Genomic DNA, 72,089 nt, shown 5'->3' with positions numbered 1-72,089 from the left:
TTTCTTATCAAACCATAGTGTACGAGCAAAGAGAAAAATTCCTGCGGAGTTCAAGAGATTTTGTAGTATTGTACACGTCTACAAAATCAATATCCGTTGTATCTTGGGAAGGGATTGCCAGAATCCGGTGCATATAAGGAGGCGAATCTCTTTCAAAGACAATGACTACACGCCTCGGACCGATCTACAGGTATTATCTATTTTATTTTGGATCTAAAGAAAACGACATCAAAGAGGTACGCATTGGAATCAGTTGTTTCAGTGATATTAAATTATTTAAGTTTTATTTGAGTTCTTTGAATTGATTATTACAACAGAAATAAGTCTAACCACATGGAACCCTCTTCGCCCTTTTAGTTTTTTACCTTTTTCCACAATTTAGCTATTGACAGGATAATTGATTAAGGGATGGTTACTGAGGTAATAATGTATATATTCTCGCTATACGTGAATAATGATATTAGACATATATATATATATATATATATATATATATATATATATATATATATATATAATTTTTGCAGAATTTTTAAATTATATATGAATTTCTTAGGTAACATATAGTCTCCTCATTTAAAGGCAAATAATTGTTTGTTCCTGATAAATTAATAACGAACTCCACTACTTGCCACTTCGCACATTTATAATAGGTTCACATTTCCAAAATACTCTTGCTACAAGTTACATAAAAACTAAAAATATTTAATCAAATGGAAGTTACAAGTTTTCAACCTTTTTCCGGCGGGCACTGGCAATAACAATATTTTATGAAGCAAACCCTAGACTAGGCTAACGTCATCTGGTCATCTATCTCCGCCTCTAATCTATGTTTTAGTACTCTTAATATTAACAAATACACCCATGATTTGTTACTTCTAGAAAGACATAGAAAGAAGGTGCATTGACCAAAGGCGGACCGAATTTATTGAGTTAAATGATTATAAAAAAATAATCTGATGAACGTTCGCGACTACCAATACTCTCAAAACGGGCATGTACATCCCACTTCGGCACTTCCAATGCTAGTGCACCAGAAAGCCTTCCTAATTAATAAAGAATCGTTTTCTCTCAATAAATTAATAAAGAATCCCCAATCAGATACCATTGCCAAATGTTAGTACACCGTGGGGAGCCTACATTATAACAAGTTTGGGAATCTCATCACCATGTTAAGCCATGTCATGTCAAGAACTAATAAGCTCCTCTCTCGTCGCATGATGGGGCTCCACTAATTAGTCTTTTAGCAAATGGCTCATTTCCTGAATGAACGGCACTCTCCACAAAAGGTCACGGCCTTTTGCTAAGAAGCTTCATCAGTGTCATTGGAAAACTTGCGCTCCCGCTCGTCACATTAGGACAGCTTTTCCATGGTGCATGTGGAGACCAGCTTAATGGGGCTCACATGGCTTTTGTGATTTTGCTCGCAACAACTGATCGCCATCTGTTTCTGAATCAGGCAACGGAATCAATGCAGCTGGTCTACGTTCCACAAGAACGGACAGTGCCATTTAATAAGGCCAATGTTTAGTCAACAAAGGAGTTTTGTCCATCATAGGCAGCTTACAAATTATCCAAGGAGCAGGTTCTGATCTTTTACCTTTCTGTTCCACGCATGCATTGAAGTGAATCAGACCATGACAGGTTGGTAACAAATAATTCTCATGTGATATGTAGAAGGCCTGGCCAAGGAGCTGGCATACCCACGGATTTGGTTCGGCCACATTGGACTTTGCCAAGATCCATCAAAGGCTTGTAATTCAGGTCTTTTTTAAGAACTCAGGCCGGGAACGCCTGGACATTTGGGGAAAGCTGCCCATCACCTGGGGTAGTGGTGGAGAGGGCGCGACTGTTGGCGGTGGAGGCCTCTCAGGCGATCCGGTTGAATAGACTTTTGACAGCTCGGGATATCTAGAGCTCCTCATCTGCTTGTGAAGCGTCCCGTTTGGTGTTTTCAACCATGGAGCTCCCACCCCCAAGTTTTCTTAAGGTCAATTTCAATAGATGCGTCCTAGATGGTAGGAGGGGTGGGGCGGGCTTCGTTGTTAGGGACCCAGACTCCAGGATGATTGTTGCTGGGGGCTCCCACTTGTTTGACACCTCTGTGCCAGAGGCGGAACTGAGAACGGCCTGGGATGGTTTGTGCTGCGTTTGGCGTGCCCTATAGGGGAGAAAGGTCCTTCTGGAGGATGATTCGGCGACGGTCATTAGGTGGATCATGCAGGTTTCCAGAGGGGTCGGTGATCATCACCCACTGCTGAAAGATATCCGAGCCATGATCCGTAGTAGGATGGTGCTTCAGGCGAAGCACGTGTTTAGAAAGGCCAATGAAGCTGCAGATTGATGGCCTCTTTTGTTGTCAACCATTCGGGGGACCATCTCTGGGTAGAAGAGGTAGAGTTGCCCAGTGCGCTCCGTGATATACTGTTTTTTGACTTTTTTGGTTATATCCGTACATGTTATGTATGATACTCCCGTTTTTAGCAAAAAAAAAAAAAAAAAAATCAGGCCGGAATTACCAATTGGCAAGTCTGGACCAACTTAGGCTCACCTCCAGAACTTCCGAACTCACCATCTAGCACAAGAAGTCTTTTCATGGTTCCACAATTAGAATCCAGAAGGGGTTTCGGTCCAGTCCACAATTAGAATCCAAGCTTAACATCTGAATCCAAGCCTCACTACCGCTTGTGGAACATTTCAAGGCAGAGCGCTTGAGAATGCAAGAACAACCTTCTTGTTGAGATGTCAAGAAGCATCTATCCGGACGTCCTCCTAGAGGATGAATGTACAGAGGGAGTCGCTCCACTTCCAAGAAACTAAAACATCCCTTACCTTGATTTTGACCTCGAAAAGGGAATGGAGCCGAGTCTTTGGACTCGACGGTACAGGACTGAACCTTCGGACCAAATAGTTGAAACAAGGTAGGATGGACACCAAGATCTACTTAGAACACCATCAGAGCACAACCAATGACTGATGGACTAAAGACAGAGGAAAACGAGAAAAAATACTCCAATTCAAAAAAAAAAAAAAAAAAGAGTATGATATCTATACTTACTGGTGATGATAATAATCCATAATGTCATATACTTGTTCTTGGTAATAATAAGCCATATTTCAGTAACATGCCTTCTGGGGTTCTCGCAAAAATTTTAATATGCATTGGATGTTGACAAATGAAGAGATTGCTTCAAGATACTAGTGGCATCTCTTTGGTACAAATAGGAAGGACAGGAAATGCAGATTTTCTAATGAGGTGATCTAGAAACGACTTGGATGATAAGAGCATGCGCACAAAGATTTGAGGAGACCTTTGATGAGAAAAGGGGTTCTAATGTCTTCAAATGATCACGAAGGAATTCAGAAAGTCTAGAGGAGGAGGTGTCATAACGCAAAGCAACAGTGCTTGGCATGAGGCTTCACTTGTTATATATTTATCGAATGAACTTGCCACACAATGCATGAAACTATTTCGTCAATGTAGGTTGTAAACTCATGAAGCTGATGGTGATAAATCTTACACAGTTCTACCGCATTGCTAGCAAAGTGAAATTGTGAAATCAACTATTTCTTACATTTGACATGTTGACAACCTATTGAAAACTTGTATAACCTGTAGATTGTTGGCTTCTAGCATCTGTTTTCCAAAGTTGATTGTTGAGTGTGATACCCTTGCACTTGCCGACGTTTTAGAAAAAGGGGAGGGATTCCCTTGGACGATTAGGCCAATTGTGCAGGATATCAGGATGTTGCAACAGATACCGCACTTCTTTAAGCTGGAGTCTATATAAGCTGCCGACTTGAGGTGAAGTTTGCAACGTACAAAATTATACATCTACCAAGGAACTATGAATAGTTCTTGCACAAATGTACAGCCCGCAAGGCCAGCAGACCTCATGGGAGGCTCGTAATTTAAAGCAGCAAAGCGACCAGATTAGGTCTTTCGCATAGGCATGGCTGCCCAATCATGTTTTAAGATGCATAATCTCAAAGTCGCTCCATCTCCTTTAACTTGTCCTCCTGTTAACATTGTTGTTCTTCTTCTTCTTCTCCGCTTGGATATTCTTCTTCTTCATGTTGCTGCTTTTCTCCTCCTCCTCCTCCTCCTCCATGTTTTTATTCTTCTCCTTTTTGTTCTTTTGTTGCTTCCGCTCCTCCTCCTCCTCCTCGCTCTCAATTTTCTTCTTTCTCCTCCTACTCATTGTAATTGTTTTTCTTATTCTCCTCCTCCTCCCTCTTCTAGTTATTCTTCTTCATCTTTTTCTTCTCTCTTCCTCTTTCTACTTGTCATTCTTCTTCTCCACCTCCTCCTCCTCCCCCTTATTATTCTTCTCTCCTTCTTGTTCCCTTTCTCCTCCATCTTTTCCTTTTCCTTATTATTCTTCTTCTTCTTCGTCACCTTTCTTCTTTCTTCTCCTCCTTCCCCTCCTACTTCTTTTTCTTTCTTTTTATAATGAGTCTTTTATTTTTTATTTTTTATATTGTTTTTAGTCTCTCTTTTGTTTTTATTTGTGCAATTAAGGTTAGGAAATGGTTCATGTACGAGATCTATTGCCTCAAACCTCAACGTGCTAATTCTTGTTGAGCTTTATGAAGCTACAAAATCTCACAGCCATTAATTGTTAATTATCATATTCTATTTCTATATGAATTAGATTCTACATTTGTGCCTACTTTAGATTCGTAGTCTTGATTTCCTTCTCTTTTAGATATACGTATAATATGCATAGGTGTGCCCGCCGCCCCTATTCCTTGCTTCTTTTTTCTTGACAAAGGTGATAGCATTTACTTCCTTTGTAGTTTATATTTTATATAATCTGATGTGATAATTTCTGTTATTTGAAGAGATAAAATATAAACGACCTGTTTATTTATAAAATACGAGTTATTATTTAAAAATTATTAAAACAGTTACATTTAAAATAGGTATTATCAATAATTATACAAATATTTTACAATATATGTAATTTTTAAAAATAATATTTAAAAACTTTTCTAAAAAAGTCCAAGCGCTTAACCAAGCAGTCCAACCTAACCCAGCTTTTAAAATTTTAACATAATCTAATATAAATATCGTCCAGCCAAGTGATTAGATTAGTAACTCAACCGCTGCCGAATCAGAGTAAAACAACTTAGCCTGTAGAAAAGGAGAAAAAAATAAAGAAAAGCAAATAAAGTGAAATGAAAAAAAATAATTCTAATTCCCCGTCAACCTTAATGACTTGGAGCTATCAAGTTACTTCCAACATCAGGGCCTAAAAGGGGGCCAAGAATAGACAATGGCAGAACTAAATCATACCTTTGCCCACTTCTGCATCAACCCACAGAGGAATCCAGCAACCTCAACATACACTGTATATGACGCCAAGTCAAAATCTGTGCTAGGTATGAACATCCTTCCAATCTAGGAAATACAAATCCAGAAGCACATAATCACTTCATCATATTTCCCAGCAAAGACTGGAAGCTTAATAGCTTCAAACCCTAAAAATAACTTTAACAGACACCAAACATCCATGATTCCATCACAGAACAATCATCATAGTTTTTCTACAGGCTAAAGCTAGAAAATCATTCATCTTTCAAAAGCATTATGATCAAAGTCTAGCTGAATGTACTGCATGAGGCAACTCCTATTCTAAACTAATATTACGTTGCAGAAAATTGCAAAACCCAAAATACCAAAAGATACTGATACCCAAGCAGGTAATGACTTCCACTGCCATCCCTGTACCATGTTTAGCATCTACTGTCATTCCCCACCTAGAATGTCTTTCTCAAAGATTTATCTTTGCACAGTTCACTTGGCAGCGCCATGCTTGGCTTTTGAATGAGCCTGAAGAGCATGCTCACTGTTAAACGTTCTGGGGCAAAAAAGCGTTGTTATGTGAGATACCTGAGTCCATATTTTGCAAAAAAAAGGTAAAATCATAGGTGTTACCGGAAAGAAAAAAAAAAAAGGTGAAATCAATGGGAAGCAAATGTCATACCTGTTGCATGACTTGCAGCTAACTGAACCGGCGGATTTGGGGCTCTGCTGCTTAGCCTTGTCCCTCTTTGCAGGTGTCTTCCCAGCATGTTTGGCAGGGTGAGGGGTCGCAATATGGCCACCTTTCTTGGCATCACCACCTACAAGTGAATCCAGTTTACATGAGATAAATCAGTGCTTTACGGCCAAACATTAAAAAAAAAAGTCTTTTTAACATCAGAGTCCTATGAGAACATGTTTACAATGCATCGACGAGAATATGGATTTTAATATTAAACTCTAACCAAGAACACAGACCCACCTGTTTTCTGACTACCAAATGGGGATACTAACTTTGCCTTCTTCTCTGGAGCAGGTGTTTTTGAAGCAGACCCCGCCAGTCTCTTCTTACCACTTTCAGTCTATATATAAGGCAGAGTGACAGGATAAAAAGACTAACAAAACAATTTCCAGAAAAGAAAAAATAAGCAATATCCAATAGATGTTTATGTACCTTCTGAGGGGTAGCTTCATCTTCCTCATCAGAACTTTCATCATCACTGTCATCCTCTGCTTCAGCCATGTGCTGAAAGATAATCACTATCTTAACCTTCTTGGACATCGCTTAAGCATGATTTTTGCACTATAATTAGCGCATCATTCTATCACTAATTATTCATCAAATAATCTATCCAAAATGTTAATGTGACCTATTAGAACATAAATTAGCAGAAAAAATGAATGTAGCACATGAATAAAAAGAACGCTATGATTCATCAAAAAATTATAAGTGGGGGAAGGCCCTTTTTTAGTCCTTGTACGAACCTCATCATCATCAGAACCTTCTTCAGACTCATCCTCATCTTCAGATTCATCTTCCTCATCGTCTTCATCATCCTCATCCACCTTCTGATCCTTCTGTTTATCAGCCTTATTATGTTCCTCTATCCTAACCTTGGGCTTAGCAGCTGAAGGATCTGCCTTAGCGATGCCAGCCTTTCCAGTTGTAGGTTTCGCCTGTTCATCCTTAACCTCAGTTTTGCCTGAAAATCATAAAACACTTTAAGCTAAAAGAACACCAGTATAAACTTTCAGAAAAACAATGAAAAGCACAACATATAGCGGTAAAATCAATAACAAATGGTAGCATCTGACACTTAGTTGACTGAAGACTGAACAAGTGTGGGAGCAGAAAAAGGCATTCCAAATAAAATGAGGTAAATGCTTATGACACAAGTGCAGGATCAAGTTTCTAAAGCAGGTGCAGGGGCAAGCTTCTGAATCAGGTGGGGGACAAGTTCCAGAGGAGCTGCGGAAGGCGAGCTTCCGAGGAAGATGCAGCACTCTAAGTAGAAGTTTCCTGTTACTAAGATCTCTACAGGCACATATGTTTCAATAAAGTATCTTCTATTAAACAAAATTAACTTCAGACTCTAGACAGACATTATCAATTATAACAAAAAGTTGACAGTTGGCTTAATGGTTGAAGATGCAAAAGCATCGCAGACATGCTTAGGTTGTCATGCAAAGTTTCAGGAAGCACATAAACACAAGCAAATCACTAATGCTCAAAAAAGGCTGTTTCAGTGCACAAGGCTCCCACTATCTTGAGGTGTGGGGAGGGTCGAGGGTCAAAAGTCTGCAGCCTTGCCCCCATGTGCGGAGGACTGTTTGTGTGTTTTGAACCTAGGACACCCAGGTTACAATGGAGCAACCTTACTACCATGCCAAGGCCAAACCTCAAGCATATCACTAAAGCTACAGATCTTAAAAGCCTCAACCTGTCAACTGATGCTTTTAACTCAAAAATAACACACATGGATATGTCAACCCTGTTAATTGTACTGCAAAAACATACCATTCACCTTCTCTCCTAGTTGAACATCCTCTTCAGAATCAGAGTCACTATCTGAAAATAAGAACAAGAAAAGCAGCAAAATCATTATGTGAAGTACGACCTAAAAAACTAGTTTAAACCAGGGAGAAATCAGGACAATTACAATATGTTACCTTGAAAGTCATCAATTGTGGAGGAAAATGAGAGGAAAGCATGGTCAAGGAAATCAATGATAAATAAGAATATGTAGAAACAGAGTCATATGGAAAGATAGCAGGCACCAGGAGAGGTGGGGGTATAGCATTTGACGAAAGATAACTTGCAAGGAAAACACTAAAAAGGATATTCATCATCATCTGCAACAACAGTCTTGTAGCCACAGAAAAAGACACTTGTATTCTTGGAGCTGTGAGATAATTCAAATTCCTTCTCAAATACTAAATCATATGAAATTTGAGCAGATTTCTCTGCAGAGAGAGTTCCAAGGACTAATTTTTTATCATTGAGTTTCACAAAAATGGGTACATTTTCGTTTCCTTTGTCCTTCTTCAGTTCCCCCAGCGATGCCTATAGGTGAATATTACAATAGTTAGCAATAGAATAGTTTTAACAAACATTATTGGAAAACAAAAACATCAACAGGGTAGAGTAAAACCTGGGAAAGATGCAAATATTTATCTTGTCCAGGATCACACTTAACAGTCTCTCCAGGCTTAACTTCCACACCTGAAAAATATTGGCAAATTGAAATATTGCCAGATGCAGTGTCTCAAAAGAGTGAGATGTAGCAGTCTGACATAAGATACAGAAGTACAAGCGTAGCATAGTCCTAGTATCCAAATTGATTGCACAGCCTACACACGCTAATATAAATTCATTGCATAATCTGTATCACAAGAATACATGAAGACAGCCTTACCAAACAAATCCTAGAAATGCAGAAAGTATCACCCACGCACACATGCATGCACCCACACACATACAACTCTAACCTTTAACATATTAATAACAGTGTGTGCACGCAACTGTGTATTAAGCTTAACCAATTTAAGAGAAATATTATATGATATATTTGTTATTAAAGTAGATTTACAATATTAGGTCATAATCATTAATAGAAAATTATAGATAATGGTTTGGCTTTTATCAAATATTTTCATAAGATGTAAAGCTAACAAAGGTAACAGCCAGAGCTCTTATAAGGATATGTTGAGGGCAATAATTGTACCAAAATAGGTCATGGCGCTTCTAAATGAAAATACAACAAAGAAGAAAGAAAAAAATTAAATACCATAATATGTTGGCTTCACATTCTCTAAATAGCATCATCACTTCATCTAGCTCCAATTCCTTGAACTTCTTGTGCCTATTCTTTCTATGAATATATACTTATATAACTTGGTGTTCCTCTTCAGCAAACACCATTGCTGGCTTCTCGTTCAAGAAACAATTAGAGCACTAGAATGGGCAGGTGGCAGGGTCATGGTTCCCAACGTTAGAGCAAGACAAGAAGGTAGTTGCTTTCAGGCTCCAATTGAGGAAATCTATGGAGATAGTAGTTCGGAGAAGGAAATAAATAGCCGACATGGATGAAGGGTATTACCATCAACTATCATATCTCAAAGGTGAGATGAGAACAAGACATAAAGATGAAGTCAGTTTTGATATTATTCGTTACTAATTCTCAGATCGTGCACCCTAACGAAAGCAAGCACCAACTTGGTTTCCACATGGGATTTTGGACTCTCTTGGAATTAGGAAGAAAGTCGACAACTATTACTTTTCTGCACCATGAGGAGGTAGGGCACTTATATAATCTAATAAATATGGTTACTAATGGTCCAGATGCTCGCAATTAAACAGCCATTGTTCTAGACAGAAATTATTCACACTTCTGTACTTTGTAAGAAGATTATTTCCACAATTCTCAAAAAATCTATATCAAGCCAATAGATAGAGATAATGGTGATGCAATGAGGCATTTGATTTCACAATAAGCCTAGGAGAAAAAGAAAGAAGAATATACTTTTGACTTAATCGAGATACCTATGAAACTTCTATAATATTGGTCGTCACAGACATCCATTTATAGCTAAGTTAATATACTAAAATAGATTCAGAAAACAAAAAGGTAGTCATCACAATGTCTTCAATATGTATCAACAAGTCATGGTACTATTTTTATATATGCCTACAATTTATTGTAAAATCAAGAAATTTCAAGAAGATTATGTAAGTATATAAACTGGCAAAATCAAGAAGATTAACAAATCATCTTCTTAGCTTGCATGCATGACTGATCATGTTTGCTGAACTCATATGAAGCATAGAAAAAAGAACCACCAACATAACATACCTCTTTATAATTTTGCCTTTTCTAATAGACTGACACAACTACTTCCCTTCTTCTCCCTCTTTCATAATGAGCTTATACCACATAGCAGTATCAGTCCAACCATTAGAAAACCGCCTCCACCCAAAGTTATACATATTAAAAAAACACTCACAACTACAAAAAAATGTCATTAGCCATCACCCTCGTCAGATTCTGTTTCATATCAAATATGAATTGAGATATCTGCAGATTTAAGCTACAATGTAAGTCCATGCATAGTTTCTCTGACAAAACCCTATCCAACCATATGAATTAGTTTTACGGAAACCATCTGTCTATATTTCTTTGCATTTCATATACCTTAACATTTTTTCCTAATTCAATAACATACTTGGAATGACTAAATTTGTCCAAAGTGAAATTAACATTCAAATAAAAAAAGGCAAAATGTGCAAGCACATTTAAAAAGAAAAAAAAGATAAATTTATTACAGAAATAAGAAATAGACATGTATGGAAAGAAGCAATATCATTTCAGAAGCTAAAAAACATTTATCAAAATAATGTAGCCATCAATATCAGAACACTTAGTTAAACCAGAAAAGTTTCTGTATTCAGCATACATTTTCTCTCCAGAAACATAATGTATCTTCATAATCCATTAATTGTAAGACATAATCAAATTAACATAAAGTAACCCGAATAAATTAAAAAATATTTAAAGCAAGCCAAACAATATCCAAAGATAATCAGAAGGCAAAACATAAGAACATAAATACATTGGAACAAATAAAGAACATCAATTAAGCCAGATACATCCTCCTCCAGCATCCAACACACACCACAGCAAAGCAATCAGAAAAAAACGCAACACCTAGACACACAATGAAAGGTCGATGATATCCAAAAACTATTTAGAGAAAAAGCAAAAAAAAACAGCATAAAAATGATGTTAGGAACATGAACATTCCCACGCCATAAAACACAGAAATGATGGAAGATTTTGAATATCCACGTAGCCCATGAGACGATTCGTGATGATAAGTGGCAAAGGGGGGGGTCCACGGAAAACACTAACAAAGTCTAACCTAACTGACGGAAAGAAAAGCAATAAAACCCTAATAAAACTAGAGAGAGATAGAGAGAAAAAGAGATTACCCCAGAACTCCATGGAGAACGATACGAGAGGAGAAGAGGAGGGTTTTGGAAGGGTTTGGGGAAGGAGGGAAGGGAAGGCGATGGCCAAAGAGAGCAAGGGCTACCCGTGACGGGAGGATTTCAGGAACTTGGGAGCGGCAATTAAAGGGACACGCACCCTTTCGGTCCATGGCCCGCCCATCTCCGCCGTCAGTTATGAGTGCGTGCTAGCTGTCAATCTCAATGCTTCGCTCAAAAATCCGGGAGGGAGATCGGGCGGGCCTGAGAGTTTGGAACCAAACCGTACCGGGGTGGTGTTTAGACCTGGGACTTCTGCGAATTTTGCATAAAAACTTATTTAATAATTGATTTTGCCAAAATTATAAGACTAAATTTTGTAGAATAATTAAAGATGATAATTTATGACTAGACGTGAGAAAGCGACACAAGTCACTCAAGTTAGAGGTTCAAGTTTAGCGTAAACTAAGTTCATGTGATATGCGCATCGTCTCGACTTTTTTAGCAAATAGATTATGTTTAGGTTCAGATTGGTGATGTGTTTAACATGTTTTGACCTATTTAATTAGTTAGATTAGGTTAGCATGCTCATTTAGTCTGTTTAAGATGTATTTAATCCAACTAACTAATAGAACAAGTTTAACCTATTTATATTGATTTGACATATTTGTTAAGCAAGTTTTGGAAGTTTGATCAAGTTATCTATATAACAAAGAGGTCAAGTTTTGCTTTAAATTTTTGACCCATTTAATAAACATATTAGGTATAAGTTGATGGATTAGTGATTTTATCGAGATCCAACTCGTTCAACATACAACCAAACTCAGTCTATTCGCCACCTTGAAGATTAATTCATAATTTAGGATTCTCCCACACTTTTTCCCTTAGACAAGACTCCAAGATGGACGGTACATATTTACAAATATGCAAAACACATTTATTAAATGTTTGATAAACATATTTTGAATGTCCAATACACATTTGTTTAGATTATACTGCTTATCTCATATTCAGGTTCATAGATAAAATTGTTTAGGACTGTTTTGCCAAAAAAAAAGTCATTTTTTTCTTGCAAAATCAATGACTAAATATTTTTTTTGCAAAATTCGCAAATAATTTTGAGACTTTAAGGGAGTCCTCTCTATTGCTACTCAAAATCCAACCTGATAGATGAACAAGTTAATAAGCTAGGCTACTTTGCTCGGTTAGGGTAGAGGAGCATTGTACAATAGTGCTGGAGCTAATATGCGATCAAAGAAAATGATCAAGGGGTCATTGGAACATGTCCGGCTGGGACCCTTCGATGTTTAAGTTAACTAAAGTTTTGAGAGGATATAGAAGAGATAAAAGAGAGATTGAAGTATGAGATTGTGATATTTGCGTTTCACATCATACATGGAGGATTCCCTACCTGATATTTATGTAGAGAGGGTGCGAATATGCACAATTAGGATCGCGTGATTCACGGACGAGTAGTAAAGCTTTTTTTATTCACCGATAGGGACCGTTAAGATATTCCTTTTTAGGTGTAGCAAGATCGGACGCTTTCTTTATTTGTTAATTTGATCAATTAAGATATTTCTTTTTGGGTACATTGAGATTACATTGATCTGTAACTGATTGCGCTGATTGTTTGAAGTTTTGATTGGCCATGGATTTCGTTGGATACGTATTATCATGTGGTTGGTAGATTAAGCTTTTAAACGAGAATTTAGGGATGGCAAATCTGAGCAGTATCACCTGTCTCCCACTTTTAAGTCTGAGCTATGCTTGCTTGATTCGAAAGACGGAAGTAGCTAATTACTCATCGAGTGAGCCAACTGAGTTGAATTCGAGCTGTCAGATCAGCCCTAAATGCGTCAGAAAGCTACATTTAATTGCAAGCACAATTTCGTGGAGTCAGTTCCATTTTTGAAGCATCATGCATACGGATAGAATTTTCATTGTTGCAGTCATTCCTTCTCGCAATTCTAATCAAGATCAATCAATGGTCGCTTGTAATCGTGGAATCCTGAGTTTGCACATAGTGGCCGATGGACAGGTGATCGAATGAGCAACAAGATCACTATCGTTTAGAGCTCTATATAAGGGGTGAAAGCCTGAGTCGGTTCTCCCCACTTGGTAAGTGCTTTTTCATCTTGGAGTTCCCCATTGGTGGAAGCTTCGGCTCTTTTCTCCTTTCTTTCTCTGGCATCCAATACTTAACCTAATCATCAAGAGGAAAAGATTGATGGCAATCCAAATTGTATCTTTTTTTGTTGAGGAACACTCAACCAACCAACCCCTACTTTTCAGTGGCACTAACTACACATATCAAAAAGCACGCATACACATTTTCATTAAAGCATTTGATTATGACATGTGGGGTGTCATAATCAATGGACCTTACACACCCACTAAGATAATTAATTGATGGTGTATCCTCACCCAAGCCCAAGGAAAAATGGGATGAGTTTGATAAAAAAATAAGCTCAGCTTAATGATAGCCATGAATATTTTGTATTATTCATTAAATGCTAACGAGTTTAACAGAATTTCTACTTGTATTTTGTAAAAAAAATATAGGATAGATTAAAAATTACACATGAATGTACAAATCAAGTTTAAAAATCCAAAATTAACATGCTTGTACATAAATATGAATTCTTTAAAATGAAACCTAGTAAATCTACAATTGAAATATTTACTAGATTTGCTGACGTTATAAATAGCTTAAAGAGTTTCGAGAATTTATATTTTAACTATAATCTTGTAAAAAGAATCTCATATCTCTGCCAAGGATATGGAAAACAAAAGTGACCGCAATTCAATAAACTAAGGACCTCTACGAACTTTTCTTGGAGGAGCTATTGAGATCATTGATGACTCACAATCTTACAATGAGGCAAACAATGATGAGGAGTCAAGGAAAAAAGATGATATCTCTCAAGTCGGTGGCCAAGAATGAAGATGAAAATGAGGAGTCAGAGGATACCGACGACGATGAAGAATTGGCTTTGGATTACAAGGAAGTTTAGGAGGTTCCTGAAAAGGAAGAAGCAAGGGTTTAAGAAGAATTCGATGATTAAGGGGGAGGCAAGTAAGGAGAACGAGAAGGAGCATTTGGTGTGTTATTAATGTAAGAAGCCAGGCAAGTTGAAATCTATTGTTGACAATTTTACTCTAAGTTTAGAAAAATTGTAAATAATTTTGGATAATCAAAGAGAGGTATATAATAAGGTGGGCCTTGGTTATAATCCGCTAAAAAGGCAAAAAATTTTGAAAAACATGTTTGTTAAAATCTCTGATGATAGATTTGCAAATATAACATGTTTCAACTATGGTAAAGTAGGTCATAAGTCTTATGTTTGTGATTTGAGAAGAATTGGAAACATCTTATGGGTTCCAAAAGGAACTAGAGCACTTAAACATGAAAAGACCAAAGAAAGTTTGGATTCCTAAATTAAAGACTTGAATTTATGTATTATAGGTATGTCATGCAACCCATGGTATGAAACGAAAATATTATTTAGACAACAACTGCTCAAGGCACATGACGGAGAATGGATTGCAATTCATCACCCTAGAAGCTAAGGACGAAGGGGTGGTCACCTTTGGTGGCAACAACAAAGAAAAAATCATCGATATTAGTAGTCTTGGTATAATTCATTCTATCCTTATAGAAAATGTACTACTTGTAGATAGACTAAAATATAATGTACTTAAAATAAGTCTATGATAAAGGTTTTAAAGTTGTTTTGAAGCATCTATGAGCATTGTCTCGAATCCCATTGATAATGCTATAAGCTTATTAGACATAGATATGACAACGGTGAAATAGTTGATCTAGAGAATCTCTCCATGCAAAACGTACAACACCTTGTTGTAAGAATGCCAAAGTCAATGAGACTAGTTGGCTATAATATTGTAGGTTAGCTCATGCTAGCATGGATATAATTTCAAAACTTATTAGAAAAGATCTACTCATAGGTTTTCCTAAACTAAATTTTGAAAAAGATAAAATATGTAATGCATGCCGCCAACTAGAAAAAGCAAATTAGAGTTTTGTTTAAATCAAAAAATATAGTTTCAACTTCTAGGCTATTAAAAATGTTGCATATGAATTTGTTTAGACCAACTAGGATACAAGCCTAGGTATTAAATATTTTTAATTTGTGATTACCGATGATTACTCTCGATTTACTTGGGTTTGATTTTAGCTCATAAGGATGAAGCCTTTGCTATTTTTCAAAACTTTGTCAAAAAAATTTTAAATACAAAGGATCTAGAAATCTTACATATTCAACATGACCATAGAACTAAATTTGAAAATTATGATTTTGAAAAATTTTGTAATAAAAATGGTACTGAATATAATTTTTCTGCACCTAGAACACCTTCAACAAAATAGGGTAGTAGAACAAGAAATAGAATCTTAGAAGAAATGACCCGTAGCATGCTATATGAAAAACAACCTTCTAAAGTATTTTTAGGCAGAAGCAATTAATACAGAATATTCCATTTTAAATCGTGCCTTGATAAGGCCTGTTTTAAAGAAAACTCCATACAAACTTTGGAAAGGCAAAAACCTAATATTGGATATTCTTATACTTTTGGTTATCAATGTTTTGTTTTGAATAATGGAAAGGATATGTTAGGAAAATTTGATGTAAAATCAGATGAAGCCATCTTTCTAGGATTCACTTCCACCAGCAAAGTTTATAGGATTTTAAACAAAAAAATACTGGTGGTAGAGATACTAGTGGTAGAGAAATTCATTCATATTCTATTTGATGAATCTAAAAAAGAAATGAAAAATGGAAATAAGAATGAAGAAGAAGACAAGCAAGATCAACTGGATGAACCTCAAGGTAGACATGAATTACTCAAGGAGTGAATGTTTGCTCATAATCTCAAAGAGCTAATTATAGATGATCCATCTCATGGGGTAAAAACTAAATCATTACTTAGGAATATTTGTAATCATTTAGCTGTTATCTCTCAAATAGAACCTACAACTATAAAAGCAAAAAAAATCATATTTGGGCAAATATAATGCAAGAGGAAATTAATCAATTTGAAAGAAACAAAATATGAAACCTAGTAAAAAGAGCCTATAATTGGAACTAAATGGGTATATAGAAATAAGTTAGATGAAAATAGCAATGTAAAGCTAGATTAGTTGCATAAGATTATAATCAAGAAGGATGTATTGATTTTGATGAAACTTGTGCACCAGTATCTAGATCAGAAGTGATTAGGCTTTTACTTGATTTTTTCTGTTTTATGAATTTCAAACTTTTTCAAATGGATGTAAAACTAAATGGTCACATGGCTAAAGAGGTTTATATAGAATAACCTCCAGGAGTTGAAAATTATAAGTTTTCCAATCATATTGATAAATAAACAAGGCTCTGTATAGTTTAAAGTAATCATCCCGTGCTTGGTATGAAAGATTAAGAAATTTTTGACTTAAAAGTAACTTTGTAAGAGGAAATGTGGACACTACTCTTTTTATAAAAGAAAGAATAATGATCTCTTAATTATAGAAATATGTGTGGATGATATTATTTTTGGTACTATTGATGAAGTTTTATATCAAAAATTTTCCAAGCTACTAAATGGAGAGTTCGAGATGAACATGATAAGGGAACTTACATTCTTTCTTGAACTTCAAGTCAAACAATTAGAGAGGATCTTCATCAACCAAAGTACGTAGACTAGAGAAATCTTGAAGAAAATTGTGATGGAGAATGCCAAGGCAATTGGCACCCCAATGAGTCCTTCACACAAGCTTGATCACGACGAGCATGGTAAAAGTATTGATTTAAAGCTTTATATAAGAATAATAAGTTCATTACTTTATCTTACTACTAGTAGACTAGATATAATGTTTAGTATTTGTATGTGTGCAAGATATTAAACCAATCCTAAAGAATTATATTTAATTGCAGTTAAAAAAATTTTAAGACACCTAATTGAACTCAAGTTGTAAGACTATGGTACTTGTTGATCCAATGGAGTGATTTTGATGAGGATAAAATATTTGAGTATGATACTAATGATTTTGTATTTTTGGAGTGATTAATTTGTTGTATAGGGAGCTTAATATGTTTGAGAGGTTAGATGACCATAGAAAAGTTTTTGAAGAGTTTTTAGGAGCTTCTACAGTGGATGAGTCGACCTCAGTATAAAGGAGTCGACTCTTGAATGGCCATAGGAAGAACATAGAAAGCAGTTTAAAATAGCCCTTTCACGATCAATCCCTGAAGATCATGAGTCGACATCTAAAGATCATGAGTTGAGCCATTAGATCACGAGCCGGTTCTTGAAGAATTCAAGTCAACCCTAATGCGCATGACAACAGTAACAACTAGTTTTTCTACAAAATAAAAATGACCATATTCACCTTATGAGATTAGCTGACACCCGTGAAAAATTAGCTAACTTGTAAGATTTGGCTGTACCCATAAAATAGCTAGGTTACGGTCGATTACTCTAAAAAATTGGCTAAGTTTTTTGAAAATCAACAAGGAGCTCCAAAGAGTTGGAACTTAGGGTTGATTTAGCGGTACCAGCAAAACAGCTTGGTTTTAATTGATTGCTAGAGAAAATCAACCAAGTTTGGTTGTGAGCCCGAAAAATAACTGAGCTGTAATCTTATTTATAGATTATAATGATATTCTCAAAGAAAAAGCCTTAGGGAGTGAATGTAGGAGCTGAGTTGGCTCCGAACTACTATAAAATCTTGGTGTTTGATTTATTTGTGCTTGTTTTATCTTCTGTACTTATATATCATTCATTATGCTATGCATACTTAAATTACATATTAGTTTTAATTAAGAATTATTTAAGTTTGTAAAAAGTTTTGAAAAACTCAATTCACCCTCTCTTTTGGGTTATCATCTTAGGCAACAAGTGGTATTAGAGCAAGTACTCTTTTATCTTTTATAGGCCTAACCATCTAGAGCTTAAGATTCATATGGCAATCTTTGGAATGTTCTTTGCTTAAGGACACTCCTTTGTAAGGCCTCCTCTTTTTTTTTGCTAAAATAAGGCCTCCTCTTTTTAGTGGGTTTAATTAGACCTATTGGAAGGCCCGAATAAAAATTTTTATTCAAGCACAAAGTTATGATTTATGAAATATATATAATAGTGCATGGGCCACACACACCCACTAAAACTATATATAAAATTCAGGTTGTCAAACACGAAAGTGAATGGGACAATAATGAAAAGATATTAGCTCAACTAAATACTAAAGCAATGAATATAGTTTATTGTGCACTTAATAAAAATATATTTAATAGAACCTGTACATATTGTTTTACTAAAAAAATTTGGGATAAATTAGAAATAATTTATAAAAGAACGAATAATATGAAAGAATAAAAAATTAATATGCTAACACAAAACTATGAAATATGTAAAATGGAATCATATGAGTCTATTTCTGAAATATTTTCAAGATTTTCAAATATTATTAATGATTTGAAAACATTAGAAAAATCATATACTAATGATGATCTTGTGAAGAAGATTCTTAGATCTCTGCTCAGGTCTTGGGAAGCAAAGGTGACAACTATTTAAGAGGCAAAGAATCTAATGAGCTATCTTTGGAGTAGCTCTTGGGTTCTCTCATGACCTATGAGCTGTGCATGAGGAATCAAGAAGAGGATAACAATGAAGGAAAAAGAATGTTAGCATTTAAGTCCTCTAATCAGAAAGCTGGCACAACAATTGAAGAATCTGGTACTGAAGATAAGGACCTATTCTTAATTACCAGAAAATTCAAAAACTTTATGAAAAAGAAGAAGCAAGAAGGAAGAAGTAAAACTTCAACTGAGGGGGAGTTGAACAAAGAAAAGAAGAAAAAGATAAGAGGAAAGAAAGCTTTGGCTAAGGAGAAGCCAAATAACAAAAAGAAGAAGAAGAGAACTAGGAGTGACATAGAAGAATTTAGCTCCAAAGAAGAAGAAGAACAAAAAGTAAACAGCTTATAATTTATGGCATAAGAAAATGAGATAAAATCGAAATCCCATTTTGATTTTATGTTAGATGAATTACAAGATACATTTGAAGATCTTTTTTGAATTAAACAATTAAGCAAGAAAAATAAAGAATTTTAAAAAATAAAGTCCAAATTGTCTAAAGAAAAAAAAAATTATTCAAAAGAAAAAAATCAATTAACTATGAAAAATAATGATCTAAAATTAAACGTAGAAGACTTAAATACTAAGCTTTCAAAATTCATACACGGAGAAAAAAAATTAGATATAAAATAACAAACTCTAATCACTCGTTTAGAAAATGTAATTATTATGGAACAAAAGGATATTTGGCATATTCATGTTGACTTAGAAACAATGCTACTGATGGAAATAAAAAAATATGGGTTTCTAATGGATCAATAATTACCAGCCAATAAGGATCTAAGAGAATTTGGATATCCAATTCTAAAACTTGATTTCATCAAACATAAATCAATATTAGGGTATTTTGATTTGAACTTGAAATTATTGTAAAAGCTGGAAATTAAATCATACATATATGAAAGAAACAAAACCCTAAGATGGAACACAATGAATTATGAAAAATGAATGAATGAATTTGAATTTATAAATTAGGTAGAATGGATTGATTTTGATATACCTCTTTGTGACGCCTAACATGTTTTAATTCATGATATTTGTACTTAATGCCTTGATACATGTTACTATGCACTGATATTTGTTAAAATTTATAAATATTAGCCTAATATTTGGTTTCAATTATGTTTCTATAAAGTTTCTGATATTTTTGAAACATATATACTCTTATCATGATACTCTTAATCTTAATGACCTAAGTTGCCTATAATTTGAAAATAAAGAAAGCTAAGTGAAATTGAATTGTAATAGATAGAGAACACTTGTCTTAAATTATTTAATCTGAAAGTTTAATTGAAAAACTATTCTCAAATTCTGAAACTTTAAATGGAATGATTGATTAAGTGGGAGAGATCATATGGGACTTGATAGCATAAATTAAAGCTTCTACAAAGAAAGGGGAGAAAGAATGCTAAACATATAAAGAAATAAAAAGTAATCCTAATTTTCTCTAATAAGCCTTAACTGAAATTTAAATCTAAATTTATTCTGATACCCTTTGAAGCTTATTATTTGGTTGTTATATTATGTGCTTCAATCATAAACCAAATTACAACTCTAATATTTGATATTTTTTAGCACCACTAAAATTGATCTTAAATTAGTCTAATTTAATGAAAAAAGGAGAGAGAAAAAGTTAACTATTGTTAAGTCTGAAATTTTCAAAATTTAAAAGCCACTCATTTTTTTTATCTTTAAGCTCTTCAGTTTCCATAAATATTGATTGGAACAAACTTGAAGTAGCTATAATGCTCTTGATATTTGATAAATTTTAGAATGCAACTTTTTGATGTTGTCAAAAAGGGGGAGAGAGTAGGTTGAGTATATATTTAATTGAATATATATTAGCTTGGGTTAATCTGAATATTTTATGAAGCATTCGTGAAGTATGTTCTTAAGGCATATATTTATTTACTTCATATATTTTATAGAAATAAATTAATTATAAATAAATCCAAGAAACACAATATGTTATATTTTGCATATACTCAAAGTTTTGTCGTTATCAAAAAGGGGAAGGTTGTTGACCCAATGGATTGATTTTGATGAGGATAAAATATTTGAGTATGATAATAATGATTTTCTATTTTTGGAGTGGTTAATTTTTTATGTAGGGAGTTCAATGAGTTTGAGAGATTAGAGAAGTATGGAGAAGTTTTTTGAAGAGTTTTTGGGAGTTTCTGTAGTGGACAAGTCGACCCCAATATAAACGAGTCAACCCCTAAATAGCCATAGAAAGAAAATAGAAAGCAATTTAAAATAGCTTTTTCACAAGTCGACTCCGAAAATCACGAGTCGACTCCTGAAGAATTCAAGTCGACCCATCTTCGCCTAATAATAGTAATGGTTAGTTTTTCTGTGAAACCAAAATGACTATATTCACTCACAACGACTATTTTAGCCTCTCTAATATTCAAAAATATCTTCCAACTAGTTGTTGAAGATATAAATGTATATGAACATCCAAGAAAGATAAGAAGAAGAGAGGAAATCAAGAAAAGTGAGTGGACAAGGTAAAAGAAAAAGAATACAAGTTTATCATCACTTTTTGAGGATCAATCTAAGAAGTGACCATTTAACTTCACCCACTTCAAAGAGAGCTTCCAAATATTGAGAGAAACCTTCAACTTCCAATCTTCAAATTCTATCGCAACATTAAGAGCAAGCATAAAAAAAAATAAAAAGTGTTGAACTCTACTCACCAAGATCCTAATTTTCAAAGCAATCAAACATGAGCTTCAACAGCATCAATCCATCATTTGTAGAGGTTATATTGCATACATTTTCTTTCTTTTGTACACGAGATTAGAAAATCTCATGTGGGGTTTTTGGTGTAGCTGACACCGTAAAAAAATAGTTGGCTTGTAAGGTTTGGCTGTACCCATGAAGTAGCTAGGTTGCGGTCAATTGTCCTAAAAAATCGATTAAGTATTGCTGAGCTTGAAAATTAGCAAGGAGTTCCTAGTATGCAGATTTTATCTAATAAAACACTACAATGAAAGCAACAGAAACTACACCTTGGGGATTCCTCCCTGACCTGAGTCAATAAAAAAAATGCTTTATTTGAAATCTCACTCATACAGAAGCATAGGGAACGAATAGAGCATGGATGCACAAAGTGAAAACTAGCAATGCACATTGGAAATTTTTACTCTTTGATGTGAGACCAAATGGAAGAAAGCGAGGGGGATTGCCTTGAAGCAATAGCAAGAGCTAACTGAAGTGCATAAGCACACAACTTAACAAAGCTAGGCATACTTGCTCTTTTATTGGTCTCAACTCTCATGGCTACAGAGAAATAGCCCTCCTTCATTGGCTCGAAGAAATAATGGAAGCAAGAAAATGGGTGTTATAACATGCAACAGCTTTCATATTTCCTTTACATAAATTGGTTTGTTGGTTGCTCGCTTGCCCTTCCCCACCTTTAAAGCCCCCCGAAATGAAGTAAAACAAATAAATCTAGCATATAATGAAAAGAAAATAGTGTTAACTAAATTCGAAGAGATACCAATAAGCATGATAACACATGAAGGACAAAGTTGTAACTTCATGATCTTAAAAATAGAATGCGCTGTCCATTTTATATCAACCTTCCACTTTCCTCCCCTTGATAGGTCCTAGGTGGGTGGACGAGGACAACCCGAAACAACCAAATGAGCTTCGGTCTCCAAACGCTATGCTAATAGAGCAAAAAATTTGGAAGATTATTTCAAATGAATGATGTGCGTCAGACGACGATCCCAACCAAAGTTATCGTAAGCCTGCCTCACTACCACTGCATCCATCTGAAGGCACGGACTCCGCAAGCGTCCCGCACCCTTAAAGAAAGAAACTCCTCAACCGTTACAAGAAAAAAGTATGACACTTTGTGTCTAACTCTATTCATCATAGTTCCTTGCCATTGCGGTCGGTGCTTGTTTGTGCATGCACGAACCACCCAATTAAGGAAAGATACCTTTCAAGCATCTAAGAATGATTCGAGCTATATGAAGAGAAACTCCCATGTATAGTTTGTCCAAAGTTGTTAAGTTTAATCATTAGCTACTTCCGCGATAGAAAAGGCATTGAGAAATGCCTATAAAGAACATGGGGCCAAAGATAGCACACACACATATATATATATACACATACATATATACATGACACATACATACATACATACATATGTGTGTGTGTACATATTTGTATGTGTGTGTGTGTGTGTATATATATGTAGGTATGTATGTATATTGTGGAGTGATTGATTATAACCCTATTTGATTTTGATGAGCTCAAAGCATTTGAGTATATCTTATGTTATACTAATGAATTCAATCTAGTGTTTCAGCCAAATATTTGTGAATTTATGTTTAATTGTCTTAGCCTTGGTTCAATACATTTTGGCTAAGTATGGAAATCAATTTGAACCAAAGTCTGAAGCTCGAGTCGACTCCAAGTGTATCAGAAGCACTGGCACAAGCTCGAGTCGACTCCGGCACATTACGAGTCGACTCCGACTGAGAACAGACAGCAGAACAGAAAGATAAATCTCAGACCCTGTCACCGAGTCGACTCCTAAAAAATTACAGTCGACTCCGATGTTTGCCGAGTCGACTCCAGCAAAGTACGAGTCGACTCCATGGAGTAACAGACAGAAAGACAGAGAAGCCATTTTGGACTCTGAGAGCCGAGTCGACTCCCGAAGAACTCGAGTCGACTTCGACGGTTGGCAGGTCGACTCCTAAGGAAGCAAGAGTCGACTCTCAGAGAAATGCAAGGTTAAAAGTCAGAGAGCTAACTTTGGTGTCTGAGAGCCGAGTCGACTCCCGCAAAGTCTGAGTCGACTCCAAGGCAGTTCAACTCCAAAGACAGAAGACCGGTACTTCGGTGTCTGAGAGCCGAGTCAACTCCCGCAAAGTCCGAGTCGACTCCGAGGCAATTCAACTCCAAAGACAGAAGATCGGTATTTCGTGTCTGAGAGCCGAGTCGACTCCCGCAAAGTCCGAGTCGACTCCGAGACAGATCAAGTTCAAAGACAGAAGACCTGTCTTTCAGGCTCTGAGAGCCGAGTCGACTCCAAGAAAATCCGAGTCGACTCGAGGAAGTAAAATCGAGAGGATGATTTTGGAATCCTGAAGATCGAGTCGTCTCCAGAAGGGAAAGTCATCTCCGGACAATTGGCGAGTCGACTTCAGGTTCAGACGAGTCGACTCCAGAACGGGACGGCACTTTATTTTGAATTTTGAATAGTGGCCGGGTCGTCTCCAGTAAAGCATGAGTCGACTCCAGCAACACTCGAGTCGACTCCTGATCGAGCGAGTCGACTCCGATCCCAACGGACATTTTGTCAGGAGTTGCAGAATGTGCAGAACGGCCTTCAATCTGTGTCTAACGGCTATTTTTCTTTGGGAATGGCTTAAATAGCCTGAATGAACAGTAATAGAGCAAGAAAGAGAGACTCCATTCAAAGCAAAAGGGATTTCCACCAACCAAAGGCTCTCTAGAGTAATTACAAGAAAAAGAAGGAAGAAGTGCATTGAAGTCTACTCTCCAACCGTCTTCCTCACATTCAAGGCTCTCCTCCTGACAGCAAATCTTCAGCAAATTCAAGAGGAGTCAAAGAGTTTGAAAAGCCCCTTCCTCCACCTCCAAAATCTGTTTGAGGGCTTCTAACTCTTCCTTGCTTATATTGTTTAAATACGCTTTTTGAGAAGCTTCCTTTTTTACTTGTTTTAAACTATTTGTTTCTTACTTGATTCAATCAGGGGATTGAATCAAGGGTGTTAAGGTTTGTTGGTGAGCCGAGGTTAAAACCAACGGTGTAAGGGTTTGATTGTGATCCCGGAAAAACAATCGGGTGGTTCTAGTCGGTGAGCCTGTGAAAACCGACCGAGTTCGTTGTGATCTCGTAAAACAACAAGTTGGGTTGTGAACTTGTAAAACAACCGGCTGTAATCCGAGGGATTATAGTGAACTCCCAAGTGAGGCTTGGGAAGTGGACGTAGGAGCAAGGGATAGCTCCGAACCACTATAAAATCGCTTGTGTTTGTGATTGTTTCATTGTCTCTTCCTTTCCCTTCATCCACTGCATATAGCAACTAATTAATCCACTTGCAATAAGTTTTAATTAGTTACTCACAAAATTTTTAATTGCAATAATTACTTTAAAACCCAATTCACCCCCCCTCTTGGGTTGTCTTTTTGGGCAACATATATACACATATATGTATGTATGCTAATGTGGGATTGTAAAGACATAAAATATCCTTAAGAGTTGTAAAAAGTAAGGATATTTTTTGCTTACGAAAAAATGGGTATGTATATATGTGTGTGTGTATATGTATGTATGTATGTATGTATGTATGTATGTATGTATGTATACATATATACAGACGCAAACACATATATATACATACATACACACACACACACGCATGCACACACACATATATAATGTATAATGTATGTGTGTCTTTGTATATACATATGTATGCACAGTAGATACAACCCAAGAGGGGGGGTGAATTGGGTCTTTTAAAACTTTTATGCTACTTTTAAAACTTTTTGATTAACTATGCTAAGTTGTATAGATGCACAGTGAAAGTTAAACTTAGCAAGGGTTTGATGTATAGACTTCGACTTGATTAAATATGCTTGCAACTAAAGGATGTGCGGATAAGAATTAAGCAAGCAATTTATCTAAGTAAGTAAGTGTGTTAGTTAGACAATAACTAGAGGCATTACAAACACAAAGGACATATAGTGGTTCGGTGCACCCCAGCACCTACATCCACTCCCCAAGACCTCTTGGAAATTTCACTATAATCCTACCGATTACAGCCGGTTGTTTTACAAGCTCACAACCCAACTTGTTGTTTTACGAGCGCACAACGAACTCGGTCGGTTTTTCCAGGCTCACCGACTAGAACCTCCCCGATTGTTTTCCCGGGATCACAATCAAACCCTTACACGTTGGTTTTACCCTCGGCTCACCAACAAACCTATCACCGTTGGTTTTCCCTTTGGCTCACCAACAAACCTTAACATCGTTGGTTTTTCTTTGGCTCACCAACAAACCTTAACCCCTTGATTCAATCCCTTGATTGAATCAAGTTACAAGATATTAAAACAAAGTATAAAACAAAACAAAGCTTCTTAAACAAGCAAATATGACAATATAAACAAATAGAGTAAAGAGAAGCCCTCAAACGAGTTTTGAAGATGGAGGAGCTCGGCTTCTTCTTTACTTGATCCTCCTCTGATTTGGCATGAAGTAGAGGATCCCCGAGGCAGCACACGGATGGAGAGGAAGCTTTCGGATTCACTTGGATGCTCTTCTTCTCTCTATTTCGTTTTGGGTGGCCCTTTTGTGCTTATGGGAGATTTCCTTTGTAATCTCTTTGAGATCTCTTTCCTAGATGATCTCTCCCACTTCCATGAGTTCTCCTCTAGCTCTCTTCTTGTTTTTAAAGCTTTAGATGGCGTGGAAACAAGAATATAGCCGTTAGAGACAAGAAAAAGAGCCGTTGGACACAGTCTGCATTTCCTGACAATGTTACCGTTGGGATCGGAGTCGACTCGCGCGATCAGGAGTCGGCTCGCCTGTTGCAGGAGTCGGCTCGTGTTTTACCGAAAAGACTCGGCCACTGTTCCAAATTTGAATTAATGTGCTTGCCTCGACTGGGAGTCGACTCGTCTTAACCTGGAGTCGACTCGCCAACTTCTGGAGCTGACTTGGCAATTTCGGAGTCGGCTCATCCACTGAAGTCCGTGGATCCAATTTTGAATTTTGTCCTCTCGAGTCAACTCGACTGTCCTGGGAGTCGACTCGAATCTCAGAGCTCGAACTCCCGATCCTCTGTCTTTTGGCTCGTCCAGTCTTGGAGTCGACTCGAACTTCCTTGGAGTCGACTCAGCTCTCAGTTTGCGAAACACAGCCTTCTGCCATCTTGGTGTAGCGCTGCCTTGGAGTCGACTCGAGCTGTCTGGGAGTCGACTCGAATCTCAGAGGCAGTAACTTGGTTTTCTGTCTGTTGATGGTCGCGGAGTCTTGGAGTCGACTCGTGCAATGCGGGAGTCGACTCGAATCTCAGACCCGAAAACTGCTCTCTGACTTTTCTGCCTGTGACTCCTAGGAGTCGACTCATACTTCTCCGGAGTCGACTCATACTTCTCCGGAGTCGACTCGAATTCCACTGGAGTCGACTCGAAGACTGTTCTTTTGAATTTTTCCTTTGATTTTACTCCTCCAATTTGAATCCTTTGAACTTTAAACTTGGGCCAATAAATTGTAGCTTTCTTCCAACTTGAGAGCTTTGGAGGCCTTCATGTGTTCTTCCAACTTGCTATGTTCCTTGCAAAATAAATATCTTTCTCCTTGCAACATAAACATTAGTATCTATACTTCAAGGTTTTGTGATCATCAAAATCAATCTATGAATCAATCTTTGGGTCATCAATCTCCCCCTTTTTGATGATGACAAAACTTGGAGTATATGCAATATAAAAGATATTGTTTTCTAGAAGTAATACATAGCTAAGTTGCATGAAGTAGAAGACATGTATATTTAAAACATACTTCATGATAATGCTTTTAGATTTAATCAGCTTAACACAATCAACATATTTAAATTTTAAGCTGATTTGTATTCAATTCAAAGTAATAAAGCATTCTGAGGTATATAGCATATACTTAGATATTTCTCCCCCTTTTTGACAACATCAAAAAGATAGTGAAACATTAAGCACAAAGATCAGAGCAGAACACATCGAGCGTGAATTCAAGAGGTTTTCTAATTTGATACCACAGATAGTTTTCTAATCAAGTGTAGGTGGAATCTTCCTTAGGTTAATTCAAGAAGTACTACAAATGATATTCAAGGAAAAACATGAGTGGAAATCTAACCTCTCTTCACTGAGTATGAAAGCTTGTTCATTTAAGACCTTTTGCCCAATCTATTAAGTATTTTATCAACCATGAGAGCAATTTAATTAATTTTCTTAATGACTTCAAAGTTCTTTTATGATAATAGGAGCATTGGGGCACAAATATCAAAATATACATTCATGCAATTTTTGATACATCTTAGAGCTCTTTTAAAGACTTTCTTTTATTTCTTTAGAAAATAAGCACAATTTGATACATAAAATAATGAATTTGCACAAAATTGAAGTTCCAAAAAGCAAGCCAATTAGAGCTCATTAGTGAAGTTCCAAAAATAGATTTTCTAAGAGATACTCAAGAAAATTTAACACATTATTCTCCCCCTGTTTCATTAAATTAGAGGCTCTCAAGATTTGTAATTTGGTTCATGAGTGATGCATAAGATATACTAACCAAATAACACGCCTCAAGGTGTATCATAAAGATTTTCAGATTTAAGTTTCAGATGATACATATTGGAGAGTATTAGGATTACTTTTCATTTAGTATTCTTTCTCTCTCCTTTAGCTATAGATTTATGCAATTAAGTCCAATAAGACCTCTCCTTCTGAAATTTTCTTTCTCCCCCTCAATTGATCATTCCATTTAAGAGTTTAGAATCCTAAGATAATGTTCAACAAAATTGTCAATCTCAAAAATGTATTTTCTATAAGTTTCAGCTTATTTTCATAAGACTCAAGGTTTGAGATAAGACAACCTTTATAGAACTCATCTCAAGGTAATTAAAGCATGTCTTGCAATATAAGGAGGTTCATCAAAATCAATCCATAAAATTCAAAGTATGCATCAAAATAAAGTGTCTTTGGGATAGGATACTGAATATCTAAAGCTCCCCCTCAAAAGATGCATTCTTCTTTAATCATTTTAATTGTTGAATTTCAGATTTTAGTGATAAACGTGAATAACACTGAAATTCTGTAATATCAAGAATGTAGAGTAATCTAGTATTATTCCAAAATTTGTAGTAATTACTCTTTCTAATCCTTTACGAACAAGTTATGCTTTCTCATAATCTTAGAGAAAATGTATAGAAATATTAATCAGAAAATGATTCATTTGAAGCTTAGTTTCTTTCAACCGCATTTACATTTTCTTTCTTTTAGAATCATTTGAGTGAGCTGAAATATTTCTAGCTTTAAGATCATTCACTCTATTGATAGAAGTGTTTAATAATGTAGGAGAGAAAAACATATAGATGATCATTGAAATATATATATATTTAGAACTCAATTTCTTAATCATAGTTTTTCATGAAGCACAATAAATCTTTTTAATATCAAAATAAAATCATATATTTAGAAATTTTTGTTTGCAATCAAGATCATCGAAAGACACATCATTTGAACCGATATTAGTATACTTTGAAGATAAGAAATGATATGTTTCGGATGCGTATCGGAGCAATCACCAAAGGCATCAAAATTAATTCTGTTTTTCTTAAAGTAAGACTTTATTTAAAAATCACATTTAGTTTAAGCTTTTATACAAAATCAGATTCTGAATTACATAGGATTTTCAATAGAGGCTCTCAAACTCATACTTTGAGATATGTATCTTCCACATTATAGCTCATCTTAAATGATTACGATTGAAAATACATATTTCAAACATATAAGAGCATATTCAGAATCTTTGTATTAAATGTTGAGTTTTGGTACGAATTTGAACATTATATACCAAATTTAGGCAAGTTGAAGGATAGAATAAAATTTATTTTCCCTAAATAGAGATATCCTTCTCTTCTTCTTTATTCAACTTTCAGATTTTAGAGATGATTGCTAACAACAAATCTGAAATTTCTTTTCAATAAAACTAAGCAAAAAATGTTATGTAGTATTTCAAACATTCAATCAAGTTGTCCAAGTATGGGGTACTACAAAAGATATTGAGAACCCATAATTTAAAATATCATGCCACATGCAAAATATAGTGTGTGTTAAGTCATACATTAAAATATTAAGAACAAGCATGTCAAGTATCAAAATCAATTCTTTTCAAATAAACTCCCCCTATTTAAATATAATTTTGCACTGATTTCATCCTTAAAGTGTGTTTCCATGTGACTAAAAATTTGAATTGATTCTTTATTGTATACTTTCATTTACTTTGTCTTTCATTTTTACTTTCTTATGCTCTATACTCTATTTACTCCCTATCCGGTGGAGTTGGGAAGGGGCACGAGGTACTACCACTAGCCTCCCTCTTGTGCCGTCCCTAATATGCCCTACACCAAATAGTTGGGTCAAATAGTGCCGGGTACTACCACTAGCCTCCCCATTGGCACCATCCCTATGATGAGCAATATAGAAAGGTTAAAATGTTCACTCCAAACTCTTCCTGTTTGAGTGTAATTAATTATAGATTTTATCCCTTCCAAATGTGCCGAATATATTATGCTTGTTTTGCTTTTCCTTAAGATTGAAGTACTTGCCTTTGCTCAGATTTTTCATCTCTTGAACAATGTCCATTTTCTTTTCTTTATCTCTCTCTCTTTTTGTTATTCTCAAGTAATCTACATGAAAGAGCTGAATAAAGAAATAATGAAATGTATCGTATAGAGGTATATCATGCAAACACTATTTTCATTATGCCCAAGAATTCGTAGCTTCTCACAAGTCATTCTAAATCAGAGTTTTAATCATATACTTGTGTATTTCATGGTTATGATACAGCCATAGAAATATTTTAGATTGAGCAAACCATGAAACAATTTCTAAAAGTATAAGTCAGTCAATACACATATAGACATGATATCAAAAATTAATAATTAAAGAATTTAATCATGCCATAATAGGATTTAAGTTATTGACTTTGCTCCATTAATTTGTGAGAAAGGTATCTAAAATTACCTATTCATTATATGTTCTTCAAGCCAAACTAGATTTCTTATGTGTGAACTTTTGGCTGAAGAAGATCCTCTCTCTTGTTTGCATGTGAATGTTTAGTGTATCTTACATGAAGATATCCTTCAAGTTGAAATTTCTCATTTTTCTTTCTTGAAGGAAGGTCATTAGTTTCTTTAAGATACAAAGCATTCATCCAACATATATATTTTTTTTTTAACTAGATGACTCAATATAAGATATGACAATAGTTGCATGTTGAGTCACTTTACTCAAGAGATTGCCTAAATATAAGCAAGCACATATCATTTGAACTAAAGAGATAGATTCATTAACCAAGATAGTTTAAGTCAATTTAGTTTAGATTCTATTTGCTTAAGATAATTATCAATAAGATATGTTAACTATGTTTTAATCAATTTATCTTAAACATTTGTTTCTATCAAAATTCAGATTATGATTTATTTGTTATCAATAAAATATGATTAATTAAAGTTAGATTGAAGTCTTGCACAAGGTCACATAATGAGCATACAATCTGGTCTACTAGCTGTATGATAAAATAATTATTCTATCATGCTTCAATACAGCTTTAACACAATAGATCTACTTTGCTCATCCTTTTCAAATTCTACAAGATGGGGTCATAGATATACCTTCTTCATGCCAATCTTCTATAAGAGTTTTCTTGTGGACTAACGTTGGTCAATGAAGATCCCCTTTCCTGTTTGTCTTAATTTGGAGTTTGAGAGAAGATGTTAATTCATTCATCATATTTCAAACTCACTTTGCAATATAACTCTTCATTAGTAGAACCAAAAATGATGTCATCAATGCATACTTTGAGCAAATAAGATATCACAAATTCATCTTTTTGATGCATAGATTTATCACTATTACTTTCTATCAAAAAGGTTGCTTAAGCTTTTATATATCATGCTTTTGATGCTTGTTCTAAATCACATATTGCTTTATCATATATGTAATGTGTATTTTTAAATATGGTGGTTATTTTTCATAGATCTCCTTTTTAATGAAGTAACCACATAGGAGTGAATTCTACACATTCATTTGACAGAATATAAAGCTCATGAAGCAAGCACATGATAATGATGATCTTTACTTCTAATCATGCAAGAATCTTTATCAAGATCTATTTCCTCTTTTCTTGATTTAGTCTTTTAGTAGTCATCAATTTTTCTTCATTAAGTGCATATGTAAAAGATTAACCATATAATTTGATTTTAGTATTTTGATAATAAATCATTAGTCTCATAAAGAATAAAATGAATTGATACTTCCACAACTAGAATTTTTCATGAATGTTCTATATGCATTGCTTGATGAATGATATCCAAGGATAGAAGTATCTTTATCAGATTTGGCATTATTTTCATAATAACATATACGACTGAAAAATATGAAAGATATGCAATGGTTCATTTTCCATTTTTCAGAAGATCAAAATTTTCATCAAAAATAGAAATCATATGTATGACAAGCAGTGATGATAGTCTTTTAAAAATTATTTAAGTAGATGACTATCATACATAATTGTCTTTTTCATTTCTTCAAGAATTCTATTAATCCTATTTTGCTTATGGTGTCCTTGGTGCTGAAATCATTGGATTTAATATTATTTTCTGTATAACCTTTATCAGGATTTTGGTTTTCAACACTGTGCCATGATACTCTTTATCTTCACAGTTTGGAAACCTTTATCATTTGAACCACTTTTACAAGATTTAGTAAATACAGAAAAATACTTCAGTTTTATTTTTCAAGAATAAATCCAATGTAAGCTTTTAAAAAACTTGGAGATGGAAACAACATCTTTAGATTTAGAAATGATTTTTGTTTGTTTCCTTAGTTAGCATGCATAGCAAAACTTTGACCTTTAAGTAGATAATCTAAGTAAGCCTATGGCAAGGTTTTTTGAGATTAAGTATATACTAGCATGAGTTGATTTTATATGCCAAAGATGGTTTCTTGGTATTCATAGTGCATATATTCAAAAGCATACCAAGTACACATTATCATATCTATGATCAATAAACAATAATGCCATGGATAATAACTCTCAATCAAGCATATAGAGAATTCATAGAGTTATTCTTAATAAATTGATTAATCATTTAGCAACTTATCCAATAGTGAGTAAAGTATACTAAAAAATGAAGAGATTTGATTATATTTCCAAAAGTATTTTCTATATCACAAAATTGGTCACTAATAGCAAATCATATCAGATACTAAAGGACAAATAATGATGAGATGCAAGAATTACTGATTTCATTATTTTTTTTGTTAATAACTTTTTAAGTTTCTTTATGTTCCATGGGTACCTTGGTACACCTATGTGTACATCCTCATTTTCTCATTTTGGGTACCCAAGCTTGCTTGAGTCCTTGAGAGTTAGGACATATGGTTCCTTTTGGAACCCATATCTGTTTAATAGTAATAACTTTACTATTTGATTTAATTATACTAGAACGATAGGTAAAGTTGTTATTCCCATCCTTTTCATTTTTGAAATAAGTTATCTTATTTAATGGTTTGCTTGATGAATTGATAACCTTTTTCTCTAGAGATTTATTGTTAAGTAAAGGAATCAAGCCAAGTTTTGATTTATCACAAGCAACATATTGGCTTTCAAACATCATTTTTAATCGTTCTGAACTTACGGTGAATTTGTTAATAAAAGATTTTAATTGATTAATTTCTTTACTTAAGTTTTGATTTTCTTTAATTAAGCTATGATTTTTCTGAATCAATTCTTCTGAAAATGACCTTAAACTTTTATTTTCAGAATTTAGTTTGTCTTGTATTTCAGTAATAGAATTTCTTTCTTGTGAAATTTCCAAATTTAGCTTTTTAAGATTTTTATTTTTCCTAGCTAATTTTCTACATTCACTATACAAATCGTGAAAAGCATTTAAAAGTTCATCATAAGAATATTTTTCATGAAAGTCATTTGGTGTAAGATTAGATTCAGATTCTACTTTATCTTCTTGTACCATAAGACATAAGTTAGTTACCTCTTGTAGTTCATTGTTGCTCCTAACTTTCAATTCCTTGTCTGACTTTCTCTTGGTCAAGGCTTTCTTGCGCTTTACCTCTTTCTTCCTTGTCTTTAGGAAGCTGATTTGCCTCGGAGTCGACTCGGACCTTATTGGAGTCGACTCGACTAACTTGGGAGTCGACTCTGAGCTACTTGGAGTCGACTCGACTGAGGGAGATTCATCACCCTTTTCTGCAGTCTCATTGTTAGTATATAATTGAAGCATATGAGAGCTAATCTGAGATTTATCATAAATATTTTCTAAAGTATCCCAGATCTCCTTAGCAGATAAGCATGCAGAAATTTCATTAAACTTTGTTTCTTGAATAGCACAATATAATATGTTCATAGCATTAGCATTTAATTGTGCTAAATCCTTCTCATTAATATGAGAGAGTGTGTGAAGGTCATTTATTATGATTTTCCATAGATAATAGTTTTGTGATTGAATGAAAATGCGCATGCGTATTTTCCAATGTGGGTAGTTTATACCATTAAACAGTGTAGGTGTATCAATTGATTGTCCTTCTCCTAGAAAACTATCTATTTAAGTTGTCATGATCTTTGGCTCTAGTCGGTTAAGACTACAAATAATATTTGAGCACCTGCTCTGATACCACTTGTTGCCCAGTAGATACAACCCAAGAGGGGGGGTGAATTGGGTCTTTTAAAACTTTTATGCTACTTTTAAAACTTTTTGATTAACTATGCTAAGTTGTATAGATGCACAGTGAAAGTTAAACTTAGCAAGGGTTTGATGTATAGACTTCGACTTGATTAAATATGCTTGCAACTAAAGGATGTGCGGATAAGAATTAAGCAAGCAATTTATCTAAGTAAGTAAGTGTGTTAGTTAGACAATAACTAGAGGCATTACAAACACAAAGGACATATAGTGGTTCGGTGCACCCCAGCACCTACATCCACTCCCCAAGACCTCTTGGGAATTTCACTATAATCCTACCGATTACAGTCGGTTGTTTTACAAGCTCACAACCCAACTTGTTGTTTTACGAGCGCACAACGAACTCGGTCGGTTTTCCCAGGCTCACCGACTAGAACCTCTCCGATTGTTTTCCCGGGATCACAATCAAACCCTTACACGTTGGTTTTACCCTCGGCTCACCAACAAACCTATCACCGTTGGTTTTCCCTTTGGCTCACCAACAAACCTTAACACCGTTGGTTTTTCTTTGGCTCACCAACAAACCTTAACTCCTTGATTCAATCCCTTGATTGAATCAAGTTACAAGATATTAAAACAAAGTATAAAACAAAACAAAGCTTCTTAAACAAGCAAATATGACAATATAAACAAATAGAGTAAAGAGAAGCCCTCAAACGAGTTTTGAAGATGGAGGAGCTCGGCTTCTTCTTTACTTGATCCTCCTCTGATTTGGCATGAAGTAGAGGATCCCCGAGGCAGCACACGGATGGAGAGGAAGCTTTCGGATTCACTTGGATGCTCTTCTTCTCTCTATTTCGTTTTGGGTGGCCCTTTTGTGCTTATGGGAGATTTCCTTTGTAATCTCTTTGAGATCTCTTTCCTAGATGATCTCTCCCACTTTCATGAGTTCTCCCCTAGCTCTCTTCTTGTTTTTATAGCTTTAGATGGCGTGGAAACAAGAATATAGCCGTTAGAGACAAGAAAAAGAGCCGTTGGACACAGTCTGCATTTTCTGACAATGTTACCGTTGGGATCGGAGTCGACTCGCGCGATCAGGAGTCGGCTCGCCTGTTGCAGGAGTCGGCTCGTGTTTTACCGGAGACGACTCGGCCACTGTTCCAAATTTGAATTAATGTGTTTGCCTCGACTGGGAGTCGACTCGTCTTAACCTGGAGTCGACTCGCCAACTTCTGGAGCTGACTTGGCAATTTCAGAGTCGGCTCATCCACTGAAGTCCGTGGATCCAATTTTGAATTTTGTCCTCTCGAGTCAACTCGACTGTCCTGGGAGTCGACTCGAATCTCAGAGCCCGAACTTCCGATCCTCTGTCTTTTGGCTCGTCCAGTCTTGGAGTCGACTCGGCTCTCAGTTTGCGAAACACAGTCTTCTGCCATCTTGGTGTAGCGCTGCCTTGGAGTCGACTCGAGCTGTCTGGGAGTCGACTCGAATCTCAGAGGCAGTAACTTGGTTTTCTGTTTGTTGATGGTCGCGGAGTCTTGGAGTCGACTCGTGCAATGCGGGAGTCGACTCGAATCTCAGACCCGAAAACTGCTCTCTGACTTTTCTTCCTGTGACTCCTAGGAGTCGACTCATACTTCTCTGGAGTCGACTCATACTTCTCCGGAGTCGACTCGAATTCCACTGGAGTCGACTCGAAGACTGTTCTTTTGAATTTTTCCTTTGATTTTACTCCTCCAATTTGAATCCTTTGAACTTTAAACTTGGGCCAATAAATTGTAGCTTTCTTCCAACTTGAGAGCTTTGGAGGCCTTCATGTGTTCTTCCAACTTGCTATGTTCCTTGCAAAATAAATATCTTTCTCCTTGCAACATAAACATTAGTATCTATACTTCAAGGTTTTGTGATCATCAAAATCAATCTATGAATCAATCTTTGGGTCATCACATATGTATGTAGATATGTTTACATATTTGTATATATAAGTATATATACATACATATATATATATGTACTTTATTAATTTTAATTTGTCAATCTTACATGATTTACAAATGTATCTTTTTGATTAATGATGCAAATCTTTGATTTAATATGATATTCTACTTTTGGTTGGAGCATTAAAAATGTATACAAAAAAATATAACCAAGATTTTTAAATATTTATATTTATATTAAATAAAATACAATAGATTGAAGAGAAAAGTTAGCTGTTATTTATTGGTGCTTCTCACCTAGAATGAACCAAGTAGGTCCAATGTTGGATATCATAATTAGATCGAGTCTTAGAGATTATGCTTTTCAACTGATATCACCTGAAAATATTTCTGCCACTTAGCTCGAGGATACCTCCATGAATAGATCTCCCACCACCTTCTAAAGAACATTATTATAGATGAATTTTGTGATTAAAAATAAAAATATTTTTCTCATAAAAGCGAAAACTGACTAGTAAATTGAGAGCAAAAGTTTTATGTGGCTTGTCTCATTGCAAAGGGATTAAGTTTTAAAATTATTTGCTAACAGATAGAGTTACAATACATGTCTGTTAGACATTTAGATATAAAAATTGAAAAAAAATTACTTTAATACTTTCTCAACTTAAGGATAGTTTAACTTAGTGTCCATTAAGTTTAAAAAAGTTTCAAAGTAGTTCATAAATTTAGTTAAGTGATTCAGCATGGTTCCACTATCTATATTCATTTATCTGGATTTATGGGATTTCATCATGTGATGGTCACAAGAGACTTTTAGAATTGAAATATCCTTGTGAGGAGTGGTTTAAATAGAGAAGAGGGATGGAGAGAAGGGATGAGGATAGTGGCAAGATTAAGAAAGAGGGAGGAGATGGTGGGAGTGAGCAGGTTCGGACTAGGTTAAATGGAGATGGTGGGAGTGAGTAGGGGGTGGGGTCAAAGAAGAGGAGGTGATGGGAGAGGGTGGGGCTCAGATCAGGTTTGAGAGGAAGGGTTGATGGAGAGAAGGCATGAGAATAGCGGTAGAATTTAGAGAGGAGAAGGGGGTCGCATTGGGAGAGGAGGTGGTGAAAGTGGATGGAGCTCGGAGGAGATCAGATTAGATAGAGAGGAGGGATGATGATAATGGTGGCTGATGTGTTTAAATAGGAGGAGATACTAGAAGAAGAGGTGGTGGAACACAAAGGGATGAGAGGAGGAGAAGAGAGAGTATTTTTTTCATAAATAAGCCATTCTTGTGAGGGCAAAACTATACTTTATAATAGTGTTTTAATGACGACGAACGCTAAATAGAACTTGGGACCATATTGAACCGCTTAACTAACTTACCAAGTGAAATGGACCTAAGTTGAGGAGGTATCTAAGTCTTTTTCTCAAAACTAAATTATTTAAACTATATTAAATAAAAATTATTTATTATTTTTATTGAAATTTAATAAAACTTTATCTAAATAAAAAATTTGAATGATAGTCATAAAGTTGGAAACCTTGGATAGCTTAAGAGGAACTTTTTTCCATGCCTATAATTTTCTAACTTATTAATGAGAAACTAAATCCCAAGTAAAATTTTCAAATTTTAATTATTAATTATGTTTCCTTTCTATATGTATATTATATAAATATTTTTATAGATAAGAAGGAGTTTTCTGTACATAAAATTTTAAATTTATTTATTTTTTTATTTATTTGCTTTTTTATATATTTCTTCGACCATGGATAGTTGCGCTGTTGTGCCACTCGAGTAGCCGCCAGCAACAAGATGCTATGTATGACATGCAAGGTTATCTATTGTAGCCTATTTGATAATAAGGCTCGTACAGACTTATTCATTCAGTGCATGCACTGCAGAGGATCCAAACTGTTCCGTTTAATTTTTGCGCGGCAAACCGGATAAGTTTTGAAAGTTATTCTAAAACAGGGTAAACGCAATATATTTAATTTAAATAAATCGTATTCATTCGTACATTGAACTTTCCCGCGGATAAAACTTTAGATGACTTGGATGAAGACAACTCCAACACGGAGCACAGAGTAAATCACGCCAACGCAAGGCTCGCGGCAACTCGTCTTCCGTTTACCACCTAACTTAAATCACAAGCCTGATATGTTTGCATCCCGTGAAACCAAGCAGGAGCCTTTCGGATCGTACGGCCAGGTTTGCATCCCCAACAATGACACGCCCCATTACCTTAAGCACGAAATGCATGGGAAAATGCGAGCGGTAAAAGCAAGCAGCGTTGAGGTCCGAGCAAAGCAGTGGGTGGGGACGGTTTGTTGCGTAGCCCCGAGGAGGCGGCCGGTGACGGAGGCAACAAACGGCAGGTTCTGGTGGCAGGAGCCAAGTGTCAACGAGTGCTCAGCGGCTCACGCGGCCCGTTCGACCAGTGGGTAGGTATCACGTTGCCCTCCAAACTCCAACCGTCGTATACTCTCCGAGTTTTCTCGGCTACGCCCTCCTTTCTAGTTTTTACTACGCCCTCCCTTTTTGTGCTATAAAATCCGTTTCGAAAGATTGCGGTTGCGAGCAAGCCCCGTTGATACTGGTGGGAAAAAAAAAGGATAGTATTTGTACACATTTATTTCATTAATGATTATTTTATGTATTAAATTAAATATGCGTTGCGCTCTAAAAAGGGGAAAAGGCTGAGTCTGAGTGGAAGCCTTCTTCTTCTTCTTCCTCTTCTTGGCCTGTCTGTCTCTCTCTTCCTAGCTCTGAAGAGAGGCCTGTTCTTCTCCATTGTACAGCGAGAGAGCACTTCTTCAGGAGGTCAGATTGCTTCCCCCCCCCCCCCCCCCCCCCCCCCCAATTTTTGTTTAGTTTATTTAGCTTGTTCATGTGGAATGGCTGAAACAGACTGTGGCAGGAGAGATCATAAGGTTCAGTTGGGATTTTTGTTTTCTTTTCCCCACTGAAAAAATCTGCTTCCATCTACGTTTCACTTGTGTAAAATATTTACTATCGCTTAAGTTTTATTTCGTCCATTAATTCATTTATGACAATAGATGAACTTTTCTATCCAAACATTTGATCTTTTCTTGCTTTCTGTGTTATGTGTGGGTTATTGCATTTCGCCTGCGAATAGATTTCCTCCCGGCTCGGAGGAGTCGTTTTCAGATGCAGTGATGGAGTTTTGCTTCTGAAATTATCGAGGAAGATAAAGATATTAATCCGTTTTTGTTCTCTTTTCTTTTCTTTTTAAGATTTATTTTCAAATTAGCCTCACTACAAAAGATTGTAGTTGTTGTAGCAGTAGAGGAAGATATATTTGATTTTTCTGCTGATTCTTTATCTTTGTGGAAGATATTTTGGGATGGATACAAGTGGAGAAGCTCAGCTTCAGCAGCAGCAGGACTTGGAGAAGAAGGGCCCTCGGGTTCTGGCTGCGGCAGTCCCCAAGAGAAGGACCCCCATCTCAGACAATGACCAGGGGATTCCAGCAGGCAGTTCAACCTCCCTTGAACCATGCAGTGCCTCTGCTATAGGTGGCCGGTGTTCAAGCTCCGGTTCAAGAGGTATTGGTGATCGCATTCCAGAACTCTATAGCTCAAAGGGGGCTACTACATCTTCTACAGCACCGGTTCACATTTACAATGCCAGTTTGCACACAACCACCACCGATCTCTGCACATACCCTTCAGAAATATCATGGTATTTGGTAATGCAGATCTAAAGAACAAGTCATCCTCCAGTCTTTTGGAGTTTACTCAGATAGGCACCATAAAAAATCTGTCCTGTTTGCCAAATCAGTTTCTGGTGAATGGGAAAGCCTTGATGATTTCAAGTGTTTCTAACAAGGGTAGTATGTGTCCTCAGAGCGAGTTCTACATAGATATTTTCTCTTGGTTTTACCCTAGGGAACCCTAGATACATAGCAGACATATTCATGTTATTATTCTTGGTTTATCATTGATGTAGGTTTTCATGAGCTCGAATCAAGGTAGGTTATTATTTACTTGTATCTTGCAGATGGTCTTTGTTTTCCATTTGCTCCAAATCTTAATTCTGTGACAAAGGAAGCGGCTTGCACTAGCATGAAAGAGGAAGAACACCTTCCAGTAGCCCCTCCGACGCCAGCCAAGGGTAAAGAAATACAAGGTGCTATACATAGTGAACTGGTTGATTTGGTTGATGTAGAGTTAAACAATATGGAAAACAACCTGGAGACCGACATACGGCAAAGCTCAGCAAAGGAGAATGTGAACAATGGTTCCTTACGATTTTTGGCACTTGTAACCCCAGATATTGTGAAGAGAGTGCAAGATCGTATTCCTCCAGAGGTGATTAATCTAGTTTGCGAAGAGTTAACTGATGGGGAAAAAAATCGGGAGCAAGATCAATGCTCTAACCGTAATCCCTCAGTGCCAACAACTGCAAACGAGAGGTGCTCTTCTCCACCTCAGGGAGTTGAACAGCATGTAAAAAAATTGTTGGCTCCTCAACAATTGGAATCTGGAAAGGATGAACAAAGGAATTACCCAGGAATAAGCTTGAACAGCACACCAAGGCAAAAGACAAGACGGAAAAGGTACATGCCGAAGGTTATTCAAGAAGGCAAGCCAACTAAAACCCTGCAGCCGTTAACACCAAAGCCTGTTACGCCCATGCCAGTCAGGAAAAATGAAAATCATAGTAAGACATACATCCGGGAGAAGAAAAGCCTAAATTCTTCGGACACATCCCCAAATACTACAAGAGAAACTGTTGGCAGATCAAATGCAGAAGGGACAAGTGCTGATCCACATGTTATAAATGGGACCAAACCAGTCAGGCGACGGTTAAAGTTTGAATCTGAAGGTGGACCAGTAAATAAACACCTAGAATCAACAAGCAACAATGTACAATTTCGGGGTAGAGGGAGACCTAGACATACTTCTACTAGCTCCAGAAGTAAATCAAAGTTGCAGCTCAGCCACGAAATAGAAGTGGTCATGGAAAATTCATCAGCTGGATTAGTATTTGATCTCGCTCGTTCACTAAACCAAATGCTGGAAGAGTATATAATGTTGCCAGAAATTCCAACCCCACCTGCTCAGTCTTTTAAAAGGGAATCATTGAAAGAAACTTCGAAGAATTTTGCTGGTAATAGGAATAGTATGAAAAACCCCATTTGTGGTCAACAGCCAAAACTGCAAACCTGTCAGAAGCAGGTAAATCCAAATGAAAAGGCAGATTTGATCTTAGTAGAAGATGACAATGACAAGACAGGAATGAAACGGGACTACAGTCATATCGATAGTGCTCAAACTGGTTGGGGACTTTCAAAAGATGCCGCCTTCATGCAGGGAAGTAAAGAGATAAATCAGGCTAGCAGATTTGATCAAACAAGCAGCCATGGTTCGTACTCTCAAGAGGGGCAAAAAAGGACGAGGACAGGGAAGCAAGACTTAGAATATCATCAATCTATGCAATGTTATTCCAAAGAGTTTGCATCTGCAGATGCACAAAAGTTACTGATATCAGATAAGTTGCAATCTCCAGAGTGCACATTGACATTTCGCCATACGAGAAGACCGACAAAGAAGAGATCAAAGATACCAGTCCGAGCCAGGAAGTTGACTTCCTTTGCTTCCATCATAGGCTGCAATCACCTATTGCCAACTCCTGAAAGACCACCTGAAGCATGCAGTGAAACCTTTTTTGCAGACAAATGTATGAAGATGAAAAGAAAAAGGCGTACAAGAAATGCACATGCTCTTCTCGTCAAGATCATTCCTTTAAATGTGGATCATGAACATAAGCTTGGGCCATGCATTTATGGTCCTCTGGAGCAAAAATCTGTTGAATCAACTGCATTAGGAGGAGATTTTCAAGAAAAGAACTTGCATCATGTTCAAAGCATTCCCATACAAGGCTACCCGATTAGCAACAGTGTTCGAGAACTGCACTTCATCAACCCAATGTCTCGAGCAATTATTCCATATGTAGATAATATGAATGATGTTATTTGGAAGATACAAAAACTGGACTTAGAGGGAGGGCAGGTGCACAGTGCAGCTGAACCACAAAATGCTCTTGTTCTTTTTAGTGGCAATATGATGGTTCCATATGAGGGGCCTTTTGATATAAGCAAGAAACAGCGCCCACGGGCTAAGGTTGAATTGGATGAAGAGACAAATAGGGTATGGAAGATTTTGATGGGGAAGGCATGCAGTGATGAAGCTGATGGATTGGATGTGGATAAAGAAAAATGGTGGGAAGAAGAAAGGCGAGTATTTCATGGTCGTGCAGATTCATTCATTGCACGCATGCGTCTGGTCCAAGGTTCTGTTCACAATATCTCTAAATATTTGTTTGCCAAATAATCAATTTCTATACCTTGTTCATATACAAGCATGCTGTCTAAAGAAAGGAAAGAGTTGTCCTCATCTTTTGTACTGGTCAATTACATTCCTATAAAACTGAATCTCCCCTAACCACCCAAATCCAGGTATGATGGATATGTAAATATAGCTTATAGACTGGTGCTATGTCAGCAATCTTTGCTACTGGCATACCCTAGGGCATATAATTCAGGTACCTTGCATTGAAGAAGATAATTCATAACTAGAATAAGGAAAAGAAAGACATATGAAGCATCTTCCTGAATAATGAGAATTTGTTTTAATTGAAATTCAATGGTTAACTATGTTTAGAATTTAAGCAAACACCTTTTTCTCTTTCTAATGCTAAATCACAATTTACGTGTATTGATGTGCTTATATGACTCAAGACAAATCATGTAGACAGCCCAATTGCAGGTCTTAGCATATGGAAAATGAACTACAATAAAGGTTTGTTCCATGAAATGTTCTCTGAATTGTTAAACCATAAACACAAATTATGACTCTTACATAAAAATGTAGTAATAACTCTTTTCTATTTTGGGTTTTTTCTAAACAAATTGTCATTATAGATACCAAGAGTTAACGGAAGAGATGAAAGATATCAATGTATTCTTGCCAGCAACTTGGCTATGAGACAGAAACTTCTCACATCAAACATAAAGGACGTTTGACTTGATGTTAAGGTAATGAATCCAAGAATTTTATGAATTCAATGAGAGAGTTTTAGGTCTATACAAATCACACAAACCAACATGTGTATGTTTATAAGAGTAATGCAGAACAGACACTGGCTGGCAATTTGCAAGAACATTATCTTCTCTTGTAATTCCCTACCCACTTCTGCAAGAAAGTTGGAAAATATCTGCATATACTAAAATTATCTTTTCCTTTTAGGGGATAGACACTTCTCTCCATGGAGAGGATCAGTTGTTGATTCTGTGGTAGGCGTATTTCTTACTCAGAATGTTTCAGACCATCTTTCTAGGTAATTTTAAGCTTGTCAAGCAGTTATTCAGTTTTGCAGAAGTCAATCTTCAGAATGATACCAAGCTTTTCTCAATTAGTAGCTTTTTCTTTTCAAAGTTTCTTTTTAGATTCCCAACTTATGTAATTGTCTTTCACAGCTCTGCCTTCATGGCCCTTGCTGCAAGATTTCCTCTTCGGTCAAGGAGTAACAGTGCAGATCTCAATGCAGAAAACATAAGCGAATCAACAGAAAAGCGAGATGGAAGCAGCGTTACCTCTGATGCTACCAATTGGCAAGAAAAAGGGTTCGGCCCAGATTTGTGTCACCGGGGTCCTCTGGAGATCCATGATGCTGATCATGTGAAGGGAAATGAAATGGCTAGCAGTAATGAATCAATAGGGAGAAATAGCAGACGTAACAAGGTGGATGATACAGAAGGCATAGGTTTGCACATCCATGGAAGTGAGACAGAGAAAGGTTTTGAAACACCACACTACAGAATAGACCCCTTGGTTTCAGTAACAGGAAGCACAGAATCAGAAGATACACAGTCCCTTGAGGATGTAGTTTCCTCTCAAAACTCTGTTGCTTCATCTGCAAACTCTTTGGACTACCTAATTCAGACAATGGATCAAGTAGGATCAAACTCAGGGTCAAACTCTGAAGCCAACCTAATAACTGGAAGTATGTCCAGTGGCTTGGACAGTTCTGTTTCATTTGAGGAGAATGTGCACATTGCAGGAAATAACCAAAACCAGGAAATGGACAACCATGGCAATGACAGAGTTCTATTAGAGGAAAATTGTGGTGGATTTGATAAAGAGGCATGTCAAGAGGGTCGAAATAGTACAAAGATTACTTGTGGATTAAATAATCTTGAAGGTGCTTGTAGATCAATAAGATATGCACCTAATTCCCATCTCAAATGTTCAGAACATAAGATAAGAGGTGTGTCATCTGTTCCTCCTGCACCTTCTCATTCTGATAATAACTTGAACTACATGTTGGTGGGCACGGAAAATATCAATGTAGTAAGAGAAGAAAGCATTTCAAACGTGCCATTTACTGCCTATGGGACCATGAAGACTAATAAAATAAAAATGGTAGACAGACACTCTAACCTTTCATCAGAAAATGCAACTAATTCCGCAGGTGAGCAGTCAGCATTTCTTGCTAAAATAACAGAAGCACTCGATTCATGTGCATGCATAAACAGAAATTCTTTGCAATCACGAACTTGCTTAAGGGTGGATCATAACAGAACTAACTTCCAACAGGAAGAAAGGAAGGCCAATTTCCCAATGGAAAACACTCAACATGCAGTTGACAATCAGGCTGAAATACCATACATCCAGGAGCATCAAACATATTTGAACTCATGTAATAATGAAAAGGAAACTTTAGAGGTTGCCAAGACACTGGACTTTAATTTAAAAGATGAAGTTTGCAGTTCCCAAAATGTTTCAAAAGAAAGAGCCAAAAGCAAATCAAGAGCAAAGAAGGCAAAGGTTGAGACTGAAAAGGTGGAGACTTTTGACTGGGATAGCTTGCGAAGACAGGCATATTGCAATGGTTATCAGAAAGAAAGAAGCAATGAGAGAATGGACTCACTGGACTGGGAGGCAGTTAGGCGTGCAGATGTAAATAAAATTTCTGAAGCCATTCGTGAGCGAGGAATGAACAATGTTCTGGCTGGGCGAATTAAGGTACAATTGTAAATGCTAATTATCTGATGCTGTTATTGGGATATATGGACAGTTACTTGCATGCTATATAAGAAAATAATAACAATGATAATTACAATAAAAATAACTGAACATATACATATATGATACGGCAAAATCACCAGCTTCATTTATCAACAACCCAAATCAACTTTCCTTATCTTTCTCTGTGTCTGTATGTCATGCACACATTTGTTAGAAAGTGGCATTATTCACTCATTTGTAGGTATTACTTTACTATCACAAACCCCAAAATATCCATATATTGAAGTGGCCAGGTCACTCAGGACTCAAGTAGTTATTGTTATTGGTTGGTTTGTTTGATATTTTGTCATCAGCTCTTGAAAAGGATTTCCTATCATCAACTCTTGAAAAAGATTTCCTATCATCAACTCTTGAAAAAGATTTCCTAAGAACCATCAATAAGCCTTCTTACTCTCCAGACTCCAAATGATGACAGTCAGCAAGAAGGTCAAAACAGCAATTTTCAAACTCACCATGCCCCCCCTCCAAAACCATGGGTCAAAAAACAAAGAAGAATCTGAACTTTCAAGCTGTTGCGAGGAAGAAAATTTCCTAGCTTAACACCATAACAAAACCATCTGTTGTAAATGATATTAGCACATATTTTCATTGCAATGTAATTTATTATCTTGTACACCTCGATCAAAAATTTAGAATTAATAATAATTCAAGAAGGTTGCACAGAGCATAAGAAAATGCTCCTCATGATAACAAATTGTTGATTGTTATTCATTTAATGCAATTAATGGAAATAATTAAACTAATTTTTTTCAACTGTTTCTTTATATATCAAGCAGCTTATGCACATCATAAGAAATTAGTACCACGTCTGGTAACAGTCCATTGATGATACCTCAGGATTTCCTTAATCGTTTGGTTAAAGATCATGGAAGCATTGACCTTGAATGGCTAAGGGACATTCCACCAGACAAAGCAAAGTAAGACCAGCTATATTCTGGGTTTATTTTTCTCACTTTTACATGTGAACAGGTTGTTTGATTTTCCACTGGAACAGACAAAATATTTACCAACTACTTTTCCTGCAAGTGCATTTTCTTTAGTAGATCTACCTGATTTCAAAATTTCTAAGAGGAAGAATTTGAATAATTAAATATGACTGGGGATCTTTTTTATGTCAGGAAAACAAGGCAAATAAAATTATTAGGAAGGCCAAAAAGAGATGTGATTAGGCTCTCTTAATATGACTATTGCAGCTATTGAGATATAACACTCTCTAAGGGAGGGATTTAGTTTTGTATTAGAGAAGAGAGGTGGTGAAGATTTGCTAGCTTGACATCATATGATTTGAGGAAGCTCTCTCTGATGGAGGATGGAACATTAAAGAAAGGTTGTTGAAGCAGCATTCATATAGTGACAAAACTGGCTAGATTGAGGCTTGGTAATCTGGTTGCAGAGGCTGCACAATCAAAAATATTTATAACTTGAAACTAACTTAAATACTGTGATGCTTACAGGGATTATCTCCTAAGCATACAAGGATTAGGACTCAAAAGCGTTGAGTGTGTTCGCCTTTTGACACTTCACCATCTAGCTTTCCCAGTAAGCCATTTATTTAACAAATCTCTCCATAGAAAACCATTTAGAAACTAGAAGTTAACATGGAAACCCATTTGCCGATCAGGTTGACACAAATGTGGGTCGCATATGTGTAAGGCTAGGATGGGTACCACTTCAACCCCTTCCTGAGTCCCTTCAGTTGCATCTCCTAGAACTGTGAGTATATTTATATTTATGGTTACCAGTTCTTTGTAAATAATGATGTTAAACATGTAAAACTGCTAGCTCATAACAAATCATTCTAATGCTTTTTTTCCTACTTGCTTTATCAAAGGTATCCTATCATGGCGACCATTCAGAAGTTCCTTTGGCCGCGGCTGTGTAAACTTGATCAAGAAACACTGTAAAATCTGGAAATCTAATCCAGTTAATTCATATGTCTTCAAGATGTTTACTTTTACTGGACACGGATGCAGATAGAATCCTTCTTTCACTTTTCTTGATAGTGATGGCCATTTATATTTATTTTACCTATCCAATACCAAATATATTGCTAAAATGTTGAACTTATACCATATACTTGATTGTGCAGGTATGAGCTACACTATCAAATGATTACATTTGGAAAGGTATGCCAATGAGTTGATCTAGTAACCAGATTCATATTTACATGAATATACAAATAATTTCGACAGAACACAGATAAATAGTTGAAATAAGCAACTTGAGGTAAGTGCATATCATGCAGGTATTCTGTACAAAAAGCAAGCCAAATTGTAACGCATGCCCTATGAGAGGAGAATGCAAGCACTTTGCAAGTGCTTTTGCAAGGTTTGTGGCCTAAACTCTAGCAGATCCATACTGGCATAATATCATCAATGGTGAATACTTGCATGCATGATCATATAGATGATCACATCTGATTGGTTACCTGAATGCCTGTGTATAATCAAGAGTAAGTTATTGCAGATATTGATAGATGTTTCATAGACAAATGCAAGATAATTATCAAGTTAAATGAGACTATTTTAAGTGGCAAATCTTTTTCACAGAGTCATAGTACTTCCTGGTATCTTTCCATGTTTTTAGAAAAATTTGAGATGAGAAATTGCAACCCATTCTGGACATATTGAGGTAACAATTAAGTCAATATTAATTTTATTTTCATATTGTTTGCAACTTTATAAATGATTCCAGAATTTCGAGATTATGGTGGTCCATTTAGACCAAATTAACCTTTTGCTGACCTTTGGAATATGACTGTCATGGATAAGATCACTTAGCAATTGAAATCAATATATGTTGTAGCTCCAAAGACTCATGATCATGCCACTTTGTTATAAATTCCTGTCATCGTTAAACTGTTGAAAGGTGTAACTTAAAATAATATACTAATGTAACTATCCCTGATGCAGTGCAAGATTTACACTCCCAGGACCAGAGGAAAAAGGCATAGTGAGTTCAACAACTCCCCCTGCCTCTGGAAATGACTATATTCACATTTCTAATCCAGCCCTCCTACCTCAACCTGAGGAAAGCAATCTCTCACAAGGAGTTAATGCTAACAATTGTGAGCCTATCATTGAAGAGCCGGAAAGCCCAGAACCAGCACGTATGGAAAATTTTGAAAGGGATATTGAAGAAGCATTTTATGAAGATCCTGATGAAATTCCTACAATAAAGCTCAACTTGGATGAGTTCACACAGAATTTACAGAATTATATACAAGAAAATGGTATAGCGCTCGAAGAAGATGATATGGCTAAGGCTATAGTGGCTATCACTAAAGAAGCTGCTTCAATCCCTATGCCTAAGCTAAAGAATGTGAGCTGGCTCCGAACAGAGCATCAAGTGTATGTATCTATAACTTCCTCACTAGCACCAACGCTTAAAAGGGCGTAACATAATGTCTGTGTATATGTGTGTGCATGGTTTGCCGTACCGGCCCGAATTGGATAGTACGGGGTGTACTGTACTGTATCGGTATTTGGTATGGGTGGCGTACGGATACTCGGTACATTGAAAAAACTATGTACTGTAACCGTACCGACACTATGCTAGTGTGGGACCGATACGGGATCGGGTACTAAGACGACGAGCCTTGTGTGTGTGTGTGAGAGAGAGAGAGAGAGAGCATCATTTTATCCTTAAGAAGGCAATGAAACATTTGATTAAGGAACCAATAGTATAGTCCTAGAGGCAGCATAATGTGAGCTAATTACAATTTTTCCCTGGTTGCAGATATGACATTCCGGATTCACACCCTCTTTTGGAGGGGGTGAGTAATTGCAATGTGATGACCAGTTTTTTCCTTCCTTTACATGGCAAAGAACTCCATTTCTAATTATTCCATCTACTGAATGAATTACAGCTGGATCGAAGACATCCTGATGATCCGTGTCCCTACCTCCTCACTATATGGACTCCAGGTAAGACAGTTAGTAGCTTAATGCATCGACAGTATTATTCTTGTTCACTGCATCTAACTGTTTATGGCCAATGTTGAATAATAGGTGAAACTGCTGGATCAACTGAGCCACCAGAAACATGTTGCAACTCTCAAGACACCGGTGAACTGTGTGACAATAAGACATGCTTTGCTTGCAGTTGTAGAAGAGAAGAACAGGCCCAAGTAGTCAGAGGCACAATTTTGGTAAAGCTTACCATTTACCATTTAGACAGGATATGCAAACAGTTTGTAACAGATAGGAATGGCGACTGGCAAAAAGGCTAAAATGAAAAGAAAAAATATAGACAGAAACAGTAGGCTACTAGAAAGAGCTGATAATCTAGGAAGGACAAGGTGATGCTTAACCAAAGACAAGGCCCCTGCTCAAGTATTTAGGTACTAGATACCTAACTACCCAACAAAATTGGCTAAATGAAAACTACTATATGGCATGTCGATAATATAGGCATAAATAGCAGCTCCCACAAATATGGAAAAGACAGAGAAAGAATTGACACAAAAATTTAGTACAAAGCAAACAGTTGTGGAGAAGGTGGATAAAAGCAGGGTGTGTTCTGGCAGCACTATCATGCTTCTGCAGATATCCCTCAGGGAAATCCTTCCTTCAATCCATTGTTCCAAGGTGCAAAAGCAGACCTCTGCTATAGTGGAGTTATTAAGGTTAATACTGTGGGAAGTCATAACCCCTCCATTGATAGGATAGTTATGGTTTCCTGGTAGGATTTCATAATCTCCTGGGGTCTTAGAACTTTACAAGACTCTAGTAGTTCTAGGACAATTTCGTGAGTTCTAGTGTTTTCTTGTTATTTTGTGTATTTTGGGAATCAAACATTGATGGAACAGATTTAGTCCTTTCTGGACAATATACTAGGGCTTGTATCCTAAGGTGAGGGTTGGAGTTAAAAAGAGCTAGAATTCTCTAGTAGCATATGATTTTTAGCAGAAGTCATGGTGTAAGTGGGTGTTCATGGATGAACAAATAGGAATATGGAAAGCTCTGGGAAACTGGAAGTATACATGGTTGACTGGATGAGAAATTTCCAGAAGAATTAAGAATTTTTGATATTGTTAAGCCCAAATGGGTAGAGAATGCCAGAACTGAATTTAATACAAGGATTAGCTCTCCATGATATGCTTCTTCAAAGAGTGAAGAACTTGTAGTTTTTCTTTATAATTGAGGGTATATTGATCATTTCAATGTAGGTGGAATTTGCATGCATTTACTGGAGAAAGGGAAAAAATATTGTCCAATGACATTTTGATCATGTTATATGAGCAGGGTCGGAATAGGTCCTTTGTTCAAAAACAAGGAATTTATAGGATTTTTCTTGTTGTAGGGATTTACTGGTCCCTTTCATTTGGGAGAAAAAGTTCACTTTGACTTCAATGGTTGACAAGTGATTTGATGCACAACATTAAGGTTTTTGTTTGAGATGGAGTCATGTGACTAGATGGTTGAAATTATTTATTTAGGGTAAGGAAATTGTTAAGAGAAATAAGAATTTGGTAGCTATGGATAGTCTACAACTCTACATGTTATTATTTTTCTTCTCTGGACTCTCCCATTACATGGAAGAAAAAGTAGGTAGAAAAGAGGTCTCATCTTTCCATGTGTTATGGAGTAAATTATAATTAACAAGATTAGAGAAAGGGATTTTATGCAGTTTGAAGAAATTAGTGTAAGATTTAAGCTTATGGGCTTGCAAGGGTGGATGGGTGTTTCATAGTATGCTTGCCACCATGAACAGATATATCTAGGAGTTAATTCTAGGGCTTTTTATTCTCAAAAGAATAAAGTTAATGTAGGGATTACATGTGCGAGGGGAGATAGTAATAGATGAATGTAGGTCGATGTAGCCTAGATGCTAGCTCTACTTGTAGAGAAGGTATACAATGTAAGGCATTAGGTGTATAGATGCATATGAAGGAATTCCGTAGGTTAGTGAAACCTTAAGTAGCTGGAATCTTCCATTAGGTGGTGCATCCAATTTGGAATCTCCTCAGAAACTTGTTCTTGCATCCTCCTTGTAAATGTTTCTTTATTCGATTTTTTGTAATGAGTCACTTCCTCATACTTGCACCTGCTTTTGGTAACTAAGAGTGAAAACAATGTATTGGTGAATTTCTAACAAAACCCAAAGGCCTAATAACTACCTTCTCCTAAAGAATGCAATTTTTACATCTCCCTATAGAACAGGGTTTGGATGGGACCAAGGGAAGGTTCATAAGGGGTTTTGATGTGGGCATGTATCATTTGACAATGAAGGTTGTGGAGCATGGTTGGTAGAACCATCTCGGACTACCCGATTCAGGGCGTACTGAGCCATACCTGCAGTGGACCGGGACGGTTCTAACAACCAAAACGAGAAACTGGCGACGGAGGAGAAGAAGGAGAAGAAAAGAGAGGAAAAGAGAGAGAGAGAGAGAGAGTGGGGAAGGAAGAGAGAGAGCGGGGAAAGAGAGAGGGAGGGTGGTGGCTGGTCGGCGGAGGGCGTGGGAGCCGCGCGGAGGGGCGGAAGAGGAGTTTGAACAAAATAGAGGAACCGAAGGCGGAGCCCCTTCTCCGTCCCTCCACGCAGCTTCCTGACCCTCCGCCGGCCTCTACTGGATGTCCGCCACCCTCCTCTCTCCCTCTCTCTCCCCCTTCTCTCTATTCCTCTCTCTCGTTCTCCCTCTCCTCCGCCCCCTTTACTGTGTCGGTACGGGCCAGCACAGAATGCCACAGGGGGCGTTCCGAACCTTGCCGCTGAGCAACCAGTCCGGCTACCAGTTTTGGTACATCAATCCTTGTTGTGGAGAATAGGAAGGCATGGTTTAATTAATATGTTCTAGGTTAGGTTAAGGAGAAATAACAATGGGTGAGCTTACCCTTTGAATTTGATGCCAATGTCCTCAACCATATACTATTTGCAAGCAGATCAGGACATTCTGGATCCAAATCACAATAAGAGGTTAAGTGGGAAGCATTAAATTTTGTTAAGAAATAGCATGTTGAGAGAAAACATAATTTATTTTAGGCCATTATAAGGAGAAAGGTGGGAGTAGGCTAATCAGTTGCTAATGTGCAGACAGAGTGACATCAAATATAGCAGGTTGGAAGAAACAGTGGCATGCTTTTGTGGACCTTTATAAGAATAGACAGGTGAGAGTAGGCCAACTGGAGTGTGGGGCTGCATATATGAGTGACAGAGAGTACTAGGGGAGGATGGGCTAGAGTTTTATTTATGGACCAAATGGGTGTATATCAAACAAGGATTGGATGTGAAAGAATGAATTGTTGAAAGCACCATTAGTATACATTGCAATAATATATGATAAGGAGGCTCATCAATCAGGTTCATGTGATGGGTGAGTATGAGCTTAGAAGCAGTATCCAGTGCTAAGATATAATGTAACATTTAGATCAGATATTGGGTGAACTTCAAGTGATAAGTGTCGTGGGATTTTTATTAGTATGTGCTCTTTTCAGGATTCTATCAACAGCACAGGTTTGGAACTTAAAGATACGATGAGCATCAACTAGAAAAGGACACACATGACTTTTATGAATGAGTTAATACTGATTTCCTTAATGCACATGATTTTCGCATGTTTATTACTGATATAAGCCTCATCAGATACCATGTCGAACGGCAATAAGAGGAAGCTTTCCACTCAACGGCACTTATTTTCAAGTTAATGAGGTAATTGCAGTTTTCGCTTCTTATTATAATTTGCTTTTACCATATGACATTGCAATTGAGGGTAAAGCAACACGAACTTTCCATTTTAAGCCCATAACAAATTTATGAATGTGCAGGTATTTGCAGATCACCAGAGTAGTTATTCCCCTATTCATGTTCCTAGGAAATGGATATGGAACCTGCCTAGGCGGACTGTTTACTTTGGAACATCTGTACCGTCAATATTTAAAGGTAGTGAATTTGCACAACTTTTAGTTAAAAAAAATGTGATAGACAAAATGCCGATATAAATCTATTTACCTCTTTCAGGGCTAACAACAGAAGAGGTACAACAGTGCTTCTGGAGAGGTATGAAATTACAAGCACAATTTTCCCTAATACCTTTCTCTAATAAAGTTTTTAGTTGGTAATCCAAAGTGAACTTGGGTTCTTAAGGAGGAAAATTACAAAGATATAAAGTTGGAGTTTAGATGATAATGAAGTTTAAGTCTACAAATATTGAATGACAGCTTTTTCTTTCTTTGACCACTGCAACTATAGAAATTAGTGTCAACCCTGCTGTCTGTATTAGCTTATATAGGATTCAAACTCTAAAAACTAAGAGCTCAACAAAAAAAAGGGGAATGCGCTGCCAGATCCATAGAACTACATCCATGATTGTTTGTTGCTTCTGCTGGTAATACTGCTTTTCTGCTCATTATAAGATATTATGAGGATTCTGTCTCCCTATTATTGCACAAATAAGCTGCTATGTAGTGTGACTCAAGGATGCATTATATCTTGAGCTTTACAGAATTAAAATTACAAAAGACTAATTTTGGGGAGACTTCACGTTATGTTTTCATGAGCTACTCATAGGCACCATAATTGCCGGTGAAGCTGTGATAGAGGTCTTACAAGCATTCACATTGAATAGAATTTTTAAGTGTCAAATAGTAATTTCGTTTGTCAAAAAACTGGAGTTACTTCTCAAAGAAGTGCAAAGTAACTTTATCCTGTTAAAGCCAGAACTGATGCAGAACACCTAAAGAGACAGAAGTCCATATTAATACAGCGAATGGGCTTTGATTGTCTTCTTGGTCTGGCAAGCAATGGGAAATGGAAATAGATGGCATCAAAATGGACCAAAAGACAAATTTTGCAGAATCAGTACCACAAAACCATTTTTGAGTACTTATGAAGAGTGTATTCAATGAAGGATTTGTAAGAGCATACCCATGAAAGGTGGCCCCATTATTCCAGCAAATGGGCTCTGATTGTCTTCCTTGGTTTGGCAAGCAATGGAAAATGGAAATAGATGACATCAAAATTGACTGGAAGACAAATTTTGCAGAATCAGTAGCACAGAACTGTTTTTGAGTACTTGTAAAGAGTAGTATGCAAAATAGGATTTGTAGGTGCATATGCATGAAAGTTAGCCCCATTATCAGGTTTAGAGCTTTCCTAGATCGAAAGATGCATCTTGTTTTAGACAATGGATAGATTAGTGTCTTCAAAATGTATGCATGTTAAAAGGAAGAACAATGGGTCAAAGACATTTTTAGCACATATCTTGTACATATACTATGTCTACTTATGTTTCTTGAGGAATATTGACACTGATAGGAGTTAATCTGTTGTCATTGAGATCAAAATTAGAGCAGAAGTTGATACATTTCAGATGTCTATTATCAGAGGTAAATTATTATATTTGATATAATAATGCATATCATATCCTATCTTTTTTATACTTCTTAATATTTAAGCTGGACTCATCTAATGCATACCAGTACTAGTTTCTATGCTCGATATCTCCTTTGAGTGCATCATCTATGAGGAGAATTTGAAATCAACCTTTTATCTCCTCATTCTTTTTGGATTTGGGAGAAAAACTCTTGAGAGTTACTGTAATCCAAAGGGCTAATTTTTTATCCTTTTCAGTTGCCTACCTCTAGACCATGTTGTCAAGTTGTGCTCAGTTAAATGCATAAATTGGTGATTCAAGTCTTTTTTTTGATGCTCGAAAAAACTATATTGAATTTTCATGACTTGAACCATAGCAGATTTACAGCATAAGAATAGTCTCTAGCCTCCAGGTCCCGGCTGCACAGGTTGGTGATCTTAGTGTTCATGTAAGTTAGAATAGCCACAATTCTCTAAATGATAATTCACTATATGCAGTTTGTGTGCACGATATATGATGGTATGCCATAATTGATCCCTATGATGCTTCAATTTTAAGAAATATAATGACTAGCTTGCCTGCATAATGATTTCACTTATGTCATAAACCAGATTATAATTATCATTCACGTTCAGAACTTTATACAATAATAATTCAATGCTGGAGTATTTGTAAAAACTATGATATCCGTTTGATTCATGGTCCTTACAAGATTTCAACTTACTTGGTTTTGGGTATTTCATTGAGTAGCGGATTCAGAACATAAATCGATCCAACTTGTTGCCGAAGAGGATCGGCTTGACCCGGGCATCGAGTAGGAGAGATGCTGGAGGGCTCAACAGTGAGTTGCTCGGTTATATGAGGTCGTGATTTGGAGTGTGTCCAAGGTTTTGGTCAACGATCGAGCATCCAACCTGAAACAGTAAAGATGAAGTTCTCTTGCTGGAGTGTGTCCGGCTGGAGACCTTTCGATGCCTAAGTTAGGACGATAATCAAAGAATAGAGGATGTTCTTAGTGAATGACAACATAATAGTCTGTCAGGGCACTAGAGCACTTACTTGGAAGGTCCCCCAGAGAGTGGATTGTATAGACGAAGGCGAGCACCTGTCGTCCAAGAATTCGGGCACATGGGTCGGCTGTGATTGGCAGGCCTTTGCACGCTCTGAGAATTAGGCGTGGGTGTTTCACACGGGTATAACGCCTCGCCCATCTCGCTGGCATGATTTCAGAAACTTTATCATGGCCGAAGTGTCGCCAGCTGTAGGTAGTTTTGAAATTTGAAGAGTCATCCACGTGCTTCTAGGCTTGGCATGTTGCGGACTCTGGTTGTCGATCAAGAGGCTTCGTGGCAGACTTTGTTTGGCTGGCCCTTTGTATGGACCATGCTATATTTTAAGGCACATCACTTGCCTCCCACTTCCATAGCGAGCTGAATCTGCTGGCTTGGGAAATGGAAGTAGTTTTGTTTATGGGGCCAACCGGTAAAGGTTTCCCGTGAAACTAGATGATCATCGATGCTGCTTTTTTGTAGTCGTCCTTTCGATACCACCACAATTTTTTCAGTTTCTGCATTTATGAGAGGCACAACTATCCTTGTCGTTTCCAAAGCATTGTGATTATGGAGGGGATGTTTGCATGTTGAATAGACGTTTGGAGTCCAATAGTGACTCGGGACATCGCTCGAGGGCGAATGCTTGGGTGACGTGGCCGAAGTAGGTGAGGCGTCGTATCAGCATAGGTCTCTTGAGTCTCTATAAATAAAAAGGATGGCTTCCACGAACCTTCTACGGTGACATGTGGCCGAAGTAGGTGAGGCGTCGTATCGGCATAGGTCTCCTCAGTCTCTATAAATAAAGAGGATGGCTACCATGAACCTCTTACCTTGTTCCTTCCTGCTCCAAAACTTAAAGAAAAAAACTGTGGAGTTGTGCGGTCGCTTCTTCTATGCTTTTGTATTGAGATCCGATCTCTCTGCTCTTTCTCAAGACTTTCCTCTGGTTCTCAGTGGGTAGTTTTGCACTTTCGGCTCGTTTTGAGTCTTCTCCCTTCTTACCTTCTTTTGATTCTTTTTTTGCTTGTTGCTTATGGATTCATTCATCGGAGGCTGATCTATTGATGCAGAAGAGATAGGTCAAGGTTCCCCTGACCGGGTCTCTGTGGCCTCGAGAGAAACCCATCTTGAGGTAGTCTTGGGTTTGGATACTAGGAGAAGTATCTTGGGGAAATCTAACCTTAACTGTATTTGGACTATGTTTTCTATCCCTCAGAACTTCACCCATGAGTTGTTTGGTCCTTCGGATTGAGTAACTTTGCCCGGGAAGAAGCAGGCGCCTTGTACGAGGAATCTCTAAAGGTGGGGTTGAGACTCCCGATCCCCATGGTCATTGTCGAGTTGTTGGCACAACACCAACTCATTTTGGCTCAGCTCGTCCCTAATGCTTGGAGGATAGTTGATTTTTTTTTGTTTGGCACCAAGGGATTGTTCTTATTGTGGGGATGTTTCGGGCCTTTTTTCAAGTGAAGCCTCACTCTCGAAATAAAGTGTGGTGGTACTTTTCTTTTAGGAAGGGTTATAATATCTTTCCTTTAGATCCTCATCCATCCACAGTTGGAAGGGCCAATTTATTTTTTGATTTCTACGGCTTCTAGGGATTTTTTGACGCTGTGGAGGACCCCCGGTGAGCAGGCATTGAGCATTTTTCCTCTTTTGTCGGATGAAAAGTAGGAGTCGGTTGATGCCCTTCGCTAGATGAGGTTCCTAGCTTTGACTGAGCTACTACGGGAGTTGGCTGTGAAAAATGCTAGCTAGAATCTCGCTTCTGCCGTCGGTATATTTTCTTGCCTCGTTTTGTTTGTAATTGACATTGCTCCACTGATTGACTTAGTCTTGGTTCATGTTTGCAGTGATGCAGTTCAAGGTGGATGAACTATTCAGCTCTTTAAGGAAGAGGTGGTGAGTCCCTCCTTAAGCAGGAGAAGGAAGAGGATGGTGGCAGGCAGGGTACCGGTCGGTTCAGCCCGAACCGGACCGGTACTGACTGGAACCGGTCCGGTTCCAGTGTGTAAATCGGTTTCGACCCAATATGGGTCGGAACCGATGGTTTCGAGCACCATACCGGTGCGAACCGTGGCGGTTCGCACCGGTACATGCTTGAACCGGTGCGAACCGCTCGGTTCGCACCGGTACATGATCGAACCGGTGCGAACCGAGCCGGTTCGGTGCTGGCAATGAGGTGCCAGCGCTGTGGCACTATGATAGTGCCACAGCGCTGGTTCAAAGTGCCTCTGGCAGAGGCACTTTGAAAGTGCCAGTGTGGCACTTTCAGGCACTTTGAAAGTGCCACTTTCAAAGTGCCGTTTTGTGCGGCACTTTGAGCTTTCAAAGTGCCGTTTTATGCGGCACTTTGAAAGCGGGAGGTTTAAATTGCCGCTTTGTGCGGCAATGCGACCGAAAGTGCCGCTTTGTGCGGCACTTCGAAAGTGCCGCGCTGTGGCTCACAGTGGCACTTTTCAAAGTGCCACAGTGACCCAACGGTTGGCTATAAAAGCCAACCGAATGCTGAAGGCTGAAGCCACAAGTGCATCAGCTTAAGTGAAGGAAAGGCAAAGAGAAAGGAGGAGGAAAAGAAGAGAAAGGAAAAGACAAAGGCATGAAAAAAAATTAGAAAGGTCGGAGAGCGTCGTTTTTCTTGAAGAAAAATCCAGCAAAAACAAAATAAGGTAAAATTCCCCTACATTGTTTTTTTAATATTTCATTTAAATTGCTTAAAAAAATTAAGTCAAAAATTGCCAAAAATTAGGAAATGATTCAATGATTCCATTTCGTTTTGAAATTTTTATATGTTGTTGATATATAATTTAATTTAATTGCCAAAAATTAGGAAATGATTCAATGATTCAATGACATTAACTGTTTTTTTACAGAATTTATATAATTTATAATTTAATTAATAAATTTAAAAATTAATTTTTAATTAAAAAAAATAAAAATTGAAAAAATTAATGTGGTCGTAGGAATGGAGCCATCAAGGAGAGGGCAACCCCAAGAGCGTAATATTGGCTGGGAGCATGGGAAGATGCTCGGTGAACGTCACCAGTTTCAGTGCAATTATTGCCACAAGTGCTTCAAAGGAGGAGGAGTAAACAGATTAAAGCAGCACTTAGCCGGTAATTCTCGTGAGATATCTGCATGCTCGGAGTGCCCACCGACCATCCGTCAGCTGATGAGGAAAAACCTCGCTGAGATCAAAGCAGCCAAGGAGAGGGCTGCCAAGCAGAAAGCGGAGGTGGAACGCCAAGCTGCAGAAGCACCTTCCTATCACTTGATGGAGTCACAGGAGGCCGAGGGTCCAGATGAGGAGGAGGCACAGATCCAGGCTGCCATGCGGGCGAGTCTGGATGATCGATGGCAGCAGGAGGAGGTGGCGAGGCATCGGGCTCGATTTGGGCCCTCGTTTTTTGAGTCGGGCGCCGGTTCTGGTGGAAGCAGACAAGATCCAGAGTTTCAAAGGACAACATCAGTCAGGAAGGGCGAGGGCAGAGGACGTAGCCGGATTGCATCTATCCTGGGTGGTTTTGGTAGCCGAAAGAAGTCTTCCGGAGGGATTCCACCAGGTGCGTCAATCCATGATGTAGATCCGCATGCCTTCCCCAGAAGAGATTCGAAGCAGCAAAGAGTAGACACAATGTGGAAGAAGGAGAAGAAGAAGGATATGTGGCGAGCTATTGGATCCTGGTTCCACTTCAGCCACATTCCAGCAAATGCTGCAGACAATACATACTACAAGTCTGCCATTTCTGCCATACAGACTGCCGGTCCCGGTGTTGATCCTCCAGGTCCGAGGAACATCTACGGTGAGCTTCTTGACAACAATAAGGAAGAGCTAGAGAATTGGATTGGTTCATATAAAAGCAAGTGGCCCACATATGGGCTCACTCTGATGTGTGATGGTTGGACCGGTCCGACAAAGCGGGCCATCATCAACTTTCTGACATACTGTGATACAAAGATCTTCTTCCACAAGTCAGTTGATGCTTCGGATAAGGTGCACAACGCCTCATACATCCTCAGACTTATGGAGGAGGTGATTGATCAGATTAGAGAGGAGAATATCGTGCAGGTCGTCACTGATAACGGACCGCAATATAAGTTGGCCGGGCAGGTCTTGATGGAGCGGCGACCAAAAATTTTCTGGACCCCATGTGCTGCACATTGCATCGACCTCATCCTGATGGATATTGGAAAGATCCGTAGGGTGCAACATACGGTGGAGATAGCCCAACGCATCACCAGGTATATTTATAGCCATACTTGGGTTCTTTCATTAATGAGAAGGTATGCAGGGGGAGAAATTCTTAGACCAGGAGTCACACGGTTTGCTACGAATTACATTGCACTTGATAGCCTTATCGAGAAGAAAGGAGCCCTACGTCAGATGTTTGTTAGTCCCGAGTGGCAGGAAAGTAGATATGCCCAGGCCGGCACTGAAGGAAGCAGGATGGAAGACTTGGTAAGCAGGCAGTCATTCTGGCAGCGGGCCAATGCGATAGTCAAGGCTATCAAACCATTATATGAAGTGCTGCGGGCCGTGGATAGCGAGAGGTATCCCCAGATGGGCTTTTTGTATCACATGATGGAGAAGGCAAAGGCTCAGATCATGGAGGCAGATGTAGCCCATGCCCAGGAGTACATCGACATCATTGAGCGGCGGTGGGGAGCCCAAATGTGTAGGGAATTGCATCTAGCAGGTAAGCGATAATATTGATAATTATACTGATTGATATATTTGTATAGTTATACTAAGATGGTGTCATCTATGTGCAGCATACTATCTGAATCTCCGGTTTCAGTACGAGAGTGGAATTGGTATGGATGATGAACTTCTTCATGCTCTGCGTAATGTTATTTATAAGATGGAGCCTGATCCAGAAGTCGCCGCGTTATGTATAGAAGAGGTAACTATGATTTAGTAACATATGTAAATATATCAGATCTTATATTATTGACACACTACAACAAGCTTCTTTCCACAGACCAAATTATTTAGAGAGGGTAGCCACAGCTTTGGACAGCGACCGGCTGTCGTGAGCAAGACAACTATGAATCCAGGTACAATACAAATCTGCAAGACATTTTTGCATCTGAATTATCTTCAACTATGAGGCCATCATATATATAAAATGTAATTATCTTCAATATTTTTGCAGCTGAATGGTGGATTCATTTTGGCGGATCCGTCAAAAAATCTTAAGCGGATAGCTATCCGGATTCTCTCCCAAACGGTCTCCTCGACTGGCTGTGAGCGTAACTGGTCCACCTTCGGCCTCATCCACAGCAAACAAAGGAACCGTTTGACACAAAAGCGCCTCAACGACTTAGTTTATGTGCACTACAATCTACGGTTGAGGCTAAAATGCATTCAAGAGGAAGTGGAGCTCAAGTATGCAGATCCCATCTATAGAACTTTTACAGATGATGATGATAATCCTATGCTCGACTGGCTTGCGGCCCAGCAGCAGGAGCCCGAGCTTGATGAGCCGGGATCACCCCGACGACCAGCCAGTATCATAGCCACCGAGGCTATGGTCGATCCACAGCAATGGGCTGAGCGCAACATTCCACGCACTCCTACAGCTGATATGACGTGGCTAGAGGGGAGCCAGTCACCGCATGACTGGTCCGATGCTCCCGTTCAGAGAGATGATCCTCTCATGCGAGGACGAGGACGAGGACGCTCTACTACCCAGTCGACTCGATCAGGAGGGCGTCAATCCCAACAAACAAGAAAAGGAAAGGAAAGGGCCCCAATGGAGAGTGTCGAGGAGGAGACTTGGACCAGCAGCGATGAAGATTCTGGTGGTGATGGATCTACTAGCCATGGAGGAAGTGGAGGACAGTATGGTACTAGTTATGAGACACAGCCGGAGGGAGGTTTTCGATACACCGGTGAGTCTCAGTTTACACATGCTACACAAGATACGGACCACGGTAGGCCGTCTGATATAGGCCGGTCAGATACCATTGCATATCGAAGAAGAGCTCCTCGAGGTCGTTCAAGAGGCCAGGATGCAGCTGCAGATGACCTTCCATATGGAGTCAAATCCATTGATGTATCAAGTTCCGAGTCTTCCTATTATCCGCGGCCTCAGCCAGCCTATGGATATGGTGCATCAGAGTCATCTTCCGGTAGCTACTATCCTGCGCAGCCCGGAGGATCTTATGGATCGGATTTTAGCGCCGGCATATTCGGATGGGCCCCTTATCAAGACACCTCTCAGAGCCAGAGCTTCAGCGAGAGATCCGAGAGTTCTTATGATCCAACGCGCATTCCTCGAGGATTGAGCATACAAGACTACAATGCCGCTTGGTTAGAGGGATGGGTTGATCTGCCTCCATATTATGCTGATGATCCAGATATTGACGAGAAGCATCGCCATTCGACCCGATTTTAGATATTCGAGAGTGATTTAAACGTATGTAATTGATTGTATCTTAATTTGAAATTTTTTTATGTTCATCTCATTATTTGAATCATTTGGAAGTAATAAGTTGCATCATCTAGTTTTAACCTTAAACCTAAACATAAAAACATCCAAAAAACTCCAAAAAAAAAAAAAAACGACGATGGGTCGCTAAATGTACCCTATCGGTACGGTATCGGTTCGGCTCGGTTCGGCAACGGTACCGTACCGATACCGGAGCCGACCGGTACGTCAGTACGATCGGTACCGCGAACCTTGGTGGCAGGCCTATCTGCTGTCGAGACCGAGCCTTCTGCCGCCTCGGGCTCCATTTCCAGGGCCAAGGAGAGGCCCATTAGAGGTGATTCACCAGAGGTGGAGGTGGTCGTTGCCCCTCCCCTCTCCATCTGTTCACCTACATTGGAGGCCGACTCGAGAAAGCTCCCGATCGATGCCTATCTGCTGTCGAGACCGAGCCTATCTGCCGCCTCGGGCTCCATTTCCAGGGCCAAGGAGAGGCCCATTGGGGTGATTCACCAGAGGTGGAGGTGGTCGTTGCCCCTCCCCTCTCCATCTGTTCACCTACATTGGAGGCCGACTTGAGAACGCTCCCGATCGATGCCTCTGAGTCTGTTCTAGTGGTTGCTCTTATGGTCACTCTAGTGCTTATGATGGCTTCTGAAGTCATTCCCATTTTGCTGGCTGCACTAGTTGCAGCCCCATCTTCAACAGCCCGTCCTGGAGGGGCCCACTCATCTGCACCTGTCCCAGATGCCGCTACGCCTCCGACGGTGACATCTGAACTAGCTTTTGCCACACCCGTTAGAGGCCTTTATGCGTCTATGTCTTCGTTCCATCCTGCCCCACGAAGCGCGGAGTTGGGAGACTTCTGGCCGAATTGGTCCATTAGGACCTCTAATTCAGTATTTCACCAAGGCGACCACCGAGTCATGTAGGATATGGTGTAGAGGTTCATGCTCCGTGAGGATGAAGAGGAGCTTCACAAAAGGCCATTGGAGGATGTGCTCACATCGGCATGCCACACTACCATCGAGGTAACGGAGTTGACCCTATCCCTTCTGAGCTATCTCTTTCTCCTTTTTTTTTTTTTTAAGGAGAGTGACTCTTTCTCTTTTCTTATCTATAGGGGATGTATGTCGCTTATCGAGATCATTCACTCCTATTAGCGAAGGTTGGAGGGCACCGACTGCCGCTTTCAAGAAGCCGAGCATTGGAGAGCTTGCATTGCGGAGGAGAGGGCTGCAATAGAGAAGGGGAGAGAGGAGGCGGAGGCATAAGCCTACCTCCTAGGTGCTAGGGCTGACATTGTCGATACCGAGCTATGCAAATGGCAGCATGGCTCCAAGTGATGCAGCATGCCATCGCTGATGAAAAGGCCCACATTAGGAGGGAGGCCGAGAAGGTCACTCGGTTGAAGAGATGCGGCCACCATGGTCGAATTGCGGACCTCTTAGGCCGAGGATAGGTTCACCTAGGCAATGCTTGCCAAGAGCGAGGCCATGCGGGTTAGGGAGGAGGCTTCTCGTGTAGAGAAGGCCAAGCGCGCTGTTGCAGAGTACAAAGCTTTCGAAGAGTTCCGTAATGAGATGCTGGAGGCTGCCAGAACTCCTTCAGAAAGGGCTTTACCATTTGCTGAGGGAGGGTTGGCAAACTACTCCCCAAGGTTGATCTTAGTTCCATCGCTTTCTTAAGGGAGTGTTCTGACAAGGGGGCCTTCTTTCAGATGGAGAGCAAAGCCGGAGAGGAGGAAGAAGAAAGGAGGGGAGAGGAGTAGGATTGTCTTCTAGCTTGTGTGTTTGCGAGCTATAATTTTTGCACCTGTCCTTTTGCCTGTGTTATTTTGGTAATCCTCCTTTTAATGGAATGAATAAAGTCCTCTTTTTATTTCCCTTCTGCTTGCTTGATTTTCTTCGAATGTCTGACTTGATTGCTAGATTTCTGTCCAATGGTTTATCCGATCCGAGGTGAGGCTATTTGGTACTTTGACCATCGCATCACCACACTTCCGACCTAAGGTGTGACTGCTCGGGCCTGCCTAACGAGGGCATCACGGCAGGTGCGATAATGCCCTGCCCCTTAGTTATTATGTGGTTGTTTTATCCATTTCTTTGTAAAGGTGCGAGCCTCGTCATGCTGACCTGTGTTCAGAGCCCAAGGCGCTCTTCTCGAGTGGAAATTTATTGAGCTTTATTTAAATGACGACCCTAGACCGTGCCACCTCAGCAACTGACTCGTCGGGAATGTTCCCTGGATTGAATGTAGGTCGCCTAGGACTTGTAAACCGGACATGTAGCTAGCGATCGATTTGGTGAGCTTTGATCTCAGTCGTGCGTGCTCTCTATAAATAGACTAGAGATCCTCCTTTCGAGATGAGGGGTCGATCCCTGTGACCCTTCATTGCTTCCTCTTTTTGCTTGAGCCAGAAGGATTGTTAATTTGCTGGGTCTGTTTTGGTCCTCTCTGATGAAACCTTTAGCAGGCCATGAAGCGATTAATGGAAGTCAAGGGCAAACTCATGCTCTTCCAGAGCGGGCTACTTGCCACAAGAGTGGCATCTGGCCGGCGAAGGTAGACGTGGCGTTGAGGATGAAAGTGATCCAGGTGGAAGATGCAGACATCGAAGTCATCAGATTGGCGGTGGGATTGCAAGTCATGCATTTGCACACTGCGAAGGATGGGAGTGAGGTTGCTTTTACGGTGGAGCATGAATCTTCGATCATTGTTGAATGTGAAGAAGTCGAATCCTTGCCAAGGGTTACTCAGTTGAGGATTCTCATGTAGCCCGGCAAAGGGGGCATAGTGGGAGGTGATTGCCAGACTCCTTTTGGATGTTGTAGTTAGTGGGCGTTTGGCTGCCTTTGAATCACCCACATAAATTGTTGTTTTTGTAGTCTCTTATGTTTTTTCTTTAAGCATGCATCTAGCTGATAAGTTGGTACCGCTGTAATTGGAGCAACGAGTGAATAAAAGCTTTCTTCTTTATCTCATCTCTTTTGCTCCTTTTCTCTATTTTTTTTTGTGATGTATGCATACACAGTGGTCGAGCTCGCTAGCATGGAGCTCTCTTCTTCTGTCGGGGGTTAAATCTTGAGCTCGACATTAGGAGATGTCGAGAGAATTGCCCCGCAACATCAGTGGCTGCTAGTAGCATGTAGGTTGCATTCACTAGAAGGGGTTGCCGATATCTCAGCGAGGGTTGACCATCTGAGAGGCCCAAATGCGCACTTACCCGGATTGAGCTTCATACGGTATTTTCTTAGGATCTGGAAAGTCTCTCCTAGGTCAGCAACATGGTGCTCAGCTTGTCTGCTCTTCACTAGCATGTCGTTAATATAGACCTCCATATTATGGCCTATTTGTTCCTTGAACATCTTGTTGATGAAACCTTGGTAGGTTGCTTGTGCAGTCTTTAGTCCAAAGGGCATGATCTTATAGTAGTAAAGCCCTTTTTCCTTGATGAACATGGTCTTCTCATTCTCAGGCACCATTTTGATCTAGTTATAGCTTGAGAAGGCATTTATGAAGCTAAGCATCTAATGTCCTAAGGTGCAATGGACTAACTGGTCGATCCTCAGTAGAGGGAAGCTATTCTTAGGGCAGGCCTTGCTGAGATCGGTGAAGTCGCCACACATCTGCCATTTCTTGTATGCCCTCTTGACGAAGACGACATTGGCCAGCCAGTCAGGTTAGTTCTCTTCACGTATGAATCCCGTATGGAGAAGCTTGTCAATCTCTTCGCCGATAGCCTTTTGTCTCTCCACACTCAACCTATGAACGATGACCTATGAATGGTGTAGAGAACTTATGAACGATGACCTTCGAGCTTATGCCTGGCATATCTAAGACCGACCAGGTAAAGATATCAGCGTTCGCCCGAAGAAACTCCACAAGCAGGGCCCTAGCGTCGTCGTCGAGGTGGTCTCCAACTTGCACCTTTCGGCCTAGCTCTGCCTCGTCCCAAGGTATCGAAAGGAGCTCCTTGGGTGGCTCTCCATGCTATTCTCTTTGGTCATCCCGGGCATCAAAGCCTTCAATTGGCATTGTCTCCTTTGGCTTTTCTTTAAGCGTGGCCACATAACACTGCCTAGTAAGCACCTGGTCGCCTCAAACTTCCCCTACACCATTTTTGGTTGGGAACTTCATCAACAAGTGGTAGTAGAGACCATGACGAGCAGAGCATTCAAGCCTGGTCACCCCAAGATGGCATTGTAAGCTGACAGGATTTTGACGACTAGAAAATCTAGCATTATGGTGGTTTGCTGGTCTTGTTGTGACAAAAAGGGTGATGACACTTTCCACTAGAACTGGATCTCTAGAAAATCCGATCAAGGGAGAGCTGATCTTCCTCAATCGATCAGCTGGTAGGTTCGTTTTAGAGAAAGCCTCATAAAACAAGTCGTCTGCTGAGCATCCATTATCTACTTGAATTCTTTTTACATCATAGTTTGCTATGGTGAGGGAAACTACAATAGCATCGTCATGAGGGGTATGAACACCCTCTGCATCAGAATCCGAGGAGATGACTTAGTCCATCCTCGGCCTCTATCATGTCTTTTCAAGCCACTGTCCTCATTTTTCGGAGCCACTTCACATAGCTCCAGTTGTGGATCTCCATGAGGATTTGCCCTCGGGAGGTGTTTAGAGGGGTATAGCTCTCGAACCTTCGAGGAGGACTTCTCGATCGACGAGAGCCTTCTTCGTTGCTCGGCTTCTTATTGGGCTCTGTTGAATCTTTCCGAGCCTGCTTATTATTCTTCTTCTTACCGAGTTTGCTCTCGGCCGACTCGCATTGAGCCATTATGGCCTCTTCAGCATTGATGTACTTGTTGGCCCTATCCAGGAGCTCAGCGTAGTCCTTCGGAAACCTATTCTCTAAAGGAAAAAGGAACGAAGATGTTTTTAGTCCGCTCCTCGTGGCGGACATGGCGACCAAATGATTTGGGTTGCGGACTTCCAGTGTGGCCGCATTAAAGTTGCTGATGTAGTCCCGTAAGGACTTGTCCTCCCTTTGCTTGATGGCAAAGAGGGTGTAAGAACCTTTTATTTGCCTCCCGCTGCTCATGAAGGGGCAGTGAACATCCTGCCGAGCTGCTCGAATGAGTGAATGGAGACCCGCTACAGCCTAGTGTACCATGTCGAGCTGTCTTCTGCAGCATAGCAGGGAAGGCTCTGCACAGCACTGCATCAGTGGCCCCCTGGAGCATCATTAGAGCTTTAAAACTTTCTAAGTGGTCTAATGGGTCCATAGTACCATCGTAAATCTTTAGTTGTGACATCTTCAAGTGAAGAGAAATGGGTTCCTCCATTATTCTTGCCAAAAATGGGGGTTTAGTGGTGAATTCCACATTCCTCCCTTGCTCGGCTTGGTGCTGCCTTAGGGCCTCGAGGCGTCGGTCCATCTCCTCGAACTTGTGATCGAGGTTTGCCCCCCTCCTAGAGGCCTTCTCGGATCAGCGAGGGGAGGAGTGGCTAGATGCTGACTCCTCCCAGGAGGGGGAATCAGAAGATCAGTGTCGAGTATCCCTTGCAGGACTTCGCGATCGAGAATGGAAGCTACGCGGGGCCTTGCTAGGACTTTGAGGATGGGCATGCTGACTCTGTGGAGCCTGCCTACCACTCCGAGGAGTGATAGGCCAGTTGCACTAGGATTTCATGATGGCTCGGTTCCCGAGCCAGTTGTTGCTATTATTGATCGGTAGTTGACTGTTGCTGTCCAGCAGTTAGTGCCTGAATCTACTGTATGATCAGTTGGAACTGCTCAGGAGTTACTGCTGGTGTTGCCTGCGGCTTTGATGGGGGTGGAGCTTTTTGCAAGCTTCTTTAGTGTATTTGGTTAAGTGTTGGAAGGTGCTGGCTATGCCCTTCAAGACTTTATAGCGACAAACTATTCGCTTCCTAGGGTGAGACCTCCTGTAGTGGGATTACGGGCTCTTCCTCTAATAGCAAACTGTTGCTGCTGAGGATTGGCTTGACCCAAGTGTTGAGTGGGAGAGATGCTTGAGGCCTCAGCGGTGAGTTGCTCGAGTCGTATGAGGCCATGATTTGGAGTGTGTCCAGGGTTCTGATATGCGACCAAGCTCTAACCTGAAATAGCATAGATGAAGAAGTCATTTTGTCGGAGTGTGTCCGGTGGGGGACCCTCTGATGCCAAAGTGAGGATGATACTGGGGGAACAGAGGAGGTTCTCAGTGGGTGATAGTGTGATAGTCTGTTCGGGCAACAGAGCACTTATTTAGAAGGTCCCCCGGAGACTGCATTGTATAGGCAAAGGCAAGTGCCTATCACCTAGAAATTCGGGCACGTGGATTGGCTTTCAATGGCAGGCAGGCCTTCGTATGCTCCGAGAATCAAGTGCGGGCGTGTCGCAACTCGCACGCGTATCATGTCTCGCCCATTTTGCTGGCATGATTTTGGAAACCGCTGGAGATCATAGCCGAAGTGTCGCCAGCTGCAGGGGGTTTTAAAATTTGAAGAGTCATCTGCGTGCTTCTAGGCTTGCCATGTGGCGAACTTTGGTTGTTGATTTAGAGGCTTCATGGTGGGTTTTGTTTGGCTGGCCCTTTGTATGGACTGTGGTCGGTTCTGAAGCACATCATAAGTTATGTATGAAGATCTTGGCCTCTGTATCTTTTGTGCTTGTCATACTATACATTATTTTTGCATATATTTCACAATTCACAGTTTAGTTCCCTCACCTGTTTAGAACCATGGGTTTTGGAACAACTTTATCCCATTTGGGCACACATATATGAGACTAGTATTTCTCTCTCATTAACCATGACATGTTTACTCTGAAAAAATAAAAAGGAGCAAATATTTATGTATAATGCATTGAGTCAAGGCCCCTATGTTTAAACGTAATAATACAAAATATGACCCCCTAGCAACAACTACTTCACAAAGATTAACTTGAATAGGCTAAATGCCTGATTGTGTCAGAAAGCTGGTCCAAATTACCGAGAGGTGATATTTAGTCAGAATATCATTATTATTGTCATTTTGCCACCTTTAAGTGAATTAGTAGCAATGATTTATGCAGATCGAATCAGCTTTTTTATGCTCTAGCTTTAAGCCACTGCAGAAAGTGTCTTTATGACCTCCTTGCTCTTGCTTATACTTTCTTTTGAAAAAATAAATTGCCTTGCAGGATATATTTGTGTGAGAGGGTTTGAACGGGAAACAAGGGCTCCAAAGCCTCTTTGTCCAAGACTTCACTTTCCCGCAAGCAAAGCACCAAAGAACAAGAAGACACCAGTCAAGGAAGTGAAGTAGGTTAAGCAAAAGATGGCAGGTGGCTTGGCCTGTCAAAGAATGGATCATTGATGGACCTGCATATTCCATATATGTATTTCACATCTCTATAAGAGAAGCCAACCCGCTGGCTTCACATGGCAGCTCATTCAGAAAACTAGTGTAACCTTTAACATGCTTTTTATTTCATTGCATCCTAGAAAAGGAGTCATTCTTCTCAGAAACCAAAGGCATGACGTACACAAGGGGGAGAGGGTCGTTATTTCAAAAACTCAGAAGCTCCAACCAATTGCTTCTGTATAATATGTAGGATCTGAGAGGAATTGGACCATTAGGGGGTTTCCACCAGACAGACTTCTTGACTGAGGAATGTAGTTCAATTCTAAGTGTATTTGATGTTGTCTGACAAAAAATCTATTTCATTTCTCGAAAATTTTTAGCGTTGTGGATGTTGAAAATGATACAATTGCACTTAAGAAGTCACCTATTTTTTAAGCGGAGTTCTTACAGCAAAAATTCGAAAGAGGGAATTGGCCGAACTGCTTGTGTTTTATGCCATCACAAGGATGAACTGATCACCTGTTTCTGACATGATTTCTCCTTATCTACTAGGAAACATATTGAGAACATACTGAAGAAAAAGTTTGGTTTTCAATGATTACCAACATTGGTTAAGGAACTTTGCACCATGTGGAGATCCTTTGTCATGAACTGTTGGAAAGCAGGCTGGGATGTTATCCATGGTGACTAGCTGGTGCCTTTTGGTTGAAAACCAATGCAAGAATATTCAAAGGATCGACTCAGTCACAGCGAGGAGCTGATGGATCGCAATATTTTCTTATCAAGGATTGGATCTTTGTTAAGAAGGCTGATAACCCCAGCTATTTCTTTACTTTTTTGCTGATTATACTTGCTTTTGTTTCTCAGCCTAGGCTTACTGTTTGTTTTCTTTCAATAAAATCTGATTGGGCGGAGGGTCAATCTTTCCCTTTAAAAAAAAAATCACCTCTTTTAGAACTCGAAGTTGCCAATTTTTGAGAACTTGAAGAGTCAAATATATGCTAAGCATCACGATTTTGACAGAAAATTGTCAAGAACTCTGCAATGCTCTGGATGGTCATCAAAGATTAACTGTAATTCTCTGGAATGAAGAGTCCAAACAAGCGCAGAGGCACCATGTGATCCGGTCAAGGTAGTAGCTAAGGGCCTGATGAATTTGAACAAAAACGGGCCTGTTGAGATTATAGATGAAGAGAGAGAGAGAGAGAGAGAGAGAGAGAGAGAGAGAGAGAGAGCAAGAGGCTGAATCTGGCATCGTTGTCATTTTTTTTTAAAAAAATTGGGAACAAAAATTCTATTTCTATTTTTTCTAGATTTCTAATAATAGAAAATATGTTTGGTTCACTTTTTTGTTTATAATTAAGTGAGGGGGGATGGGACCGACAATGTAGCATGGGATGAGAGAGCTCAACATCGAAAAGAGAGGTGACTGAGGAAGTGGCAAAGGGATAAAGAGGGGGAATGAGGCTAGCAACGTGGCCGGGGACTAAGGAGAGCTTGGCGTCGGAGGAGAGGTGGCCGAGGGAGCAGTAGAGGGAGAGAAAGGGGGGATGGGGCCAGCGACACAGCTAGGGACAAGGGACATCTCAGTGTCGGGTGGAGAGGTGGCTAGAGAGGTTCAGAGATCAGCGTAGTTGGGCATAGGCGATGAGGCTGAGGCAAGGTTGAGCAGAAGGAGAGGGATGAAAACCCACTTTACCAAAAGTAAAAGTTTTTTGCTTATACTTTTTTTAAGAGATAATGAAAGTTATTTTTTTAAAAAAAATAGAAACAACTTACCCAAACATATTGGCTACATCAAATTCTATAATTCTCTTACAAAAAGAAAAAGAAGAACAATACCAAACAGGGCATCCGATTGAGTTTAAGCAATTAAGGAAACCCCAAGGAATTCGGAATGCAAGAGAATCTAGTATCCCAGTTTTTAGGGTGCATGCAATCTTGGGGTACTCTCCCATCACCATTACTCTCTTCAAGGTTGGCTAGTTGTGGAAATAACTCAAGAATAATTATCCAGACAACAAACAGGCCTTATGGTAGGTCTGTTGGGATGCAGCAATAAATTACCATTGAATCCTTGGATCACCTAAGCGCGAAGAAAAATAGAAACTAATAATACACTACCTGTTTTGTTTACTTTTTCGAAGATATATATGATGGTTCGTCTTTATGTTATATTCGTTCCTCTTGGTCGCTACCTCACATTTGGTTGAAGCTAAAACTATAGCAATTGACCTCAATCTAGACAGAATTATATTTTATAGATAAGATTCACTTTCAGGGTCCAACTGATACATTGTGGCATGAACCTAAAATGGTTTAGTCTTAGAAAATGCTCCAATCTATAATTTCAACACAATGTAATAGCATATACCATCTAGAAAAAATGGAGCAACATAATGAAATAATTGGGTCATGAGTTTTAGAAGAAGAGAGCCACCTTTGTGGGCTAGGAGAGTCTCAGAGTTGAAGACTATCTTGCCTCCAAGAAACTTCTAGGGCAAAAGAGACATAAAAGCAGGAACTTTAGGACTCGTTTGGTGTTGCCCAGCTATGCAACCCAAGAGTGGGG

The 72,089-nt window shown here is 38.6% G+C and overlaps 3 protein-coding genes across 4 annotated transcripts; 2 read left to right on the top strand and 1 right to left on the bottom strand.

Moving 5' to 3' along the window:
• Positions 1–5,359: 5,359 nt before the first annotated feature.
• Positions 5,360–11,486, bottom strand: LOC103717262 (histone deacetylase HDT2-like). Of its 2 annotated transcripts, none has more exons than XM_008805581.4 (10): positions 11,298–11,486; positions 8,461–8,531; positions 8,152–8,372; positions 7,979–7,995; positions 7,827–7,877; positions 6,794–7,011; positions 6,483–6,554; positions 6,291–6,390; positions 5,991–6,129; positions 5,360–5,896 (listed from the first exon to the last, which is right to left on the bottom strand). In XM_008805581.4, the coding sequence occupies exons 1-10, from the start codon at positions 11,308–11,310 to the stop codon at positions 5,884–5,886; spliced, it is 915 nt and encodes a 304-aa protein (XP_008803803.2). In that variant the 5' UTR covers positions 11,311–11,486; the 3' UTR covers positions 5,360–5,883. The 2 variants fall into 2 exon arrangements, with proteins under 2 accessions (XP_008803803.2, XP_008803802.2); XM_008805580.4 differs by having other exon boundaries at positions 5,360–5,864; positions 11,298–11,479.
• A 27,505-nt stretch (positions 11,487–38,991) lies between these two features.
• On the top strand, positions 38,992–69,915 carry LOC103717263 (protein ROS1A-like). The gene is made up of 19 exons (XM_008805582.4): positions 38,992–39,117; positions 39,652–39,863; positions 40,318–42,612; positions 43,569–43,659; positions 43,799–45,347; positions 46,248–46,327; positions 46,865–46,949; positions 47,032–47,123; positions 47,242–47,310; positions 47,500–47,536; positions 47,656–47,738; positions 48,323–48,760; positions 49,149–49,185; positions 49,279–49,336; positions 49,421–49,560; positions 52,995–53,060; positions 53,177–53,291; positions 53,370–53,408; positions 69,354–69,915. The coding sequence occupies exons 2-19, from the start codon at positions 39,662–39,664 to the stop codon at positions 69,476–69,478; spliced, it is 5,601 nt and encodes a 1,866-aa protein (XP_008803804.3). The 5' UTR covers positions 38,992–39,117; positions 39,652–39,661; the 3' UTR covers positions 69,479–69,915.
• Positions 58,471–60,798, top strand: LOC120105834. The gene is made up of 2 exons (XM_039118587.1): positions 58,471–60,679; positions 60,758–60,798. Exon 1 carries the CDS (start codon positions 58,741–58,743, stop codon positions 60,481–60,483), a length of 1,743 nt encoding a protein of 580 aa, XP_038974515.1. The 5' UTR covers positions 58,471–58,740; the 3' UTR covers positions 60,484–60,679; positions 60,758–60,798.
• Positions 69,916–72,089: the final 2,174 nt, after the last annotated feature.

Source organism: Phoenix dactylifera, unplaced genomic scaffold (assembly GCF_009389715.1).
Source record: "Phoenix dactylifera cultivar Barhee BC4 unplaced genomic scaffold, palm_55x_up_171113_PBpolish2nd_filt_p 000381F, whole genome shotgun sequence".
NCBI lineage: Eukaryota > Viridiplantae > Streptophyta > Magnoliopsida > Arecales > Arecaceae > Phoenix > Phoenix dactylifera.
The sequence above is the reverse complement of the archived record's forward strand: the minus strand, read 5'-3'. Positions and strand labels throughout refer to the sequence as shown.

Excerpts from the sequence above, each read along its gene's own strand:
- LOC103717262 (XM_008805580.4), bottom strand. Across the intron at positions 6,130-6,290 it reads ATTTGGTAGTCAGAAAACAG|GTGGTGATGCCAAGAAAGGT; the intron begins GTGGGTCTGTGT and ends ATTCACTTGTAG. Across the intron at positions 5,865-5,990 it reads AGCTGCAAGTCATGCAACAG|AACGTTTAACAGTGAGCATG; the intron begins GTATGACATTTG and ends TTTTTGCCCCAG.
- LOC103717263 (XM_008805582.4), top strand. The coding sequence starts at position 39,662 with ATGGATACAAGTGGAGAAGCTCAGCTTCAGCAGCAGCAGGACTTGGAG. Across the intron at positions 47,739-48,322 it reads TTTGCAAGTGCTTTTGCAAG|TGCAAGATTTACACTCCCAG; the intron begins GTTTGTGGCCTA and ends TCCCTGATGCAG. Across the intron at positions 53,292-53,369 it reads TGTACCGTCAATATTTAAAG|GGCTAACAACAGAAGAGGTA; the intron begins GTAGTGAATTTG and ends TACCTCTTTCAG.
- LOC120105834 (XM_039118587.1), top strand. The coding sequence starts at position 58,741 with ATGGAGCCATCAAGGAGAGGGCAACCCCAAGAGCGTAATATTGGCTGG.